This window comes from Danio aesculapii, chromosome 8 (genome assembly GCF_903798145.1).
Source record: "Danio aesculapii chromosome 8, fDanAes4.1, whole genome shotgun sequence".
Classification (NCBI taxonomy): Eukaryota; Metazoa; Chordata; class Actinopteri; order Cypriniformes; family Danionidae; genus Danio; species Danio aesculapii.
Window position 1 is genome coordinate 29717341 of NC_079442.1, and position 60948 is coordinate 29778288.

At 34.3% G+C, this 60948-nt stretch overlaps 2 protein-coding genes across 2 annotated transcripts; one reads left to right on the forward strand and one right to left on the reverse strand.

Moving 5' to 3' along the window:
- Positions 1-208: 208 nt before the first annotated feature.
- ccdc22 (coiled-coil domain containing 22) lies at positions 209-23099 on the reverse strand. Its single transcript, XM_056463654.1, has 16 exons — positions 22719-23099; positions 22406-22583; positions 20736-20868; positions 19451-19557; positions 17122-17206; positions 16747-16916; positions 11321-11533; positions 9780-9971; positions 7612-7731; positions 7336-7452; positions 5485-5586; positions 4902-5009; positions 4654-4749; positions 4211-4270; positions 3445-3519; positions 209-1131 (listed from the first exon to the last, which is right to left on the reverse strand). Exons 1-16 carry the CDS (start codon positions 22766-22768, stop codon positions 1018-1020), a joined length of 1920 nt encoding a protein of 639 aa, XP_056319629.1. The 5' UTR covers positions 22769-23099; the 3' UTR covers positions 209-1017.
- A 3577-nt stretch (positions 23100-26676) lies between these two features.
- On the forward strand, positions 26677-60234 carry slc38a5b (solute carrier family 38 member 5b). Its single transcript, XM_056463655.1, has 16 exons — positions 26677-26862; positions 38994-39132; positions 44394-44463; positions 44578-44693; positions 44974-45047; positions 45855-45947; positions 47387-47468; positions 47778-47860; positions 49635-49693; positions 49842-49964; positions 50195-50274; positions 52565-52665; positions 52880-53004; positions 55823-55967; positions 56441-56544; positions 58236-60234. The coding sequence occupies exons 2-16, from the start codon at positions 39074-39076 to the stop codon at positions 58338-58340; spliced, it is 1419 nt and encodes a 472-aa protein (XP_056319630.1). The 5' UTR covers positions 26677-26862; positions 38994-39073; the 3' UTR covers positions 58341-60234.
- Positions 60235-60948: the final 714 nt, after the last annotated feature.

Sequence of the window (60948 nt, forward strand, 5' to 3'; positions counted from 1 at the left end):
ATTTTGATATAGATTTTGTATCAGACTTTCCCCCAAATTGTGCAACACTACTCAAATAATTGCAGTAAATGGCAAAAAGTCATTTTGACAAACCGAATGGTCAAATATCTACATTTTAAAGTCAAAACCTCATTCCTGAAACTAAATAAAAGACAGATCATTCCTCAGGAAATATGTCTGTCCTCAAGAAAATAACAACCGGTGACAATTTGGTGAAATAACAGAACATCATGTTCAGAGATTGAGCAGATGTACAGTATACAAGTCATGGTAAATTACAAAACATTCGTTTCCATATAATCTCTAAAATCAAACTTTCCAAAGACAGGCATAAACTATGAAATCGTCTTGAAAACCATTTTGATTGGGACAATCATCAGTGTTAGTCAATCAGACACTTAAATGTGTTTCCTACAGACAGTACTTCTTGTGACATAACTTTCAATGATGAATATTTGAACAGATCAAAGGATCCATCAGAGCCAAACAAATAGATATGTTATCAAATGAATGCTTTAATACGAAACAGGCAAGCTGTTCATGAGTGTTTTAACTTGTTATCAGCCCACTATTCTCCAAGCACAATCAAACGGCCCGAAACTAGTACGGTTCATGAGAAGTTCAACTCATTTAAATGGACAACAGTCAGAGATCACGGCGTACTTTCATAATATGGTTATCACTGTATAACAAAGATGTTTTACCAAGCTGAAGCACCAGTACCGGTCCTTCTCAAATTATTGCAGTCCTAGCTTTTTGTTTAAAAAACTGAATCTCATCACAATGATCAGAGTTAGCTTTAACTAATATTTCTTCAAATTTGTGTCATTTTGATGCAAAAAACTCGTGTTCAAACCCTCAGTAAAGAGCTGAAAGTTGCTGACGTGATGAGGATTATTTCGGATGGAGGGCTGACGCAGATGGAGCCAAACCGTCGTCTCTCTCGAAGCAGCTCTCATTTCAGCAGGCCAGGGTTTCATTTTCTGGTACCGTCAAACATAGACGGAGAGACAGACCTCAGCCTTCCCGGATCTTTGCGGCAAGAGCTGAGTTCTCCTGACGGATGGCCTTGTAGTCTTCAAGGATCTTCTCTAGATTGCTTACTGTCCTTTTGCCATTTTCAGTTTCAATCTACAAAACAAAAAACAAGAGATGCAAAACTGGTGGAAAGAGTTTTAACAGCTAGGGTGTTGCTACGTGGTTGTATGCTATTCTGGGTGGTTGCTTTCTAGATTGTTGCTACGCAGTTGCTAGTAACCATTATCGCAGTACTAGCATGTTACAGGCAGATACTAAGCTAGTTTTCTAAACTAACAGATACACCAACAGATGGACTGAGTGGTTAACAGGGTGCTATAATGACTGAACACTTTTTCAGCAGTGTTGGTTTTCTTACTATTATAAAAGTGATATAAACCTTCAAGTAAATGAACCATATACAAGGTGAACCACCACACTACTAACTTTGAGTAGAAGCTAACTATTTGAAAACTGGACAAGGCATAAAACCATGTATTTAAAGAGATAGTTCACCTAAAATAGAAAACTGAATCACCATTTACATACCCTTAAGGGGTTCCAAGCGTTAAGTTTCTTTATTATGTTAAATACAGAAGAAGATATTTTAAAGAAAGCTGAAATCAGGTAACCATTGACTTCCATAGTAGTAAAACAAACACCAGGAAAGTTAATGGTTACCTGTTTCCAGCATTCTTTATAATATTTTTTTGTGTTCAGCAGAAGAAAGACAAACAGGTTTGGAACAAGTGAAGGCTGAGTAAATGATGACGATTTTCAGTTTTGGTGAAGTATCCCTTTAATTACTTTAATAAGGGAAAGAACTACAATCCCATAGTGAATTATACAATTCAATTAAAATCATTGGAGAAATATAAAACTGCTCACTTGGAATTGTTTGTTTCATCAACAGAAACAATGTGTGTAAAGTTTTTGCTATTTTTGTTACATTTAATAATGGTCTGAGAACATTTATTCCAAATGTAAAAAAAATTATGTCAATTATGTAGTTTCGTTCAGAAAACTAAAATTGTTATAATAACAAAATGTTTCTGATTGCTACGAAGTTCAAACATTGATATTGTGTATTATAAACAGGGATGGCCAGTATTTACGATACATGTCTTTTAAATACGTATTTCAAATAGAAAACAGTATTTTGTAATTCGTATTTGACGGTGTTTATGAAAATGTGGTAATATTTTGTATCAAAATATTATAGTGTCTTCTATTTTTAAAATACTGTAAAATACTTCATAAAGATGCAGCCTCTGATTGATGCTTTCTCAGATATTTGCCTAGGCTTAAGATCAGAACACAAAATTGATGGAGGCGGCGGTCAATGCTTGGAGTATTTGGATGAAAATTATGCACACAAAGAAAATAACTGACAAATGGCATGGGTATATTTGGGAGCAAGTCCACAATCATAGAAAATAATATACAGCACAATGCCAAGACCTGAATTATGTTATGGTAGAATAGTGTACAATTCGGCATCAGCATTCACAAATTGGGAAAACTGAGACACTTTTGGTTAAAGAAGAACTAAGAAATTCTTGGGAGAAGGAGTAAACTGTGCAAATAATAGTTATTTTGGATGGATTGCTAGAAAATGTAGATGGCAAGAAAATAAGACAAACAACATACAAACAAATCCTACAGTGTCGATAAAAGTATTTTCAAGTATTTTTAAAATACAAAATACAGTATTTTATTTTGATACATTAGTACCTGCTGTATTTTGTAGTTTATTTTGATACATGTAAAATTGATGTATTAGGTATTTTATTTTAAAATACATTTTAATGTATTTTTGCCCATCCCTGATTATAAAAATGAATAGAATTATGTCTTAAACCACAGGACTACTTTTATTTTATGCAAAAACAAATAATCATAAATAGTACATTCTGAGAAATTGTGAATTTAAATGTTTTTTTTCTATAGTTGTAAATACATAATTCAGCAACTCTGATTGTTGTAATTTTCTGCACTAAATCATGTGCAATATAGTTTTTCTGCCTGAAGGCTACTATTAAACAATCATTTCATAAGTTTAAATAAAAGAAACAAAGCATATACAATCGATTAACACCCTAAGAGTTCATAAGGTCTGTTTTAAAGGTTTATCAGTGATTGTTTAAAATCAATTTCCCAATATATAAATGAATGATGATATAACTTCCGAAACCAGACAGTTGCGCTCCATAGTCTGTGCTCTCTTAATCAATCTGTCAATGCGAGTCTATAGGAAGTTTTGATCGTCAAAACTGCAAGTTCAATGAGTTACAAAAGACTTATCACACCAAGTCAGAACAGTCTGAGAAGCTGACCTACTTTCTCACAGTAGAAAAGTGACATGGAGGCATGTTTGCTTAAGTCTTGACAAATGAAAGTGCCTCTAAATACTGGTTTGTCTCGCACCTGTTCCTCCAGATCTCGGATTTCTCTCATGATGGTTCCTGTGTCCTCAATGGTCTGAATCAGCTGAGTGCAGTTCTAGGAGCACAAAAATGTCAAAATGATTAAAATGAAAATTCTCTTGCATGAAAAAATGCTGAAAGCACGTAGTCGCTAAAGGCTGTTAACTCTTTTGTGTTTAGTGTGTTTTAGATGTTAAACAGAGGAACTAAAGCATTGCTTATGACTAGAGCCAAAGACTATAGAATACACAAGACATGTCACTGTTCATATGTATGTATGACTTAATTTCAGTAATATTATTGACTAATATGAAAATATTCATATAATTTACTTACAATACATTTTGTAAAGTAATAATTTCTGTTTTTTAGTACATATATTATATGCGAGACTTGCTTTGTTTAACAAATAAGTGGATCTAATTGGATTTGTATTGTAAACATTAAATAAAAGTTAAAACATTATGTTTTATTTCATGTATTAAGTTTTTAGCTACGATACTCCCAAAATAATTCACATAAATCCACAGGTTTTTGACAAAATTCTCAGCAGAAATTGCAAAAAATATCCGCAGATTCTGTCTGGCCCTACTCATGACAAGAAAGTGTTCAACACAGTGCCTACATTTACGACTACAATTAATTTTATACCTAGACTAAACTATAGAAATTTATAAAATCAATTAAGACCAGATACATTTTCAAAATACATTGTATATCTTATATATTTATTTGCTAACTTTTTCATGACATTCACTCACACGTACCTCATGTAAAGCAGCCAAATACTTGTAGGATTTGCGGACAGATTCATCTTTCTTGGCGTCCTGTATTTTTAAAAAAAATTATTAAATAGTAAAAGAGTTAGAGAGTTTAAGAGAATGAGATTGCATGAAATACCTGAGATTCAACAAGTAATTTATGTTCGGTAGCAAACTAAATTTAAATACTGAAATAACTAATTTCAACATGGGCACCAATGTGAAACAAAAAAAATTAAATGATCATTTTACATTTAACTGTAAATAATAATATAATATTAATATTTTGAATAATAATATTTCACAATATTGGTGGTGTTTGTTTACTCTTTAATTGTATAAAGAGACTTCTTTCAAAAAGATTAAATCTTCTATACACCAGACTTTCAAATGGTAGCTTATACACCTTTACTTAATCATTTTTAAAGACTGTAATTCATATGACAGACCTTAAACACCAGCTCATCTGTGACGGCAAATGTTCGGTCCAGTTTCCCCGTCAAGCCGTTAATCTCTTTTTGCAAGTCCTTTGTGTCCGACAAAATCTGCAGGGGGTCGATTAATAAGGTCAGAGGTCAAAAACCTTCAGAAGAGCTGCCGAATTCAAATGTGAAGCTAACGTCAACAGACAAAGGTCATGAACTCAAGATGAAGTATTTTATTGCAGGCTAGATAAAGGCTGAATTCAATCAAAGACCTTAGTGATTTCCTCCTTCTGTTTCTTTATGTTGCCGACGATCTCCAAGATTCTGATGGTGTAGGCAGAGCGAGACACATCTTTAGACAGCGTTTCAAACTCTGTTAGCTGGGGAAAAAACATTTGGAGGGGGAGAACTTAAACAAGCTGAATGCTAAACCAACAAACAATAAAATAATAATAATAACTTAACTTCTGAAATGCTTTTTTAGATAATACATACATTTGTCTCTTCACATACCATGACACAATAAGGCTGTATCTGGTGTTTGAGATATATATATATATATATATATATATATATATATATATATATATATATATATATATATATATATATATATATATATATATATATATATATATATATATATATTAAGGTGTATTTTTTTGGACCAATTATATTTGAAAGGGGGTGGGGTTAATGAGGACATAAACTCATTACAATGGAACAGGTGGTTTATTGCACTTATTTTTGTTTGTGTGGCTGGTCAGAACATGGTGGAAGTGGTAAATGGATTTCATGAATGATTGGAAGGTAGAGCTCAGAGGTAAAAATAAATAAATAAAAATGTCTTCATACCAGCTGCTTGTACAGGCTTTCCTTCTTTTTGGCCTCCTCGGCAGACTGTCGGATTTTGTCATGCAGGTCTTTGATCTCTGACAGCTTCCTGGAGGACTCAGACTAGGGTGAAAGTTTACATAGCAGGAATGCAGACTATGAATTAAAGGTCATCATTTTGACTTCATGACTAAATATTCCTACTAAATATACCTACATCACAATACTGTCATTTAAATAAACATACATTCAATACTGTAATGACAGGCTTTTATGCACAACAAAAGATTAGATTACTGTGTTTGTTTTCAGACAAAATACAAGATTGATGACATGGTCATAGTTAAATATAATAATATAAATTAAATTTAAAAACACAGCTAGAGACCAACTTATATCATCAATGGCAAGTAGAAGGACTTCCACCATCCTTTGGAACCATATATGAATATTATGTAAATTGTGTGTTTTTAAATATGTATCAAATTTTATTGTATTATTAATATTGTTTTTGTTATTATATCATTATTTATTTTTTAATGTTTCAATTCATTATTGTTTTATTATCTATCAAGTTTTATAGTTATGTAATCATAATATTACATATTACAACAGTTCTGTCTGGTTCTCGAATCTAATTGGCTGATAGCTGTGAGATATTACAGTAATATCAGTACTCCTACAGCCTCTTCAACTTTGTGTATTACTCTGCCTTCAGAAGCGGCACGCAGAGAACTACAGTTTGACAAATATTGCAGCTGTTGGACAACGTAATGTACTTTTGAGGGTTTTTTTAAGGCGGGAATGTAGTTGTTTTGATTGCAACTATGCAGTTTATTTATAAGGATAGTGCCCATTTTAAATATTTATACTTATATTTATTCTTTGCCAAACTGAGCAGAGAAAAGATGGTAGTGATAAGTCCTTAGGGGAGGAAAAACAGCATTTGTTCAGCGTACTACAGCTGAACAAATCCTTACAGTACAGGTAAGTGACATTCTAGGTCGATCTCTCTCTTTTGTATTTCATAGTGCTGTATTTATACCATAGTAATCTGGTAGCGTTTGCTCTGCTCTGGCTCATTCGGGGTTAATTATTGTGATCTCCTGATTGCAACTTAGAAATACTGGGAAATCTCTGTAGAGAGATGGCATCTCATGCTGTTCACCCTTATAATCTTAAAATGTCAGCAAAATAACCTGTTTTGTCATCATATTTGAAATTACGCTAGAGAATCATTCAAATACTAGCTCTAAAGTGACATTTGTGAAGTAGCAACGGTTTCTGCTGTTCTTATGTCAGCTGCAGATGTGAACAAATGGCGAAAGAACGTAGTTCCTCTTACAAAAGGGTTTTTGAGACTCAAAAACTATTATGCCGTTGCACTGTTGTCTAAATGCCATATCATACTCCTAACAATGCGATATTGCTGTGGATGGGTTGCAGCTGGAAGGGCATCCGCTGCGCAAAGCATATGCTGGATACGTTGGCGTTCCATTGCACTGTGGCGACCCCAGATTAATAAAAGGGACTAAGCCGAAAAGAAAATGAATGAATGAATTTTAGCAATTGTAAACATATGGATTAATAAGCCAACCCTTCAAGAAAAACAAAAAATTGCTCAAAACATTTGGAGCAGCTCTTAAAGGTTTGCCCTAAAAATTAGATTAAAATTATTAGAAAAAAATTTGATAAACGTAAAAATTAGATACATTTTTAAATTACTAGTTATTTTCAAAACAACAAATGAAAGATAAACAAACCAGCCAGTTTTTAGATGATAAACAAGTAACTAAAATGATTGAAAAACCATATCCAGACAGAAGCGCATATGACATGTTTTTTTCTGTATGGGTAGAGAACACAAGGCACCTCTCTGTTGCTGCACAGCTCTTTTAGCCTGCGGTGCTCATCAATCAACGGGACTCTGTGTTTCTCCCACTGTGAGGCCAATTGAACCACTCGTTTAGAGCTGGACTCCACCAGACTCTATCAAAACACAAACACACACACGGAACAGACAAACACAAACATGTCATTAGTCACAGGCCATTATATGCACTTTCTTTGTGCTCCACTGTGCTGTTATGCCAGCTTTTATTGTTTTCCCTCATGATGGCAGATGTGTACGTGGCGTGATTTGTGTACCTGTAATTTGAGCAGGTTGTTTTCAGCGTCAGGAAGAAGGTCAATGGTCTGTCTCTTCATTTTGACTGAATTCTCCCTCTCAGCGTTAGTCACTTCTCTCGTTTGCAGTTCATCTGTCACCTACAAGAAAAAGTGTCAGCAAAGTTTTTAAAAAAAAGTAATGCATTTATTTATTACCTCAGGGAAGAATTAAAAAATATTTCCCCATGTTAAAATTGTTACATCATTAATTATGCAATACAAAGTGTGAATTACTATGCATCCAATATAATGTCTATTAGGGCGGCACAATATATAGTTTCAGCATCGATATAGCAATGTGATCATTCACAATAGTAACACTGCAGGACATATGCAACGTTGCGTTTGTATTATAATTGATCATTTCCATGTGTTTTTGATGCCTGTGATTGTATAATGGCCTTAAAAGCATTCAGGTATAAGAAATTGCACTATTTTTAACCTTAACTACGATTAATTTTATTGAATTATTTTTATTCTTATCATTCAGTTACTGTACTTGAATAGTACTTGTTAGACTCGAGAAACGATAAAACACTTTTTCCATTATATTATTTTCCTGATTGCATTTATAGATTGTTATGCATGAAAATACTCACAACACATGTAAATACAGAAATGCACCGCAAATAGCACCGACCACAACAAAAATGTGTCCAACAAAAATTTAAAACATTGTTTATTAGATTTTATGGAGATGCATTTCCACTGAAGAATCACTCCAATCAATCTGACATTATAAATTCTCTCCAAATAGAGATATTAAGTTATCTGGTGAAATTGTATTTATATTGCAATATATATTGCAAAATAAAAAAATTTTCACAGTATGTCTGATAATATTTCTTCTTCTGGATAAAGTCTTATTTGTTTTATTTCGGCAAGAACAAAAGCAGTTTTAAATTTTTTAAACACCATTTAGAGGTCAAAATTATTAGCCCCTATAAGCAATTTTTTTTTTGACAATCTACAGAACAAACCATCATTATACAATAACTTGCCTAATTACCCTAACCTGCCTAGTTAACCTAATTAACCTAGTTAAGCCTTTAAATGTCACTATAAGCTGTATAGAAGTGTCTTGAAAAATATCTAGTAAAATATTATGTGCTATCATCATGGCAAAGATAAAATAAATCAGTTATTAGAAATGAGTTATTAAAGCTATTATGTTTAGAAATCTGCTGAAAAAAAAATCTCTCCGTTAAAATGAAAAGGGGGAAAAAAATAAACAGGGGGGCTAATAATTCTGACTTCAACTGTATATTTACACACACACACACATTTTTAAAATTATTTTAACTAACCAAACGAATAATTAACAATTCAAATATTTAAAGAACAGAACAAACAGGTCACCAGAGATGCCACTTACAGCTTTTACAAAATTCTTACATAGTTATGTCTTTTTTTTAATGACAGCTATACGGTTACATTCTTGACAGGGCTTACAATCCCGTCAGCAATAAAAGTGGGAAAGAATTGTAATGAATAGGACCAGCAGAAAAAAAACAAGCATATATGGTAGAGCAGCTTTAAGCCTATAATGCTCAGTAAATACCTCACATTCTGCATATAGGGAAACAAAAATGTCATGCTCATTGCGTAACACTCCATAGTTACTTACACACCATCAATTTACCTGTATGCAATAACCATTTCGACCAATTCTTGTCAAATATATCCACAGTTTGTCTAAGACAAAAAGATCATTTTCTCCATATCAAATATATCTTTGACAATCACTATCCTCTCTTCTTTGGCTCTTCTCCATTTCCTAGTTTTTTTTTTTTTTACTAGCAACCAATAACAATTTAAAAAGGAATTAGAGCATTAAAATGAGTTGACAATCAAATGGATTTTTATAATTGATTCGTGGCAGTAATATTGTGGGTATAAGAAACAATTAACGTATTATATCTATATTGTACTTTAAATAACCTCTAAATAAGTAATGTCTAAAAACATCAGTTCTGCTGTTGTTCATGAAAATGAGTAGTGATGTTGTGCAATGAGAATGTCTTCATGTCACCACGAGTGAGCCAAGGTCCTTCCTGTCCTATACAGTGCCCCGAATTGCTTTGCCAACATAATTATTCACACTGTGGGGATCTAAGATGCCCTCAACATTTCTGAGTGACCATTACCTGCTGGATGGACACTGTGAGCTGCTTTATGTCTCCACCCACTTCTTCCATTTGGACAGAGAGTTGCTGCAACTGTTGCTGCAGAGCGGAGAGTTCAGCTTCCTGCTGAGCCTTTAGATCCTCCTCTGACTGCTGAGAGCTGGGGAGAGCGCTTGCTGCTGCTGCCATCTGCTGGACGGCTTTCTCCGGTTCCTAAGCAAACAGTTTCCGTTAAACATTCATTTAGCTTTTTAGTTACAAGCCTAAACATCAAGAAACACTGGCACAGACTCCAATGAGGAAGAAATGATAAAAGATATAAAATTAATTTGAATGGAATAAACCAATAGACTTTTTAGATGTCAAATAACTATTAAGCAGATGCATATAAGTAAAAATAATCAATAAATAATTGTCTTTTGAAAGGATTATTTATACATTTTAAAGCTGTATTGTACTGTATTAGTTGGCATAATAAACATTATTATTTATTTATAATTTTGAGTATAATTAATTATAATAATAATAAATGGTTTTGAAAGGGCGTCACGGTGGCGTAGTGGGTAGCATGATTGCCTCACAGCAAGATCACTGGCTCAAGCCCCGGCTTGGTCATTTGGCATCTCTGTGTGGAGTTTGCATATTGTTCTCCCTGTGTTGGTGTGGGTTTCCTCCGAGTGCTCCGGTTACCCTCACAGTCCAAAGACTTGCTATGTGTGAATTGAATGAGCTAAATTGGCCGTAGTGTATGTGTTTAAGAGCGTGTATGGGTGTTTCCCAGTGTTGAGTTGCGGCTGGAACAGCATCCGCTGCGTAAAACATATGCTGGATAAATGGGCGGTTCATTCCCCTGTGGTGACCTCTGATTAATAAAGCGACTAAGCCGATAAAAAAATAACCGAATGAATGAATGAATGTTTTGAAAGGTCATAATTTATGAGACTGTACAAGTACATCCTTCAGAATAATAACATTACTATCATGTTTTCAATTTTTTTTTAATTATTATGTTTTTATAATTGTTTTTTCTGTTCATCCTCATCTTATTAATAGTAATAAGAAATTCTTTTGAAAGGCATATTTATAATGATGTAGTACAGTCTATTACACAAATAGAAATAAAATCTAAAAGTCAGTACTGCTGAGAAAGCATATTTTAAGGACTATTAATACTGTCTACATCTGTCTCTCCCTAGATTACATGACAGTCTACTGACAGGCAGCTATTTTTGTTGCGAGCAACACGTTTACAGTCAGTCAATACATAAAATGCCTATACAGACATATCAGCACTTTATTTTTACTCGACATAGTAAAAATAGACATTTCTTTTGATGGATCTCAGTATGTTTTTCTGGAACGTTTCAATGCCTAGATAGCTTATGTAAAAATTTCCCAAAAACTAAAAAGCTAATAACAGTCCTGTAATTATATTGTATTTTCCTTCACATGTATGATATTTTCCATATCACTGGAAAGCGGAATTACATAACGTTGGATTTTCCAGTAAGTGTGGGGCTCCTGGCACATCACAGTGTGAGCAAACACTATCTGACATGTACCTGTGTGAAGGTGAACTTCTCAGTGTGGGTGAAGCGTGTGCCTTTGGTCAGCACATCTCCCCCTGTGGAAGCTCCACCGAATGACTGCAGCAGCTCTGCGAGGTCAGAAGTGGAGCGCATGGCTCCATGTGTGTCTGGACGAGGCTGAGCTGCCGTTCTCAGCTGCTCCTCGATCCGCTTCTGCAGCCGGGCTTTCTTTCGAGATCTGTACTCCTGAAACAACAACAGACAAGAGGAGTAGTCACGATACAGGAACTTCTTTGAACTTTGAAACAATAGCAATTGATGTTTGATACCATTTTTGGTATATATATGATGTGACAAATTCTCAGTGATACCAAAAACGGTATCAAACATCAATTGCTATTGTTATTGCTATATATATACACGTATATATATATATATATATATATATATATATATATATATATATATATATATATATATATAAATAACACGTGCAACTGCATGTGCCTACAGACATGAAAGAAGAATATTGTTGATCCCAGTTTGACACAGAGGAGTTGATGCCAAACCAGCACTGATGCTGATAGTCTCTGTCCTGAATCTGCGTCATAAATACTTCTGTTTATTTGCACAATTGGAGAAAGAAGCCGCAAAACAAAACTTTCTGAAATGTGCGCTGCTTTGGAAACAAGTCAGCACCGCTCATAAATACCACAAATAGGCTAAAGTTTTGATGATTTAGTGTAAAACCAACCTTTTTTCTTATTTGAAAAATTACAGCTATTAATAGTACTTATACAATATAAATAGCCAACATAATCTACGAATCAAGCAAATGCAAAAATTTTCTTGATTTCTGCCTAATGATAACTCTGCACCAAACTGAGGCGTTCATTTTATAGCTTATAAAACATGTATGCAAATTAATGCAATATCATATGTAAACAACTAAATTGTTATATGCTACAGTAGCCTAAACTTTACAAAAAGTCAAGACATAAGCCTTGTCATCGTCATTCATCACACGAAGCATGAACCACGAGTTAGAGAGGTAATAAAAGCACACAAGCTCTAAGGTAAAACCAGACTCTCAAGACATCTTTTTCAAAATAATAACTGATGATACAAGAATAACAGCGGAGAATTAATTAGCTGCATATTTTCCAGAGCGATGGTTTTGAGGTAGCCTGATATAAAAAAAATTTTTTTAAATAAACATATATTTTTTTAATTAATTTATTTTTTCATTATTTTTTCGGGGTTTTCACCTTTAATGTACAGGACAGTAGAGATTATTGACAGGAAAGCATGGGGAGCAGAGAGAGGGGAAGGATCGGCATAGAACCACGAGGCGGGAATTGAACTCGGGTCGCCGTGAGCACCGGAGTGCATGTGTCGACGCACTAACCACTCATTTAAGTGAAAAATACCTAGGGCACACTCTCTGAAATAAAGGTACACGATCTGTCACTGGGGTGGTACCCTTTCAAAAGTTACAAATTTGTACCTAAAAGGTCTATTTTGTTACCTCAAGGGTACATGTTAGTACCTAAAAAGTACAAAAGTGTTCCTCTTAAAATTTTTAGGTACTAATATATACTTTTGAGGTACCAATATGGACCCTTGAAGTATAAATGCGTACCTTTTGAAAAAGTACCACCACAGTGACAGCTTGTGTACCTTTATTTCTGAGAGTGCAGGACTATTTATTTTATTCTTTTGATTAGATTATTCTTTTTTCTGTGCTGTTGGAAACACTGCATGCGAGTGAACATGTTCTGTTGTTAATATGTTCAAATGTTAAAATAAATCAGTATTTTAAAATGCAATATTTAATGTGTCAGACACAAAATAGACACGCCATTTTTTTGTATTTTTTTTTTAAAGAATCATTTTTTTATTAATTTGATCAGTTAAAGGTTAATATTGGGTTAACGAGTGGCATTTGTCGGTTGGCAAAATTAATCAAAATGATGGGAATATGTAAAATGGGAATGTATTTCTGTATTTAAATTGGGTAATACATTTCCAATTTAATTTTGCAACTTAGAATGTAATTAAATTTAAATATTCAAACAGCTTGTAAATGTGGTTGGCCATTTTACATATATCACATTGCCATTTTGCATATTAATTTTTTTAAAGAAATTTTGCTACTTGTATGCTTCTATAATCTAACATGATTTTTTATTTTGTTACTGATTGACATATTTAGCTTATATGTTACAAAGAAGAAAACTCACACATTTGCAAGTGGAGATATTAAGAGATGCAATAATAATGTACGAGATCGTCCTCTACTGTGTTTGCTCTTAATCTTTAAACAGATGAAGTCCAAAACAAGCATGAAGATCACAGCATCAACAGCCAACTTAGTGACTGTAACCTCTGGGTAAATAGACAAAGTGAAATTGTGGTGGGCCGTAACGCCATGACAAACTGCTTCAAGTGACTGAATGAGAGAGCAGCTGAGTGAGTGACAGGAGATGCAGACATTGCACACACACAGAGTGAGAGAGAAAAACATTACTATTCAGAAACATTATTACAAACCACCTGAATGGACATACAGTTGCACACTGTATTGAATTTTATTATATTGTATTAATATTTTTTCTTTTTCATTAAATTTTTAATCCTATTAGTCTTTTTTATTATTAGTGTATAAATTTATCATAATTCTAATTGTGTGTGTTTTTTTTATACATGTATTATATAATAAATCACTTTAGGATTTTATTCATTGTTTATGTAATCTGCAATACTTTACAAGTCATGCCAAAATTTAATTAAATTAAAAAATAGAGAAAAAACCATGATCAAGTTAAATCATGTAATTTCTAAATTCTGACTTCAATAAATATAAAAATACTTTTGACGACATAAGAGACACTAGTGAGTTCAACAAGGCACCAAAATAAGGAAATCTGACCAGCTTCAGGAGAAGACATTAAATCAAATCCTCGTTAACATAATCATAACATGTTACTACCAGGTGGAAACAGCAATGCGTCTTAAAAATACATGCCGGACCCTTGGAGGGCGTCTGGAGGTCAGACAATAGGGCAGTGTGAATTGGAGGACAGGTGAGGTGAGAATGTGGAACTGGGATGCGAGAGGGCAGCAGTACACTCACAGCACACATACATGCTGAATATCACACTGCTGTGAAAGACATCTCTGTGCTCCATCCTCGTGTTGATACATGCCTTTACCACAGAGACGCCATCAAGAAGAGCAGAACGGCAGCAAAAATATTTACATGCGAGTGTTATTATCAAGACGGGGAGCCGAGACGTCGTGCTCAGAGAGACGTCATGCTGAGGCTGAAATTAAAGTCAAATTTAACTTAAACTGCTGCCAGTTTATTAAGCTATTATATTACATATATCATTACAATAGACTATTAATACATCTAACTTTAATACAATACTTTAATGGGATATAAGCACACAGACTTCAAATTTTCAGTCAGCCAGCTCAAGCACTTCCGGTGAACTGTCATCCCATTACAAAACAGCCACGTTTAAGATCTGATTTTTAAAAAAATCTATTATCTTCAGTGCCTGATTGATATACAATATATAATGAGCCTCTGATCAGACAAGAAGCACTGACTTAAATTCCATTGTCCCCACCATGTCTTTAAAATATGGAAATTTAACTTTCCACAGTATTTTCAATGGAGTTTCCACGCTCGCCTGCTGCTCCTGATGGCGCTCGTGTTTAAACAACTAAATGAATACTTGAGTCTATTTAAATGATTTTAAGTTAATTACAGTACTACATTGATGCTGTAAAAGAAACCTTATGAAATTGAGAATATTCAGATGAACTTTTCGCCAGAAATTCTTTCGTAGCAGAAAAACACTAGCTATGCATGTACCCCATTAAAAAACTGATATGATACATATTGTAAACTATGATACTTGTCATAGTTTGGATTGCATTCACAATCACATATTTATCATTGGCTAGGCTTAAAAATAACTTAAAATACGCCAAAACAATCTGAATTTGAATTGTGTTCATTTGAATTATTAACAATTGTAGTTTAATAAAACTGAATATTTTTTATGACAATTAAAAAATTGTTATGAATTTCTTCATTTGAATTTCATATCTTTCATAATATTGAACATCTAAAATTTAAGACAAGTGATTTTATTTAAGTTGAACTTTTATAGACCTATTTTTTTAAAAAATGTCTTTGATCTGAATTCCTAGACTGTTCCTGAATTCATGCAGCTCTGTATTTGGCCCAATGCTTGGTCTGACTTTCTGTGATTATCTACTCTTTCCTGTTGATGACCCCTGACCCACTTTCTGTGCTCATTCATCTGAATTTCTGGTTTTGAATTTTAGAATATTGAATTTGATGTTCTGGATTTCTTCATCTTGAACACTTGAAACAGTATTTTTACAAACTGGATATCTGCAAAAAAAAAATCTTTAAAAGTTTGAAAACATGTCTACAAAAATCTGCCTTAAAATTCAGAAGTTCAATACTCAAGTTAAAAAAATTCTAATTCGAATTAAGAAATTATAATTCAAAACCATTTTTAAAGGCATATAATATTCAGTTTTAGTAAAATACAAATGTTAATCATTCAAATCAAGTGCAAAAATGCATATTATCTATAAATATTTCAGCACTAATATGAATAAGAAATATTAATAATCCATGACTACATATTTATATGCACTGAGGTTTCAGCATCTTTAAACATTGCATGATGACTGATTTTAATAAAGTGTACAATGAAATGTTCATACAAAAGTGTTTTGCAGTGAGAGTTCACTCAAAAATCTGAATTCTGTCATCAGTTGTTTAAGTTGTTTTTAGTTCTCCTATAAGTAAAATTATTTTACCCACATTATTTTCTCGCCCCATGTGGTTTTAAAACCTATTTGACTTTGATTTTACATTATAACAAATTTAAATATATATATATAATGGGCTGACAAACCTGTAAGTGAATATAAAAGTATCTCACAAAAATTGTCTGATGACTCAATTAACAAAAAGTTTTCATTGGTGACAGAAACTAATCTGAAAAAAAAAAATTATAAATATTATACTTTATTTATATTATAAGTTTAAACAATTTAGGGTAGCCACAGCGGAATGAACCGCCAATTTCTCTGCCATATGTTTTATGTGGCAGATGCCCTTCCAGCTGCATAATATAGATATAGATTATAAAAAAAAGTTAGACATCCTTTACTTAAATTAAAAGTAAACCAAAATATATTTTTCAACGAAAAGAATAAATGAAATGAAATGAATGGATATGCTATAATATAAAAATAATACTAAAACAACACCTTTATGAATGCCTTAAAGAACTATGACGGATGTCAAGATGCCTGAACAATAACCTAAAATAGTAATAATGACAGAATTTTATTTTTGTTTTGAACTCTCCATTTCAAACTGAATGGGGAATGAGAAAAACCTCTGGTGTGAGTCTGGACAGGAGGCCTTGGCTGTTCCATTCACTCTCCCATTCCTGAGCGGCACTGAGTTCAGAGATGTGGTTCTCCAAGAGGGACGCTGGCACTGAGGCAGGCTGGGAAGGCTGGGCGGTCACAGGCAACAAATAATTCCTCCAGTATTCTTGCACCTCTGGGAGAATTCACAAAGAACATCAAAAACATACTAATGTTAGATGGATGAATCATAAGAGCTGAATTTGTTTTTTGTCAGATTCCTCAAAGGGGTAGTCACACTTCAGGGGCAAGTGCCAACATGGACAATACCACAATGTAGAAGACGTATCACAGCAAATCTATAGGGGTTTGTTGGGTTAAGCAAGTAAAAATGAGCTTGCCTTTTGGCTGTTTCCTGGAAGAGACCTTCAGTGAATATGGGAGGCTCAGCGGCTGGGCGTGGAAACTGTGGCAGGGGCCAGAACTCTAAAATTACATTCACATACATATGTCAGTTAGTTGGTTAGTATAGAAGATGTACCTCTGTAACTGAACATGTGCTTTTGTTGAAAACATCATGGTTCCTTTACACAACCATCCAATTTCTGAGATCATGACAGATGAATATATGAATGGATGAAGGTATGAATTCAGTATGGATGAAAGCAATAAAACGTCAAAAAAAGAAACTTCCCTCCATTTCAAATGTTTTTTTATTGTTCTCAATGTTTTTAAGTTGATGCAACTATACCACTGGAGCAACATGGTGATATATATACAGTACCAGACAAAAGTCCTGTCGTCGATCCCAGTTGTAAGAGCAACAAATAACTTGACTTCTAGTTTATCATTTGGAAAAGTGGCAGAAGGTAGATTTTTCAGATGAGTCATCTGTTGAACTGCATCCCAATCATCACAAATACTGCAGAAGACCTATTAAAACCCACATGTACCCAAGATTCTCACAGAAATCAGTCAAATTTGGTGAAGTAAAAATCATAGTTTGGGGTTACATTCAGTATGGGGGCTTATGAGAGATCTGCAGAGTGGATAGCAACATCAACAGCCTGAGGTATCAAGACATTTGTGCTGCCCATTATATTACAAACCACAGGAGAGGGCAAATTCTTCAGCCTCCACATCAAAGTTCCTAAAAGCAAAGAAGGTCAAGGTGCTCCAGGATTGGCCAGCCCAGTCACCATACATGAACAATATTGTATAAGATGGAGGAGGCATTGAAGATGAATCCAAGGAATCTTGATGAACTGGGAGTCCTGCAGGAACACTTTCTTTGCCATTCCAGGTGTTTTTGTAATAAGTTATTGAGTCATTGCAGAGATGTATGAATGCAGTCCTCCAAGCTTATGGGAGTCATACAAAATAATAATCCTTTTTCCACTGCACCATGACTTTATAGTCTATACTGTACATTATTTCTGTTAAGAGACATTATTTTGGTAAAATAAGCATAATCTAGAGGCCTTTGCCTTTAATATAAGCCACTAAATACTCAACTAAAAGATAAGTTATTATTTGTTGCTCCAAAAACTTGGATGGGTAACAAGACTTTTGTCAGGTAGTATATAAACACACACTTTAGACTACTGGAAAATTCTGTTTCTGAAGATTTTACAATCACATTTGTGTAATGCAGATTATCTGTTTAATTATGATGACATTTCTTCAAAACGTAAAACAAAAACCTTGTTGTCTAGCTGTATGTTCTATAAAACGGTGTCATGTTTTTAGCCACATTATATTCATTGTTTATACAGGTTTACTTAAACCTAATTTTTAATTATAGAAGAGTTGGAAAATCCAATTTGGTGGAGTAACCCTGATTGTCAATCACAACAATGAAAACATTTGTTATTCTGACCAAATGTCCTTTTATGGGGGAAAAAAAAAGAATAATTGCGTCAGCTGACTCAGAATCACATGGTCAATTAATGTATTTGCATAACTGTAACTACAGTAGTCAACATTTCAAGTGGATCAACACCTTTCATTAAAGCGGTCTTAAAACTATTGAACACACCCATTCTTGTTCTAGGACAATTTAGAAAAACTTTTGATTCACTTTGAATTTACATATTCAGTTGAAGTCAGAATTATTAGCCCCACTTTGATTACTTATTTTTTTAATATTTCCCATATTATGTTCAACAGAACAAGGACATTTTCACACTATGTCTGATAATATTTTTTCTCCTGGAGATTGTCGTATTTGTTTTATTTCAGCTAGAAAAAAAACATTTTCATTTTTTAAAAATGATTTTAAGGTCAAAATTATTAGCCCCTTTAAGCTATATTTTTTCAATAGTCTACAGAACAAACTATCGTTATACAATAACTTGCCTAATTACCCTAACCTCCCTAGTTAACCTAATTAACCTAGTTAAGCCTTTAAATGTCACATTAAGTTGTATAGAAGCATCTTGAAAAATATCTAGTCAAATATTATTTACAGTCATCATGGCAAAGATAAAATAAATCAGTTATTAGAAATGGGTTTATTAAAACTATTATGTTTAGAAATGTGCTGAAAAAAATCTCTCCGTTAAAGAGAAATTGGCGGAAAAAAAAATAAATAGGGGGTCTAATAATTCAGATTTTAACTGTATACGTATTACTACAGTGAATTACTAGAATGTGTACATGTTACAAGAAATATTGCATTTAAAAGATGTTGGTGCATTAGTTTGAGCACTGAATTTCAAGTTGATGTACCTGTGTTTTGCGATGAACAGGAAGTCTACAGGTCGAAGGAAGCCAAGGCACTGACAACTGCGCTTTAATTTGAGCGGCAATGGCTCTCTGCAACAGCACAGACTTCCCTGAGAGAGGAGGGATAAATGTGGACTATTCTCAGAAACTAGCCTCATTATTAAGATTCATTTAATTCAATAATCAGGAAAAAACATGTGATGGCCCAAACAAAGGCAAGCAAACTACTCTGAAAAAAAGGAGGAAAAATCTAAATGCGTTTGTCTTAGTGAGTCTGAACCAGTTTCCAGCTGTCTTTCTAACTACTTTAACAAGTTATTAACTGGAGTTGACTTTGAATTCTTTCCAAGATAATAAAATATATAAAGCAATCAAAAGTGTTGAAATAATACAGGATAATTAGGGGGTCTAAATAATTTCTAGTTTATTGAATAATGCTGGGAATAATGCTGGGCACTTAAAGCTCTTATATTAACACCCTAGTTAATCACATCACAAACCACACCACTTCATTATAATCACACAAGCAGAAAATCATTACTGATGTTGGAGAATCAGCAAAGGAGACTTTGAGTCACTCCACATTTAAACTGAGGCAAATCATTGCAAATTACTATTACACTATTTATTACAGCAAAGGATAGATTACGAACATTAATTTAAAAAAATATTCATGCATGTTGGCTCCTGCTGGTTGAAATATGTCCAGTGGTTAATATAAATACAACATTAATATATCGATTAAAAAGAAACTGAACTTAAACTTAATATTTATAAACTTAGCAGTTGATATAAACTCTGAGAAGTCAAACCTGCGTGATAACTTGAGATATTAACTGTAGGAAATAATTTTGGCATGCAAAGTAGCTATTTATTTTTTCTAGCTTTCATACCAGCAGATCTAAATTTCAATGTTACAATCTGTATTGCAACTGGTAGAGCATAAAAAATTCTGCACAGAAACAACAGAAATAGTGACATATTTTTCCCCATACAACAATCTGAATAAAATGGTTAACTGCAGAAGAAGAATATAAATGATTTACTGGTCAGACGAAAGCATATCTAAAGGTTGATTTGGAGAAAGTACTAAATGACTGATGAAGACCAATAAATGTCACGAGTAAACTATGACGTTGGTGGAAAATCAAGTTATTTTTTGCTGATTACATTTATGAGCTTTAAAAAAAAAAGATGACGCAGAAGGAAAATAAATACATTTATGAATTTTATATTAACATCAAGCATATGCCAAGTACACTGGTGTGAAAACAATATTTAAAAGTACCTGCAGGCTGGTCCGAGGCTTCTGCACTCTCTCTGGGCAGCTTCTCAACCAGGAACATGAACAGAGAACGAATCTCTGGTTCATTGCTGTAGAGAAATGTTTGGTAGCCAATTTCTCCTTTAAATCCCACATCCTAAACATACAAGGCAAAGACATAAGCACTAAGTCAAAGAATAGCTTTAATGTGGTAACAATTATTAATGTAGGCATATTTATTCTTTATTAGTGCAACCTTATGTATAAGAAAAAGAATATCAAAGTCTGGCGTTTAATCTGGTTTAATCTAGCTTGAGTTACGTACAACAAAATGGCATTTTACTGGTGATGACTAATACAAATGTATTTTAATGCTAGCAACTGAATTTTGGTTCATTTTTACATTAAAATGTTTGTATTGTGTCAGTTAAACCGAAAGATTCATGATCATGGCTAAATCAACATGCTACTGAGTACTCACAAACCAGCTTTTAACACTCAATTACAGAGCATGGCTTACATAAAGCACCCATGAAAATATTAGAAACTATACATCTGTAGGTTTCCTTCTTCATATAACATTTGTGGGCCTTTTTTTCTTTTTGATGGAATATTTTCCCCTTGCCCCATTATTTCCAACCCAAGCAGAGTCTCATAATTGCCTAGTGGAACTGATGCAGTTGATGTCCAAAATACTCAATATTTATTTAGAGCAGGGGTTCAATGGTACTTTAGGTTTTTAAATGATTTATTTATATAAATGCCAAATGCGAATTTATCAGATGTCTCGGTGATGCTGCAAATGAAATTTCCCTACGGGGACTCAGAGATAACTAACTAACTAGAGGGACGGCTGCCAGTATCTGAAGTCCAAATGATGGTGTTATAGTATTGACATTAATAGTAGATTAATATTATCTTGTAGGTAAACAATGGACTTTTTAAAACATTTATTAACGAGGGTGGTTTTGCAATTGTTAATTCATGAGTGAATGAATCTGCGGAGCTTTCATTCAGATTAAATTTGTGGGCCTTTTTTTCTTTTTGGTGGAACATTTTACCCATGCCCCATTATTTCCAACCAAACTAGAGTCTCATAATTGCCTAGTAGAATTGATACAGTTGATTGCTAGTATACTCAATATTTATTTAGAGCAGGGGTTCAACGGTACTTTAGGTTTTAAAATTATTTATTTATATAAATGTCAAATGTGAAATTGTCAGCTGTCTCTGTGAGTGCAAGCTGCAAATGCAAATTTGCAAGAAGCAAATAAAGTTAACTAACTAACTAACTAGAGATACGCCTGTCTAGTAATGCAACTAATGAGACAAAATTACCAATAATATCCATTACTTATATAATTGAAACAATGTTACAATAGTAAACATTTCTTTTTTTTGTGTCACATATAAATGTCATTTGAATGATTCATTCATTCATGAATTATTAGTTGCAAAAACATCTGCTAATTTATCATTAAATGTAAAAAATCCCTTGTTTACCTACAAGATGATATTGATTTACTATGAATGTCGATAACATAACACCATCATTCAGACTTCAGATACAAAGAGCAGAACTGATTCACCACCAGTAATGCATTTTCAATGATTATCAGCTGACTTAGTCAGATGTGAGGGGTCAAGATGACTCAAGCACACAGAATGACATCTAGGCTTCGTGTGTCTCTCACCTGACAGGCTTGTGCCAGGCTCATGCCCAGTCTGAAGCGGGCAGACATGGCAGGGGGCAGCGAGTGGGACAGGCCATTGCCCACTGCTGGGTCGATCACCCGAAGGCATCTGACCACCGCCTCCACGATCAGCTCACTGGTGAACTGCTTCACACTTTGAACATCCTCGTCAATGTCTCTGGAAGAGCACGACCACAATTATGTCAACATAAAATAACTTTATCCCGACCAAAGATATACAAATCCCTCCACTGAGCACCAGAGGAAATGACTTGTCACAACTGAAGGGACCTGTTAGATCTAAGATACTTACGTGCCCGCTTGTCTTAGAGAGTGAATTAAAATCCTATCGACTTCTTCCATCACGGAACGAGATCAGATAGTGCTGCTCGACTGTCTTCCGTAACAATATTAAAGCCCCACCGTGGACAAGGCAAATGAATATCATAAGGCTTCAGCAAACCCTCAGCATCGCTTTCACTACAGCCTGTGCAGGTCTGCAAACCGGGACGACCGTTCGGCTGCCATGGCTACATTTCAAAACGCAGAGTCAAACAAGTCGTTTTGTACTTTTCACCGCATTCTTTACCAAAAACGGAGTGTCAAAATAATAGCTTTTTTCAGTCTGTCTCTTCAAAATCTGCTTTTTCTGGAGAGGAAGTCATCACCTAGGAGTGTCCGACGCAGTGTATCATGGGACGTGGAGTTTTAGAGCTTCAAGATAGCCGTACTGGACTACTCAGATAAAACTCGAGTTCCCGACAGGCAGAGCGCGTTTTGATCTCGTGACGAGAGCGACGCGTAAGCACGTGCGCTGTCCAGGACCAAAGTGAAATGTTTGAGATGTTTTTTTGTAGGGCTTGAGAGAAAATCAGATGATTCAGATCATAACAGTCCTATTAGTGACACATGCTTGATCAGAAAGCAGAAGCTAATTATATACTTATATTATTAGTGTGGAATTTCAGTACTAGACTAAGCTGTCTGTAGACGATTCGAGACATGGATATGAGTATAATGATTTATAGTAATCTTCTAGGAATGAAGTTAAACGATAACTATTAAGACTTTTTATAATCCACAGCGTCCTGGAATATGTTGTTCTTACAACAAACCGTTAATTAAGCTAAACATCTGCAGTATTTAAACAGTTTATTGTTGACTGACTTGTCTCCATTCCTTAGAAGAGCCCATATTTTGCTATTCTTTATTTTTAGATGTATTTTTTATATATTGAATCATTACGGAACATTCATATTTGATACTTGATTCACTTTGATCACTACAGATTTATAAAAATGCTAAAGTTTATTAATAAAGTCTAGCATTATTGTTTATTTAAAACATTTGAAAGTACTCTACAAGTTGGCTTCTTTGTATACCCAGGACTGAAATATAAGTATTTTAGTCATTTCTTGCCCTAAAGCACAGTTCAAACTCACGACATATGGTGATTTATCATGTGACATAGCACCAATGCATTTGGGATCACCAAGGTCAGTTTTAACTCAATGCATTCACACATCATCATATGTGCCTGTGCAAATGCAATTTGAGAGTTACTGTTTCTTACTGTTAGAGTTACTGTTTCTTAAAGTACTTACAGACATATACCTAATACATACAACAACAATATAAACAAGAGCAATACTTAAATATGAATTATTTGCACTGTAGGCATAGCTCCTTTAAAAATCATTAAAGGGATATTTTACCCAAAAATAAAATGTCTATCATCACAATCTTCGCTTGTTCAAAACATATTTCAGTTATTTTTTTATTGCACACAAAATAAGATATTTAGATAAAGGCTGGTAGTTGGCACCCATTGACTTCCATAGTAATTTGTTTTCCTACTATAGAAATTGGTGGGAACCAGCAACCAATGTTCTTCAAATTATCTCATTTTGTGTGCAACAGAAGAAAGAACCTCATAGGGGTTTAAAATCACATGAGGGAAATAAAAGGATGAGGTCATTTCTATTTTTGGATGAACTACCCCTTTCTACTGTGGTGCTGTTTTTTTTAAACTTTGATTTTGTGAATAAAATATTTAGTACATTTCATTTTATTCAGTATATCAATTTATAACAAAATCTGCACCTACATTCTCTAAATCTCCTCTGTGCTCGAACACATCTCACGTAATAGATTGAAAAACTGTTGTTTTGTTATATATAATTTAAGTAAATTTAATGGCAAGTGTTTAATTCAAGAAATTAAGAAAGTCTCGACATTCTAATGATATAAATCATAATAGCTTCTGAACTCATTGACCATTTCTTATGATGTTGAAAGTAATCTCCTCGTATATGAACAGGATCAATTTTCCTGCTCAAGAATTTCTCATAATCTTCTTAGTACATTCCTTAGCCTGAAAACCCATTGTTCCTATAGTAGTATAACATATTGGGAATGAAGATGTATGTTAAAACCCTATCTAAATATCATTCCCTAAAAAAAAAAAAATACTAAAGCTATACAATGTTATATTTGTGCATATGCATTAGATTAGTCAGTACTGAAGCCAAATCTGGAGCTTATCTAACAAAATATCCTACGATAACGGTCCAAAAACTTGTACACCCAAATTTATGTTATACTAATTTTCCTACTACAGCTATGCTGATGACATTCAGATCTACTTAACCTTACTCTCTAATGACTACAGCCCTATTGACACGCTCTGCATTGATGAAATTAACAGTTGGACGTGCCAAAACTTTCTTCAGTTAAACAAAGAGAAAACTGAAGTCCTTGCATCTTGGGAACAGAGAGGAGGTTCTCAAGGTGAATGCGTACCTTGGCTCTAAAGGTCAAACAACAAAAAATAAGGTCAAGTATCTTGGTGTGACTCTGGAGTCAGATCTGAGTTTCAGTAGTCCTGTCAAAGCAGTCAGTAAATCAGAATACTATCATCTCAAAAACATTGGAAGTATTAGATGCTTTGTTTCCAGTGAAGACTTAGAGAAACTTGTTCATGCTTTTATCAGCAGCAGGGTGGATTACTGTAACGGCCTCCTCACGGGCCTTCCCAAAAAGACAGTCAGAGAGTTGCATCTCATCCAGAACACTGCAGCCAGGATTCTGACCAGAACCAGGAAATCAGAGCACATCACGCCTGTCCTCAGATCTTTACACTGGCTTCCAGTTAAATTCAGAATAGATTTTAAAGTATTACTACTCGTCTATCAATCACTAAATGGCCTAGGACCTCAATACATGACAGATATGCTCACTGAATACAAACCTAACAGATCACTTAGTTCATTAGGATCACAAAAACTAGAAATTCCAAGAGTTCAGTCAAAGCAGGGTGAATCGACTTTCAGCTACTACGCCCCCCGCTGCTGGAATCAGCTTCCAGAAATGATCAGATGTGCTCCAACATTAGGCAAATTCAAATCAAGACTGAAAACACATCTGTTGAGCTGTGCCTTTACTGAATGAGCACTGTGCTACGTTCGACAGATCGCACAGTTGTGTCTTTCTTTTCTTTTTCATTCTTTTATAACCTGTTTTTAACACATTTTATACTGTTTTTATTTTCTTATACTTGTCTTTTTTATTCTTGTTTATGAAAAGCACTTTGAATTGCCACTGTGTATCGCCTTGCCTTATAGAAAAATATTAAATACAAATAAAAAAAAGAGGAAAAATCAGGAGAGGCAAAAAATTTTAAAAATTAGTTGAAATTTTGTAGGTTGTAATATATTCTTTACAATATTAGCTTGAATTTAATTGTATTATTGTTCAATTTCTAAATATGTTTGGTGACTAAAATATAATTTTAATAAATATATCTGTTTAATAAATCTGTTTTGTTTAAATGTACCAAAATACATTGCCTATATTCACTGAGAAATGGATAAAAATATTCATTTTCAAAATGGGGTGTACTCAATCATGCTGAGCACTGTACTACAACTCCAAAAAACATCTGATCCTTATTGTGACCACAATTCCATGAAGCCCTCCAAGAAAACAGGGGAAGGAGAAACCCTTTAAATCTCCAAACCCACCTTCACCCATTTAATTCAGAGTTTAAACACTTCCAGCTGAAAATATGTCTTCATTTTGGACTGCAAGCCATTCCATCAGTTTGCTGAATGAGAGACAAACCCATGTCAAAGAGCCATTGAATAGAAAGCTGTTGCCTGCATGACGAGAGTTCAACAGTGGCTTGTGTTGTACGTGACATCACATGCAATTCGAGACTGCATTGAGAAGCTCCCTCCCTCCCTTTCAGGGCTTTTTTTCTCCATGTGCTTCCCACCCTTGCCTCCTGCCTTACTCTCTTCAGAAGAACCACACCGTCCTCTCTCTCTTTCTCTCTTGGGCTCTACTTAAACCTTTTAACAACTGGGATAAAAACGCAACACCTCAACCAAGAAAAGCTCTCAGAGAATGCTTCACCAGCACTGTATTTGAGAAAACAACAACAGCCATTTAAAAAGGTGAGAGGGTCTTTCTTTTCTGAAGATCTGTTGTCTTGCTTGAGCACATGGGATATAAAAATCAAACTGCAGTTGACAGTAAAGGCTTAATGGCTGAGGAGAGTTTGGTTAACGTAATTACAGCTTTATTGTGTTATAACAAGCCTGTTTTACTGTTATACAAATTCCTATTTGATTCAAATTGATTGCAGATTTAAGTGGCTTTTTTATATCTAGAAGATTTGTTTAGGTTAGTGAGATTTTCTTTTGTTTGTACTGTTTTTTGTCTTTTACTCCACAGTGTAATAAAGAAAAGGCTATATGTGACTTCGAATAATAGAGAAAGTGTGTATGTGTGTTTGAGAGCTGCAGAGGAAAATCTTTTTATGCAGACTGTAAATGACGTTTTGCTAGTATCATATATCCAATTGCAGGACTAGAGCCAGATATAAAAGGCCACTAGTTGATTTATTCTTGGAGATACATGGTTGCAAATTTAAGGCAGCATATGTTAAGCCTCTCACTATGTTTTGAGAGTTTTTTTTCTGTTGACTGTTGCTGGACCCACCCAAAAAATATCTGTAAAATTTGGACAAGCAACTGTTTCTTTGTGTTGGGTTTGTTTCGAAAAGATTTGATGTGTGGAATGTTTCTTTAAAGCTAAACCACCATGACAATGTAAGAAAAAAACTTGACAGGTAACTTGTCAACTTGCAGTGTTTTCTCATTCTCTTTACTCTTCGGTGTGTTCCTTGGAGGAATTGCGATTACATCTTGATTATTCTTCTGATACGCTGAAGTCTTTTCAAAACCAATTAGTGTATAAAGAGCTAAAAATATTCAAACTATCCAAAAATTGTTACGCAATGTGTAAGGGTACACGGTGCTCCACGTTGAATTGTGAGAAGTTGGCCACGAGGATTTATTCAGTAAAGACTTTTAAAGAGCAACTGTGTTGTGCATTCAGCAAAAAGGGGCATTAATTACTCAGTTACTCTTACTCTACAAAGTTAAATCAGAGCAAAAGTTTGTAATTTATTTACTATTAGCATCATTTATTGAAACATACTTGACTATTGTATGAAATTCAATATGTCAAATGAGCAGATTGTCCCAATACAAAGTGTTCATGAAACAGTAGGTAATCAATACACGGATGTTCACCTGCTGGGAGTCATTTAAACAGCCAGCAGACACTTTGCTATCCCACTGAGCCCATCACAACTGTAACTGCAAAGCTACTCTTTTCAAGTGCAATTCAATTCACATGCAATTTAAGGTTTCTGTGGGTCTTAAAAAGTTAAACTGAAAGCTTAGTTGTCTTAAGTCTTAAGTCAGAACAGAAGGTCTTACATGCATAAATCTGTGTAATTAAATACTGCATGCATTGCAAAAAAAAAAAAAAAAAACACTATTACTTCAGTAGTATTTTTGTTTTCCAATAAAAATGTTATTTATTATAAATCAATGTACATTTACTGAAGATGCTATTGTTTTCTGAAAATTGAAGAATTTTAAAAGAAATTTAAAAGAGGAGCAAAAATCTGTCAGTGGGGTATAAAAAATACTTTACCATTTGAAGTTTATTTTCTGATCCCATTGGCTGATATGTGTTCTTGATTTAATGGGAAGCTTGCTTAATTTTGATAAATTTCTGAAATCAGAAAACAAAGTTTCTTATCTACTGTCATTTTGATGTAAAAAAAATGATATTTGCACTGGAAAACCAGACAAAAATACAGGGGAAGTGTGCGGTGTGATTCGTTAGTTCTTTATTTTTGTGTTTGATAGCAGAAATATAAGCACATTTCTTATCTCTTATGAAATCTCTCTCTTTACACTTCTTACCTGCTGCTGGATGACAAACAGACAGTAAAGCACTAAAGTGTTTACACATTTCAGCCTTCAAATGGCTTCTTTGTAGTATTTTATTTATGTAGTATGGCTTATTTATAGTATTTTAACATGATAACTTTAACTCTGTTTTTAAAAATGCTAAAATTAAATGCCCAGTATTTCCTCCTCTGTTTGTTTAAAAAAGTAAATTTAACCAAAAAAGAACAAGAGTCCCTTCACCCAGTGTTTATTTAGTAGATTTTTTGCGCCTGGATTCACACAATGTCTTCTTGCTTACCAGTTTTAGCTGTCGACTTAAGGTGAAGAACTTCCGCTTTTATTTCGTAATCTTCTCACATGAAGTTTTGTGGCTAAAGTGTGAAAGAAACATCAGAGTATGACCAAAACAACAATCTATTTCCACATACCGCCGTTATCTAAGAGGAAAATTGGAGGAAATCATTATCAGGTGGACAACGAAAATGGAATGTGTAAAATAATTGGAAGGGGTGTTCAAGCCACAATGTACACACTGTAGTTTTGACCCAACACAATTGATAAACCTCAAATGGCTTCCGTAGCTTTTTTTAAACGGATGTCCTGGACATACTGAATGTACATGGCTTCAGCTGGGGGAAATGAGCCTGCGGAGAGGTCAGCGAGTGCGTTGTGTGGTCTACAACAATGACTAGACCTGGCCTTTTTGAGTCCTGAGGGTTTAAGAGTGAATTGGATCTAATGTGGAAAATGTAATCTGGTAGTAAAGCATCATTCACTGGAGCCAGAGTTTTGGCACACATATGTATGTGGCCTCTCAGTTGAAGGGATCATATTATCTCCTGGGAAATACTCAGGCAATTCAAGCACGGGCAAGTACACTACTACCGATGTGTCTGCCATAAAAAGAGCATTCGAGCCCTGTAATATACTGCTAGCCAAGGCCTTAAAATGGATCGCAATAGTGTGAGATGTTGACATATAGGGAGAGAGTCTACAGAGAACGACAGAAAATGGATGGAGGCAAGGAGAGGAATGTGACTGAATTGGAGTGGGTGGAGAGATGGTTGTTTAGCTCTGACTGTCAATGAGTTCATATAATATAGAAGGTGGGATTTGCTAACCTGCCAAAACTGGTCCACAAACTATTTTGTTGCTGCAAATTTGGCTGTTAGTGTTACAATTGGGATTTAAAGTTGTTTGGTTACTGATTTGGTTCGGTGGTTCTTTGGGTGTGTTTAAACATGGCCGGTTTGGTTAGATTAAAATAAACTTGTGTGCGATTGTTTTGTTTGTTTGGATTATTGGAATAAGTGTAAACGCTGCCAAGTGTCTCTTGGTGTGTAATAAACAGTGAATATATGAGTTTTGGGTCCACTTACAATTTAACTGAGTGTGTTATGTTCAATATGAATGCAACAATGGCCATATCTAACTGTATATCTAAAAACAAAACATGAATTTAAAGACTGAATGCTGAAGCTTAGTTAGCATTTTGCTAATTAAAGTTCAATCAGAGGTTTTGCAGGAGATATTTATTTTTGTGTAAATTGTAAAAACAAATCCATGATGTTATGTTTTTTTATTACAGACATTTACTGGAAAATAATGGATGTTAAATTACAAAAAAAATCCTTAAATTACATTTCCGGTAAGTTTCTGTAGTTTACCGTCTGTTATTTTATGGTAAATGTCTGTAATTTAACGTCCGTTATTTTACCTTTTTTTTTTTTACAATGTATGACGGAGAATTCTGGTGCTATTTCAATTGGTTTACACATTAATTCATAAGTTCTCCACAAGTTCTCAGCAGTTTCATGTAAGTGCATGTTCAAGTGCATTCAGCATCAAATAAAAATAACATTAAACAAAATAGAAAGTACTAAAATTACAATATAATTACTTTACAACAAAGCAAAGTGCTATTCAAACGTTTGCTGTCAATTTGTTTTTCTTTTTTTTGGGAAACAAACTCTCACAAACATCAGCACGCGCACACGTTTTCAACCAACTGAGTACTGTAAAACCCAATAAGTTAAGGTAACTCAAACTGTTTGAAGAAACCGATTGCAACAAACCATTTGAGTTAAAAAACCCTATATGAGTACTGTGAACTTACTCCATTTAAGCTGAAGTAATGAGGTATTTAATTAACTCATTACCTTCAACACTGAGTTCAAAACTCTTTTCAAATGAGTAGAATTACTTTCAGTAAATATTGAGTTAGCTACACTCATTTCATTTGATAAAGTTGACTGTTGGGTTTTACAGTAAAGGTAAGTTACTGTAAAAACATACATTTTACACTTTTAATCATTATTGTAGTTTGGTATAGCTTTCGACTTTTCAAAAAAAGTTTTGCCACCTAATATTTTTGTGGGAACCATGAGACTTTTGTAGTCTAAAAGGTTAAAAACCCAAGGTTTAGTAAATCAAATGCTTAAGTTCTGAGAATCAGTGGCAGTGGGAAGTAAAGGGTTAATATAGTTATTGGATGTCACAGCACACCTCACCCTCCTTTCTTCACCACCCTCCCCCACTGCTTTCTCTGTCTTTCTCCTTCTCCAGCTCCTCAATCACTACTACCATCCTAATGTTTTACTCCAATCCTTTAAAGTTTACACAAATAACTCATTGACTGTTTGACAGTTAATCTGAAGGGTTATCTGACCAAAATATACTTGGAAAAATACTTAGTAATATTTAGCATTTACAAATCGGATCCAGAGACCACAGACAATCACGTTACAAGCCAGTTCTCTTGTGCTGCATTGACGAAATCTGCCTTAGGTAACAGCCAATCTGGTTACTCAAGTTAGCACTTCACTCTTGATCAGGCAGTTTGTTGAGGAGTGGTGCTGGTTTGAGGTGGTCTCGACAGGAAAAGGGTCTAAATCCCTTTCTTCTCTTGATAGTAGGCAAATTGCCTTCAGGGTGAAATTTTTGGCTGATACACGAGTGTGACATTTTGCAGCTGAGAAATGTAATTTATAGGGGATTTTTCCATGAAAGAATTTTTGGTGTTCATGTAATAGGATATTGCACTGTAGAAATATGTAAGTTAGAATAAGGGTGCGATTTTTTGAAAGTCATCATCTATTGACTGTTGATGAGAGTTTAAATGCTGCTTTTCTGGAATGTAGTTTCGACTAGTTTACATTCAGCATGACTCAATTCACCAGCAATATTACATAACATATGGCTTTTAAACCCTCTTTAGCTGAACTTGTGGTTTGTGCTGATGTTAACTTTACATTATGGTTCTGTGTGTTAATGCTGATTAACAGTGTTGGGGGTAATGCATTACAGGAGTTATGTTATAATATTACTTTTCTAAGTAACGTGAAAAGTATAAAAAAGTAAAAAAAGTTAAAAAAAAGTGTAAAATGCATTAATTTAATGTTTTTAATAATTAAGTAATAATATACTCTTTAAAAGTAATAAGTTACTTTTTTAGTTTGGTTAATTCACTTTTTAAAAAAATTGCTAAAATAAAAATGAATGTAGTCACGTTGAATCCCGCACGCAATGTAGGAACAGACAGAAATTAAGATGGCAGAAACTTACATTGTTGTGTATCTTAATAAACAATTAATTCTTAAAATTATTGATTCTTAATATTTTCATTATTTTTCACAAGACAAAAAGTACAAAAGTAGCAAATATTGCTTTAAACTATCATTAATTTGTATATATGGCATGTAGAGCTCTGGGGTCAGGACGTTTTCAAAAGATAACATTATCCTACATACATTTTTATGTTTTTTTTTTTTCGTTAAATGAAGATTATACAGAGTGTTGTTAATTACAGAGTTTCTCTATAATTTTTTTAAAAAATAAATTAACCGCAAGTTCTGAAAGAGATCAGAAAAAGTTACTTAAAAGCAATATAACGCATTACCATAAAAAGAACTAAATAAGACAACTAGTTTTTGGTAAGTAATTTAATATTGTAATGTATTACTTTCTATTCAATTAAATTTAATTCACCTTTATTTCTATAGCGCTTTTACAATGTAGATCAAAGCAGCTTCACATAGAAGGTCATAGTAATTGAAACAGTGTCAGTCCAGTTTTCAGTGTTTAAGTTCAGTTTAGCTCAGTTTAGTGTGGTTTAATATTCACTGCTGAGAGTCCAAACACTGAAGAGCAAATCTATAGATGCGCAGCTCAACGGATCCCCAACCATGCAAGCCAGTGGCGACAGCGGAGAGGAAAAAACTTCTCCAATTGGCGAAAGTGAAGAATTAAAAAAAACTTGAGAGAAACCAGGCTCAGTTGGGCATGACCATTTCTCCAATGGCCAAGCTTCTTGTGCAGAGATGCAGTCTAGGTGCTGGAGAAGCTGGACGTCAGCGAGACTCATCTGTCTCTGGATGGTCACAGGAATCAGTCTCATGCTCTCCACTCCTCCATGACCACCACTGCAGCTGCTTAGGATACGGCCTGGTCCAGGATTATAGAAACCTTGGGATCATCTCGTCGCTGGTCTTGGATCGAGTATCCCCAGGTGGTTAGTTAGTTTCTAAAGTAACTTTCCCCAACACTGTTGGTTAATATTATACACTTTAAAAAATGCTGGGTTTCCATAATTCCACAAATTTCTGTTGGGGCAACATGAAGAGACTAAGTTAGTCCGTAAGTTTTGACATATTTAGGTGGATTGAACATAAAACAATTAAATTGTTACAAATAAACCTGAAGAACTGTGTTGTTTCAGCTCATTTTATATACGTTGTTTTAACAAACAGCAAACGTTATTTTTTGAGAGAAGCTTACATGAAATAACACTAAATTAATTTTAATTTCCCCATGATCTATTTATAGTTTTGTTTTAAATTTACTGAAAAAATGGGTACAGAAACCACTGCTTGTAAATTTAACAAATGATCAATGGTAGATGACACATTAGAGTAAATGTCAATCACGTAGACAAGAAAAAATAAACTTATTGCAGTGGCTGCAGGTTGACTGAAGTCTGCACTAAAATGCACAAGTCAAAGTAAAATTACACATTTTTAAAACTTCTTAGTAAAACACAATTCCTTAAAGATGCCTTAAAAATTCCTTTAAGAGTAAAACAACTCTTAAAAATTTTAGTACTTATTAAAATTAATCAACTATATTCCAACTTCATTTTTAATATGAGGTAAAAGAGAGTCAGCTTTATGTTTAAATCATTTTGTTGCCTTTTTATGAAATAAAATGCCTTAATTTGATGCAACTTATAAATTTGAGGTTGTAGCATTTACAGTACATGTTAAATTAAGTTCCCCCAAAAGCCGAATCTTTCAGTTGTTAGTGTAATCAAGACATAATGCCTGTGAATGTATGATAAGATGCAACATATTTCCGAAACATTCCTCTGCAATGCTTCATTACTGTTAATTGTGTTCACGTGTCTACAGGCAAACAGAACATCCACACTACAGACCGTACAGTTCTCTGTTTCAGCCTGCAGATTCCCATAACAGAATTAGCATTGAGCCTGACGGGTCAGACACTTTAATGACTTTTACCATGCAGTGTGGAATTTTACCAGACCACAGTACAAAAGGTCAACATCTCAGGCTGGCAAATGAATGCTAAATCTTGGAAACTTTATAGTGACAATCCATTAATTCGTTATGCTAATAAGAGATGTCTAGAAAGGTTGTTTCGCTTTTATATCCTCTCAGATGAGTGATAATTGCCTTGCCAAAACAACGTATAATTTATGAGTATTTAATTTGGTCACAGACACCTCTTGAATGATGTTAAGCCATATTTAGCTTCTCTGAGTATGCAGAGTGAGCACTGCATTTAGGATGCATTCATTACTCATCAAGTCTCAGTTACTCCAGAATTTCATGTTTAGCTTATTATATTTTTAAACTTCAAGAGTTCAAGAGTTAAAAACGTGATGTTAATTTATTCATCATCAGGACATCCAAGATTTTGGTGACCTTTTTATTCAGTAGAACATTAAAGAAGATTTTTTAGTTGGAAAAAAAAATTCCTTGAAAAAGGGTGATTGAAAAAATGTTATCAGCGCAGCGCATACAGGTAAAACAAAACCAAAATCAATTGAATTATTGTACTGCATTCTTACAGCAATTTGTGACAATTTGAATCATAGTGGCTAATTCATATGAATTTGTGTGATTTCACTTGTGTTTTAGTAGGACACTGTTAGCGATTTTTGTAAATTACACAGAATTTAACTGTAATTCAGACTGCATTTTATTTTACTGTTTGACAGTTGCAATGTGAACATTTCTGTATATTTTAAAGATGTACAATACTGTGAATACATATACAGCAAGATAAATGGTGCTGTAAATGTAAAAACTGAATTTTTACTGTAATTGATTTACAGTAAGTTACTGTAGATTCTACAGGGTATTGTTAATAATGATGGCTACGTTTTGGGGTGGGGTTTGGGGGCATTCCTCCTTTTAAATATCATACGTTTCATATGAATTAAATAATAAGAATTTGTATGAATTAGCCACTTCATTTTACATGACTACGTAAAATAGTTTTCGGTAATCGAGAGAGCTTAACATGCTACAGTTTAAGAACATATGCAATTACAAAAACGCCAGCAAATTGAGAAAAGATCTTCATCTGTTTAACAGCACATGTCCTGCATTTTCTCACAACACAAACACATTAATAAAACGCCAAATTATGAAAAAAATGTTACACAATGGAAATGTTTCAAGGGGACCCTAACACATGACAGACCCACCTAATATTTAGGCTAATGAAATACAAAAGACACAGGAATCAGGATGTTAAAATAAACAAACAAAAAACTCACATTTTAAAGATCACCTACAACTTCACTGAGCAATTGTCACAGCACAGTGGTGTGTGTCATGTTTTAGGGTCCTCTTGAAATAGTTCCACTCTTTTTGCAAGTATTGTGAGAAAATGCAGTCATTTTCGTAAATTGTTTGTGTTGTGTGAAAATGCAGTGCATTGTTTTTACCTGTTTGCGTTGTGAGGATTTGCAGCACGTATGCTGTTAAACGGATGAAGATCTTTTCTTAATTTGCTGGCGTTTTTTGTAACTGCATGTGTTAAATTTCAGCACGTTACGCTCTCTCTGCCACCATATAGTTTTCTCATGACACAGAGCTGGTTTTTTTGGTCTGAAAAAACCCCAAACATTATTTACAACATTATTTCCTCAAATGCTCATAGGTATTACATTTGTTTTACCTTTATATGTTTTTTGACTCTCAAAGTGCCAGCTGTTGATTACACTGTCACCAATGTGAAGCTGAAGAACAAAATCGATATACATTTTTGTGAAATAGTAACACCATTGTTACACTCACAACCAACTTCTGTTGTGAGATTTCTTTGGTGTGTGAGGAAAGATCTAAGTGTGAATTGCCATGTGCTGGCCACAAATCTTATCAAGTTTTTGGGTGTACAAGGTTGTGTTCGGAAAGCAGCTTGCGAACTACAGCTGGCAGGAGCTGCTGGAAAATTTCCAAACCTCCGAAGCCTGAGCCACGTATTCAAAGTTGTGGCTGAATGTGACTTTGAATTTCTAACAGCGACTCACCTTGTTGCTTTTTCCAACTGCATTTCACAGGGTCTTATAAACGCTCTGATCTCATATTTGTTTACATTTTTTCTCAGATTTACTCTGGCATTGGAGAGGTTTTTTTTCCATTTACACTTTGTTATGTGTTGGAGAGAGTGTGAGATAATTCACATAGATGCGGCAGGGAACATTCTTAGTGGAGCTGTTTGACTCCCGCACTGTTATGTTTGTGAGTGTGTAATCATAATATCCACCATATGGATTCAATCCCACTTATTATTTTAGTATCTCAAGTGTTACATAGTTATATAAGTATCTCAAACATTAGAAGTTTATAAAGGGCTGGGTTAATGTTTAACATACTAGTTTTGGCATGACTGATGATTCAGTGCAGATTCAGTGCATGGTTATAATGTGTGAGTATTTATAATCAATACTCACACATTATAACCGTGTAATATTTAACGGTAACACTTTATTTTGGTGGTCCATTTGAGTATTAGTAGACTGTCTGCTTAATATCTGCTGATACTGCTCCTTCAACAGATATTTAACTGACTATAAGAAACTTTGCAAGTACATGTCGACTTACACTAACTCTAACCCTAACTCCAACCTAACAGTCTAATCTAATGAGAATTAGTTGACATGTAGATGCAATGTAACTAAAATTCAACAAGTGGACCATCAAAATAAAGTGTGACCTATTTAATAACTAAAACTAAAGGAAAAACAGCAAAATGTTATTTATTAAAATCTTATTTAATTATATAAATATAACAAAGCTTCAATTATGTTACATTAAAACTTGGACCCATGTTTGGTGTCTTTAACCTCTATCTAATACGCTTTTAAGTATATTTTTTTTATACAATACACTTGTAATATATGAAAGAATGAATGAATATTCTATAATGTTATGGTAAGCATACAGTACAAACTTCAAAATAGTGTAAGCAGCTAGGTAACACTTTAATTTAAGTACTAATTCCCACAATTAACTACTTATTACCTGTGTATTATTAAGACACTGGCTGTTTGTTAGTACTTATAAAGTATGATCTTATTCTACATCTCTAATATCTAACACAACTGCTTCCTTATAACTATTAATACACACAGAGCTCAAAGTCCTAGTCAATGTGAATTGTACCTTAAAATAAGGTGTGACCAGCAGCTCTTTTAGGATGTTCAAATACACTAAATATAATAAGCAATTAACTTGTAAAAAGGAAACAATGTAAACAGTATAAATATGTGTGCTGTAACTAAAAATATAGATTCCCCTCAACTACTGTTGTGATTGTGACCTGTTTACACCATGCTCTAAAATTAACTGTACCTGTACATGACCAACATAGACAGTGTATTGTTTCAAAGTTGTCAAAAAAAGTCACTTTGTTAAACTTTTAAACATCAAACGTTGCCAAATCAAAGATCATGTTCCCATAATGCAATCGAAAGTAAAAATAAATGAGATTTTGACAGTTTCTTTTAAAATATGCTGTCATATAATGGTTACTTTTTTACTGTATTCATACTTACATGTGCAAGTAATTCAAACTGTTAATAAAAACTGCAATAATTTCTCATGATATTAAAGTAACACTGATCCCCTATTGTAAAAGCTGCCATGTCTTGAAGCCAAAGGTAGAGTCTTTCCAGAGGTGGTTTTAGCTACACTTGTCTGTCAGTAAAGACTGAATGTTTAGCGATGCATGTTGTAGCAACACTAACACAACAAGTATATACTAAATCTTCCAGATTTTCAGTCACTGTTAGCACACACAAAAGTCATCGTAAAGTTGTAAAGTGACTAAAAAGTTCTAGAAATTTAGAATTTTACGTAATGTTTTTTTTATTTTCCAGGCACTGAGAAATTTAGCAGCACAACCTTCACATCATTACAGAAATAACCTCAGATAAATAATCACATTAATTAATTTCTATTAGGTAGAATAAATCAGCTCTGTAACTTTTAAACAATAATATCATAAGTAGTTTCATCCTTAATACATTTTACCGGGCTTGAGTTGTCTAAATATCCTCCACAATAGTTTGTATCATTGAACTCAAGCATTGAAAAGAGTTAAGAAGATCATTTTGTTTTAATTAATTGAATTTTAATGCTCTTTTGTCAGTTTGCAGCTGACAAAGGAGCATGAAAGGAGACAATAAATGTAAAGCTGCACAGACAGAAACGTTGAAAAGTTAATTTATTAAAATTGTGAACAGTACCAATACAATGGTTTTCATATAAGTGTGGTGTTTGACCGTCATGCCAATTTAGTTATATAATCTGTTTCTTTACAAGTGTTCATCCCAGTTAAAAAGGCAAGAGTCCAAAATAAACCCAGATTTACAGATTTCTTGGGATTCTTGTGCTCTCCTGTGCTGTTTTCCTACTTGAAATACGAGCCCCTAAAGAGCCAGTCAAAACAGATGTAGTGGGAAATGGACACGTGGACATCAGGTTTCCTGGACATTCAGCTACAGCTCAACTGCTCTCACGGTTTCTCATCGGTAGAAAATTGAGGAAAATCGTCTATAGAGAGATATGAAGACAGAAAAAGACACTTAAATACCAAGACTGCCTGAAGTAACTGTAAAAAGGAAATACTGTGCTTTCAGAATGCTGATAATTCATAGTGTCAAAACAATTATAAACGCCCATCCCCCCAAAAATAGTAATCCATATTTTGCTTCAAAAGCTTCAAACAACTTGTTTATTCAGTATTTTATTGTTTATTAATTTTGTTTTGTTTTTATCTTGTAGATCTACTTCAGAGAAACCCTTCATTTTTGGACTTTAGACTTTTAACTGCCTAAAAGAGAAAAAGAAAGAAAAAGTGCATCATGGAACTTCAGAAACTAACAAACGGTCACCACCAAGAATTTCAGCAACTTGAGGAAGGGTATGTATCATTCACCACTGGACATTTTGTTTTTAAAGCAGAATTGTACTGCTAAATCTGTCAGTGCGTGTCTATTTTTTGCTGCCTCACAGACATGTGCTAAAAGTGAAGCAAATACTCTAGTCAGTTGCTTCACTGTCTGCATTTCTAGAACAAAAACACAGTCATAAACAAAGTTACTTTTTAGTTTTAAGGGAACATTTGGCTGAACCTACAATGAACCTAAAAGGAAAATGTGAGCATTGCATCATTGCTCTATCATGTTTTTTTCCATGCACTGGGAAATTTAGCAGCCCAGCCTTCACTTCATTACTGAAATAACCTCAGATTAATAATCACATTAATACATTCCTTTCAGGTAAAACAAATCAGCTCAAATGTGTGTGTATGTACAGTTCAAGTCAGAATTATTAGCCCCCTGTTTATTTTTCCCCAATTTCTGTTTAACAGAAAGAAGATTTTTTTTCAACACATTTCTAAACATAATAGAATAGTTTTAATAACTCATCTCTAACAACTGACTTATTTTATCTTTGCCATGATAACTGGAAATAATATTTTACTAAGACACTTCTATACAGTTTAAAGTGACATTTAAAGGCTTAACTAGGTTAATTAGGTTGACTGGGCAGGTTAGGATAATTAGGCAAGGTATTGTATAATGATGGGTTGTTCTATAGACTATCGAAAAAAAAAAGCTTAAAATAATTTTTGACCTTATAATAAACTGCTTTTATTCTAGCCAAAATTAAACAAATAAAACTTTCTGCAGAAGAAAAAAATATTATCAGACATACTGTGAAAATTTAATTGCTCTCTTAAACATAATTTTGGAAATATTTAAAAAAGAAAACAAAAATTCAAAGGGGGGCTAATAATTCTGACTTCAGCTGTATGTGCGCTAGTATGTCTAGATGCTTTTAACATTTAATCAACACTGAAAAGGTTTACCTGAACATATTACTTCAACGTGTTGTATCAAAATGAATGATGTTTTTTAAAATAAATGAGTTATAAATAAAATGTAATTCTTTTTTTTATGTATGTAAATAGATTATTAATATACTCATATCTATTTTGCTACTAGTACATGCTACTAATGCTTATTATAAATGTTGCTAGTATTTTTTAAAATAAACTCTACTGTGGCCATTCTGTCGTAACATATATGATAAGAAGTACTTAATAAATAACTACTGGTATTTATTAATAAGTACTAGTATAGAATGAATACATACCAGAACCAAGTTCCTAATGAATAAGTGCTAGTTTCTAATTATTAAAGGGTTAAATATTAATGATTATAGTTCACCCAAAACTGACAATTCTGTCATCATTTAGTCACCTTTCACTTGTTCCAAACCTTTATGAGTTTCTTTCTGCTGTTGAACACAGAAGACATTTTGAAGAAAGCTAATAACCGGTAACCATTGACTTTCATAGAATTTGTTTTTCATGGAAGTCAATGGTTACAGGTTTTTTTTTCCAAATTATCTTCTCCTGTGTTCAACAGAATAAAGAAACTCAAAATGGTTTGGAACCACTTAAAGGACAGTAAATGGCGAGTACATTTTCATTTTTCGTGTGAACTATCCCTTTAAGTATTAGTATAGTATGCAGTAATAGTTACTAATATAATAAAAAAAATCACAGGATAGATGATTTTTTTTCTTTTTTAAATGTTTAACAATACAAATATCACTAGTCACTTTTGAAATAAGTAACAGTATCTATTTAATAGATACCAGTATCTAATTAACAACTATTAGTATCAAATAATAAGCATAAATTTTAGTATTTAATAATAAATACAATCTCTAATTCATGGTCTTCAGTTTTTTGTGTTTAGTCATTTAGCAGATGCTTTTGTCCAAAGTGACTTACAATTAAGTAAAAACAATAAAAAAACAGTTTAAAGAGGATTTGTGAACATTGTCTGAGCATTGTACTGGCAAAAGAAAAAACAATGCACTTCATGTAGGCTCTAGCATAAAGAAGATGATCAGGCCCAAAAGCCTTTAATAAAAATGGGTTGAAATTATTTGATTGTGCCAACATGCATAGTGAACACATATATTGAGCTTGCTGGCATGTTGACTTGCTTGAACGTTTATTTAATTGCTTGTATATTAATATATGCATGAAAACCAAAGTATATTTTAGGTGCATGACATTTACATTTAGTCATTTAGCTGTGCTAGAGTAGGAGATTTTTAGAGAGAGAGAGAGAGAGAGAGAGAGAGAGAGAGAGAGAGAGAGAGAAAGAAAGTGCTTCTACAGGTGGTTTTGGTTTTATTCACCAGGGTTCAGGTGTTCTCGGAAGAGATGGTGTTTTAGTTGTCATGAGTAAATGAAGGTGCATATGTATAACCATTAATGAAAGTTCAGCCTAAGCTACCCTTACATAAAACTTGGGTAATGCTTTAGTTTACAACCCGCTAAGTACCACGTAAGTACAGTGAAATAACGATGTACATTTTTGTAAGTATAGTATGAGTATAAATAAGTATGTGTAGGTATAAGGGAACAAACTGTAATGTTTGGGTAATAAGGGGGTTACAGCCAGATATGTAGCACACAAAGTTCTGAATTTATTTATTTAACAGGGACTTGAACAAAAATTACATTAACCTTAAAAAGGAAAGATGCATTGTGCCAGGTTGTAGCAGGATTGCTATTTTCCACCTGCAGTCCCTGGACAGGTAAAAATGAAAACAATAATATCCAATTAATTAAAAAGTCAGTTTAAAGAGCCCATATTATACATGAAATAGGGTCATATTTAGGTTGTAAGGGTCTCCAACAACAGTCTAATATGCATGCAAGGTCAAAAAACACTTTGATGGTCTTATAATCTGCATTTATTTTTACCTAATTATCGCAGCGACTCCCATATGAATCGTTCAGCGATTCATTTGTTCCCAAACCCCTCCTCAGCGCGAAGCTAATATGCGCTGATTGGACCGATGACAGCCTGCTGCGATTGGTCGACACGGACAAGGCTTCAGCGCGAGAGTGAAATGCCCAGCAGCTAATTAACAATATAAAAGTAGTCACAGTGCACACACGCTTCATAGTGGATTTTGGCTGCCAGTGGGTGAATGTAAACACAGACGATGGACTAGAAAATGTAAACACAGACGATGGACTAGAAAATACTGACGACTAACTATTTTATTGAGCAAAAAGTCCAAGAACTGGCGAGGAGGTCACAGTCTTCTTGCTCTTTTCACACACACACACACACACACGCACACACACACACACACAGGGCCTGCGCGTCCATAGAGGACCGGCTGAATAGAGAGGGCGCAGCGCTCAGTTATATCCGCGAATACCCGTGCGTTACACACACGAGGAGACACACACACACACACACACACACGCACACACACACACACACACACACACACACACACACACAGAGGGCCGGCGCGTCCATAAAGGAGCGGCTGAATAGAGAGGGCGCGGCGCGGCGCTCAGTTATATCCGCGAATACCCGTGCGTTACACACACGAGGAGACACAGACACACACACACAGGGCCGGCGCGTCCATAGAGGAGCGGCGCTCGCGCTCAGTTATATCCGCGAATACCCGTGCGTTACACACATGAGGAGACACAGACACACACACACACACACACACACAGGGCCGGCGCGTCCATAGAGGAGCGGCGCTCAGTTATATCCGCGAATACCCGTGCGTTACACACACGAGGAGACAATAATGTTGAGCTGAAATATTTTGAAACTTGTCCGTTGCATGTGTGTAAACAGCTGACGATCCGTAATCAAAGCGGCACGCGTCGCGTTTTCAACGTGGCTTTACACGCGATATGGGAATATAAAGAGTTAACCTGATACAGTACACGCAGTTACAAGTAACAAAACACAACTAAATACATAATTTGCAAGCTAGAGTAAACGAGGCAATAATTTTAATCGCACTTACTTACACTTGTGAAATGGGGGTAGAAACTGATCCATGATCCACTGATCCATGTTCTGACAGTCTATACTGATCCTTCCTTTAACAAACTGAAGAAGTCTTCTTTGAAAGCATATAGTTTTCAGAAGTACTCAGAACTGCTCAAGGCTGGGCTATATTGCTGATATTTCATCTTTGATTAGACTGTCCATAATATCCATCTGCACAGCGTGACTTCATTCGACCAGTGTCTGTCTCTGTGTGTGTGTGAGACTTTTTTTTCTGTTAGTGGGCGGGGCCGCAGGTTTCAAATCTCCCGGGTTTGCGCGCCCAACTACTTGTTTCGTAGTCGCGTCATCACGAAACACCTAATGACTCGTTATCAAGACGACTCATTTGAAGCACTATGAGTCGACTCTTTTATAGATGAATCAATAGTTTTAAACACTGTACACTTACAGATTTAAGCCTTAGCTGGATATTTCACTTCACTTAGAGCTATGTTACACACTACATGGATAGGCATTTTCAAAAACCCATAATATGGGCTCTTTAAAACACACAGGCATAATCGCATATAAATTAAAACACTGAAAAATCAAAAACATCTCACTCAGTGTGTATAAATATGGTTTGACAAAAAACAAAAAAAAAAACACCTCCTAGTCAGGTGTGAAAACATCTTATAATTTGTACATGTGATTATTTCTGTTGGGAGACAATTCCATAGATTTGTGGCTTTATGAATAAAAGAAGACTGACCAAAAAAGGTCTTATGTCTAGGGACAATACATTCGCCTCTTACTGAACGTGCCATTCGCAATGTTTTCTCTAATTTGGAATTAAAATTTTTTTGTTTACGATGGAGCAGAAAGATTGTAAATAATAGTTTGCTTCTTGTTTCCTGTAGTTACTGGTTAACTCTTGAAGGTATTGAAATAAATATACAAACACACAGTATATTTCTCTACTTCGTAAACTTAATTTTTCTAAATAGAGATTTCAAAACAATTCATCTTACTCAAACATTGTCTCATCTCTATACTTAAACAACAAAATAAATTCAGTTTACTTACGTGGTACTTTGCGTGTTGCATTCCTTTCATTCTTGCATTCTTTGCGTGTTGCGTGTTGTAGTCCAGTTTGTTCTCTTATACATACAAATGCCTTTTTGTATTGCTTATACTATACTTACAGAAAAGTACACCGTTATTTCCCTGCACTTACGTGGTACTTTGCGGGTTATAAATTAACGCATTACCAAAAATTGTAGTATCATAATTGATGACCTGTTGATCGATGCATTTAAATAGTGACATTTGTTTATTTTAGAGAGCCAACTGAACGAGAGGAGTTTTTGCCGCACAAGAGTGATGGAGGAAAAACCCCTCAGTTTACAGACGTGAGTGCAGAAATTAAAATAAAGCTCATATTAATTTGTGGCTCATATTAATAGATCAATAAAAGCCTTTTTTCTGTGTCTTCTCATTCTTTCTTTGTCTGTTTTGTCTGCTAGTTTGAAGGAAAGACGTCATTTGGAATGTCTGTCTTCAATCTTAGCAATGCCATCATGGGAAGTGGGATTCTGGGACTGTCCTACGCCATGTCCAACACTGGGATTGTTCTCTTTCTGTGAGTATCTCACACATTTCACAATTAAGCACAATGTTTAAACCCTGAATGTCTGCAGTGTAAATATATAAGATGTTTATTTTTCTGTTTAAAAGTTGTATGACATTTTTAATAATAAAATATATATAGATATAAAATTATTTGATTCTTTAATCACCTAAGTGTCAATCTGTATCTATGTAAAACATTTAACTGAGACTATTATTCTATGTCTTATATCACAGAAATGATCTTGTCCAATTTCTTCTTTAATGTTCATCTTTTCTGCTTGGTTTAATAGGGTCTTGTTGACCTGCATTGCTGTTTTGTCATCATACTCTGTTCATCTTCTGCTGAGGAGTGCAGGGGTTGTGGGTATGGATGAACAGTTGTGAACATTTCTACCTGACTTCAGTAGTATCTGAATGCAGCCTTGATGATGCAAGCTGAGACGGCATATCACAGTGATGCAATGTCAGACACAATGCACTCAATAGAGCTATTGATGTCACTGTAAGGGGTAGGGTTAGGGGTGGGGTTAGTTGAGTGCACCTAGCATTGGATGCAGCTCAGATTGCATCTGCACCAGGTCTGCATCCAGAACCCTCTCCTTGATTTAAATGCCTGTGTCATAAAAGGAACTTACAGGGTGCTCGTGTTTTGTTCAGTACTCTCTAAAAGTACTTAAAGAGATCATTCCCTCAAGAGTGAAAATGTGCTGTTCCTTCAGATGTAGAGGATGTTTGCTTTCCTAGTTTATTTTTTCTCAAGTGCATGGAAGATGTTTAGTTGAAACGGAGCCCAAAAAACAGCCAGTTAAAACAAAATGGCTTAGTAATCTGCTTAGGATCATTTGCAATGGCTGTGGCTTAAGATAATAATTAGTTTACTTGTTTAAGAGTAAATCTGTAATAAATTTTAAAATTTAAAATACATTTTTTTGGAAAAGCAATACCATTAATTGTTATTGTTTTGCATTTCTAAATTGAATACAGTATTTTTCCTTCGAAACCTTATAACTTACCTGGCAATCTAAGTAAAATGTTATAAGTAAATATTTAGATTTTCTTTTGTTTTTCCCAGACTTTTGATTTAATGATGAATAAATACTTGAGCTCACTGCATGTGAAGATTTGTGTTCATCAGCCTGAATCATTAACCACTGTAATTTTGTGTTTCCAGGTATTCGCGCTTATGAACAACTGGGTAAACGAGCGTTTGGACACCCAGGGAAAATACTGGCAGCTGTTGTCATAACGATGCACAACATAGGTGGTAAGTTCTGATCTCATTTATCAAACTTCTATTTCTATTCTCTCAGTAGCTTTTCTTTCCTTTCAGGGTATCCACAGGGTCTTAAAAAGAAACTCAAAAACAAAATTGTAGCCCTTAAAAAGTCTTAAATTGACTGAAATATGTGATTGTAGGTCTAAAATCATTTTAAACAGGTCTTAATTGTCATTTAGAGTTTATGTAAAACAACCCAATCGATCCAACATACATCCAATCACCAACAAATACATCTGAATAAACCATTTAGAACAACAGTCTGTTGTGCATATATTTAGTTTTTAAAGAGTTTTTTTTTTTAAAGTTGTTAATTATGCTTAATAGCAAAAAATATAGGTATATAACTAGGGTCTGCTTGTTTTGACACATTTAAAATATGTGGCTCAGAAATAACTAATTAGAATAATTTTTTGAAAGGGCATTTCTTTTCCGTATGGGCCATTAAACAATTTGTAGCGTTTAGCCATATATAAGTCTGAAATTTAAATCTTCATGGTCTTAAAAAGTGTTAAACCCTGTCCTTCTCTTTCCTCGAATACAGGAACTGGTCGCCATTAATACAGTGCAGTACAGTAATATTCGCCATTAGATTGACGTAACATCTGTTTGCTATGTTAGTCGGATTGTAGGTGCAATGTTTATTTGCACTAGCTGAAAATAGTTCTGAGCTCAGTAACTAGATAACATCGCTGTGTAATGTCATTGTACCTGCTGCAGCAATGGTAAGGCAGTAAAGTTCCTTGATTATTACGCCAGAATAAAAGCACAGTTTCTAGCCATATCAACCTAGAAAATAGCAACTTTTAATTTTCCGTCAGTGTTTTATACAATGCTACTATAATAGTCAAGCTTTAAACAGAAAAATTATCAAAAATGTTTGAGCGAGATGCTAATGGTCTAATCCAATTGAGTGATTTATGCTAAGCTAAGCTAAAAGTGCTCCCACCAAACATGGAGATGGAATAAATGGATTAAAAAATGGTCAAAGTCAGCAGTTTAACTTCAGGGGACTTGTAAAATGAGCCTTTTTTATTCAAGGGTGGAATGTTCCTTTATGAAACAGTGACGTGATTTAGTAGCAGTCTGCTGAGCCTCATGAGCAATGCTATATGTGTGCACAGTATTTTAGCAGCACTATGTTACATAACGTTCTCTTGCAGACTGTGTAATGAAAGTTTTATTGTCCTGCCATGGGATTTGTATTATAATTGTACTCCGTTCGGCTCTAAATTTAAAACCAGACTGACAAGAGTGACCTTAGTGTTGTATAGATCCTTGTTTATATATTCATGACACGTTGTATATTTTACTCTAGCTTGTGATATATAAATTGCTGCAGTGCATTACATAAGTGATTGAACCATTATAAACTGTATATCAGTATAGTTATTGAGTGTAATATTCTCATTTTTGTTGTTTTTCAGCTATGTCTAGCTACCTCTTCATTGTGAAGTATGAATTGCCTCTGGTTATACAGGCTTTCCTTGGCCTTCAGCACAGCAGTGGGTGAGAAAAACAATCATCTGCTTTTTCTCTTGTTTTCCTAATGAGTCTAATTGAATCTAGCCAAGAATTGGATAAAATATTTGGGTCATGCAAGGTAACAGCTGGAGAAGTCCAACCTCAGAGCAGTTCAGATCCTCATACTGTTGTTCAAAACCTTTGCTATGTTCCTAGAGGAATGTGAGTTGGCTGCTTCTTCACCCTACTCTCTTTCTCTACTCTCTCTCTCTCTCTCTCTCTCTCTCTCTCTCTCTCTCTCTCTCTCTCTCTCTCTCTCTCTCTCTCTCTCTCTCTCTCTCTCTCGGCTTTCAGTGAGTGGTTCCTGAATGGCAACTATCTGATCATCATTGTGTCCATTTCCATCATTTTGCCACTTGCTCTGATGAGACAGCTTGGTAAGTTCTGCTCTGTTTCTGTTTGTTGTGAAGTCACACTAGTCTAATTTATACATTTGCATTTAGCTTGCTTTTGTCCAAAGGGACTTACAATTCGGGAGGCATTCAGTGATTCAACAAGAAGAGGCAATATACACAAGAAGTGCTAATACAAAACAACTATTTGTGCTCAGACAAATTAAGTGCTAGTTAGGAGGGGGAGTGTTTTTTTATCAGTTTTTTGAGAGAAGTATGTTTCTACAGGTGGTTTGTCAAGCCCACTCACCTGTGTGAAGCACATTTCATGAATGCACAATATTTTTCTTTCTTTTTTCTCATCTTTTGCATATCTAAATGACAATGTTCATAATGATCCTCTCACTTGTAAAAGAAAAGTGAAGAGAATCATTATGAGGACAAAGAAGTTTGCTTTGCTTTGCTCACACACAATTAACACTCATAATATCTTCAAAATCTGTATTTATTTTATTTTGCTTTAGGGGTGTGTTTAGATGTATCTTGTTTTATAAAACATAACTCCATATTTTTTTATCATGCTATTTCTTCATTTATCAATAATCTTTTTGATTAATTAAAAAGATTTTATGGGAAGTACATATTTTATCAGTATTGATGTGAATATGCATTTCAGCATGTCATTTTCTGAAATTAAAGGAACATTTAATCTGTGAATTGCCAGCATTATCTTATTTCCCATTTCTTACACTTTTTTTCAGTGTAAGATATGGGAAAAGGTTTTGACAGTAATACTTAATATATAATTTAACAAAAATGTTTTATTGTGAAATGTTTTTAACTGTTTACATAGTTTTCTTTTCTGGGGCTGCAATTATCAGTCTTTTCCTTTTTAAAGTTGTGAAAAATTATCATGGAGTTGTTCTTTTATTATTTAAGCAAACTGAAATGTAAAAAAAAACATTTGTGGGAATCTCCCATTTACTGCTGTCTAAGTTTACCCAACTATGGCAACTTCCATTGCCTTGTAACCCAGAAAAAAAGGTCTGTTGAAAAAAGGTCTACAGATTTCTTTTAAATGTGGCAAAGGATTTTTGTTAGGACACTGAGGTAATCAGAAATGTTTCACTGTAAGTTTGCCACATTGTTGCCTTAAAAAGCAGATTTTTGTTTTTTATTGCTTGAATTGACAATACAAGAACATCAGAACAAAGTCCAAGGGATAACAGACAGATCCTAAAAAAGGTCAATAATATAGTCGTAAGAAAAACTATAATCACATACAAATACACATAACATCCCATTAGCAGAAAGGGAAAAATAATTATAATTATAGTATTAATAGGAATAAATAACTATAAGGAAAGTAGCTAAATTGAGGATCTTCTTTAAATACATCTGTATAAAATTTCAGGAATCTTTTTTTTCATTCTAAATAAGATTAATTTTAGGGAGTTAATTGAGCAAAGGATGGGTAATTATTTGCGAATTTCTGTTTGTGAATGAAAAATGTGTCATATAAGATAAATGGTTGGAGGTGGTTGGGGTCCCTGGTCTGTACATGCACCAGGTTTCAGGCAGCCGCTGTGATCGGACATTACACCAATGTTGGCGATCCGGGGGTGTTATAGGCTATACCAAAAGGTGAGGACTCGGGGGGTTGGTGGGGGTTAAATTCTGGGAGTTTTCTGGGAGACAGAACAAAACGGTAGATGGGTCTGAAATACGGGAGACTCCAGGGAAAAACAGGACAGGTATGGCTATCTTTGCTTGTTATAAAACATAATATAATGTTCATTATATCAAATGTCTGTTGCAGGGTATCTGGGCTACACCAGTGGCTTCTCTCTGACATGTATGGTTTTCTTCTTGATCTCAGTAAGTGTTATTAAAAGCTTAATGCTATGGCCTTTGTGTGGTCTTATTGTTTAAAACATAGATTCTTCTCTCATACACCATTTAACCTGTTTCATTTTCAGTCATGCTGTCTTTGCAACTCTTCTTAAGTTACATTTGTGTTTCCTAGGTCATCTATAAGAAGTTCAACATCCCCTGTCCTTTTGAAGATTTCTCCAACCACACAGTTGTTTCAAACATATCTATCATTGAGGGTGAATGTGAAGCCAAATTCTTCACCATCAACCAACAGGTCAGGAACTGTCATTACACAAAAATCTATTCAGGAAGCTCATTTATAGCCCTTTACGACCTGCACCCCAAGCAATTGTCATTGTAGCTCTCGACAGACAGGAAATGCTCAGGACGTAGATGGAAATCGTTACCAAGCAACTAGTAGTTTCAGTGGGGTGACATAATTGTGAAATTGCATGAGATCAGACATGGCCTTGTGTCGGTTCAGTGATTCTGGTTGTTTTTCAGACTGCCTACACCGTTCCCATTCTGGCCTTTGCTTTTGTTTGCCACCCTGAGGTTCTGCCGATCTACACCGAGCTGCGCAAGTACGCTGACAAAACACTTTTGCTCTCTGTGAAAATATTTCCTCATAATTATGTTCTTTATGTCTTTTGATATGCAGTACAATTACAAATAGAAATTTGGGGTCAGAAGGTTTTCTTTTGAACCGTCAGTTCATCAAAGAATCTTGAAGAAAAAAATGATCATGCTTTCCACAAATAAATATTAAGCAGTTTGCAAAAGAATTACAAACAATTTAGAGCAAAAGAAATGTAAAATGTTTGCAGATTAATACAGCATGCAGTAAAGTGTTTTACAGTGTAGAAATATACAATATAGAAATATTCCTCTATACTTAATCATAAATAAAATCAGTGACACACATTCAGTATTAATCCACACAGCGGCAAAAGCTGAACTATTTTGAAACTTGACCACCGCAAGTGTGTAGGAACAGCTGATGGTGGCTATAGCAACAACAAACAAACATCAGAGGATTGCGAGCTCACAAACGCATTTAAATTTGTACACAAAACGACAAAGTGTCGCATTTTCAACAGGGCTTTAGACATGATTTGAGAATATAAAGAGATAACCAGATACAGTACAAGCTGCGTGAAGCGGTTACAAATTACAAAAGACATTTAAATACCTGTTTTGCATGCTAGAGAAAACAAGGAGGCAACCATTTTCATTGCACTTACTTACACTTGTGAAATGGAGGAAGAAACTGATCCATGAACTGATAAATTCTTGTCTGACAAAGTCCCATACATCAATAGTCTTTTTTGATCCTTCCTTTAACAAACGGCCGATGAATCCCCCATTGCAGGGTAGCTTATTGCATTAATCACCAGAACGTTAACTTATTAATGTTCACTCATCTTCAGTCATGATCAGTCCCACACATGCCTGCACTCTGCCAGCCTTTGAAGGGAAAGACATATTCACGTTTTACCGGATCTGGCATTTCATATTTGGTATTGTTTCATGTTGAAATGAACAGCCAAAAGATCCAGATGAACGATGAATCATTTAAAAGACTCTGAGTCGAATTGTTTATTTAAAAATTCTATATTTTTAAACATGGTACATTTTCATATTTTTAACATGAGCTGGATGTTTTCATTCACTTAGAGCTATGTTGCACACTGTATGCAATGTCATTTTCAAAATAATAAAAAAAACATAATTGGGGCTTTTTAAAGCTTAAAATCTTTTTTTAAATGTTTTTGATTAAATAAATTCAGCCTTGGGGACCATGAGACTTTTAAATGCACACTGTAAAGAGCAGTTACAGTAGTTGTCTTTACTTTAAAAAGTGATCAAACCTGTTGCCTTAATATTATTAAGTTTGACCTATGTGCATAACAGTAAAAATTAAATCAACCTAACAGATCCAATTTACAAAGGGATTAATCGCTTTTGAAGTAAAGAAACGAATCACTTTTTACATAGTAACTACATATAATAATTTAATATTACTTAGTAGTTGAATTAAAAGTTGTAACAAAGACACCTTAAAATACAATGTAACCAAGCAGACAAATTAAATTGCAAAAGGCTTATAAAGAAAAAAGATAACACATTACATTAAGATCTCTTTCTTATTTATTATTTGTAGCTTGAAACTAAATTTAACTAGGAAAAAATAGGTTGCAATAAAAATTTTTAAAAATTGAGTTGGAACAATTAACTTGAAAAAAATCTGTTAAAATTAAGTTCAGATAACTTAAATATATTAAGTTGGAGAAGCAATTTGGGGCAATACACTTTAACAATTAAATTAAGTTAATACATTTAGTTGGCATTTCTGTGTGGAGCTGTTATGCATGTTCTCCCTGTGTTGGCGTGGGTTTCCTCCACGTGTCCAGTTTCCCCCACAGTTCAAAGACACGAGGTATAGGTGAATTGAATAAACTAAATTGGCATTATGTGTGTGAATGATTGTGTATGGATGTTTCCCAGTGCTGAGTTGCAGCTGGAGGGGCATCTACTCTGTAAAACATATGCTGGATAAGTTGGCGGTGCATTCCGCTGTGTCGACTCCTGATGAATAAAGGGACTAAGCCAAAGGAAAATGAATGAATGATAAAAATTAAATTGGGTTAACTTATCTTTTTAGGTTGGGGAAATAAACTTTGTGTATGCGTAAAAAGAAAACTTACTGACCCCAAACATTTAAATGCTAGGCTAATACTATATGTAAGCTGAATGTTGTTTATTATAAGTCGTTTGAATATACAAACAGTTCATTCAGAAGTATATTTTGTCAAAAGGGAAACCCGAGCCCTAAATAAATCTCTTTTATGATTCTTGTTTTGCCATTTCTAGTCCCACAAAGAGACGCATGCAGGCCATCGCCAACGTCTCCATTCTTGGGATGTTTGTCATGTATCTGCTCACTGCCATCTTTGGCTACCTCACCTTTTATTGTAAGCCAGTTTTATTTGCTTTTAAATAGAGTATCTCTAATGCAGCATGAACATTAATTATCACAAATTTTGGACACAATACAGTACAACCACAAAGACTGTCCTTTTGCTTTGTGGTTTAGCTTATGTAACAGAACTTGTATCTGTTCTCTAGTGTCTTTGCTTTAAAAATAGCACGGAAATAGTGACTAATCTGAATGTTAATCTCTCTCAGTAAACACAGAAGCAGAACTTCTCCACACCTACAGTAAGGTGGATCCTTTAGATACGCTGATCTTGTGTGTGCGAGTGGCTGTTCTGGTGGCCGTGACTCTGACTGTTCCTGTTGTGCTCTTCCCGGTAATGAACCTCTATATTGGAGCTCATTGTATTGATGTCTGCTTTCCTGCTTCATGTTTCTGAAAATACAAAATTAGGCTGTAATATACTGTCAAAAATAAAAAGAATACTGCACTTAAGGAGATAGTTCACTCAACAATGAAAATTACCTCCTCATTTATTCTCACTTGTTTCTTTCCTCAAAGAAGATAATTTGAAGAATGCTGGTTGCCGGCACCCATCAACTTCCATAGTAGGAAAAAATTCACTAATCCAACTATAGCAGCAATTTTCAAAATGCTTTCTTTTGTGTTCAACATAAGAAAGAAAATCTGATTTTTGAACAAATGGACAATGAGTAAATGATGTCAGAATTTACGTTTTTGGGTGAACTATCCCATTAATATACACAAAGTGAACATGGAGGTTATTCAGTGCCAGTTGATAAACAGAGTTTGGAAAATGACTTTTAAAACGTATTTTACTGGAGATTAAGGGGCCGATCACATTGAACGTGCTTTTAAGATCTAAAAACGCGAGACGTACCACACTGCCTTTTTTGTTGACCAAAAAAAAGGAAGTGTGGTAAGCTTTATTATGTCACTAGGCAATGACTAAATCAGCTGTGTATTGTGTGAGAGCGTTGCTGTTGATATTGTTATGAATGTAATATTTAATAATATTGTGATATTCAGGATTTGTAAAGTCATACAGCTTTGGATAACTTGAAGCCGCAACCACAAGTCTCTCCTCCATCTTTAAAAGTCTCTGTGGTCGTCTTGAAAACACAAAAGGTGCGTTCGACTTAAACCACGGCTGCAGCCGGTGATCAACGAGATTAGCCGAACGCAGACGGGTGCGAAGTTAAAAAAGGAGTTGTCAAGCCGAACACTTCGCTGCTCAAAGCTGCGGCAGTCATAATGAACAATCACATGGCGTTTTAACAACAAAAGATTTACAGTACAAATAAAACAGAATACAGTCTCTACAAACTATAGTTCATTATTAAACAAAAAGGGAATTAAGAATTAGATATAAGTAGCCTATATAACAAACGCATGAGTAAAATAAGGGGAAATGAGAAGATGTTAAAAACATAAAAAGGAAATAAATGTCAATGAATAGGCCTATTAAATACAAAGCAATAAGCACTAATTCTAGGAGTTTAGACATCACTCTTTGGGCTAATACTTCTTGTTTGAATATGCTAAAAAGGGGTTTACATTTATTTACATTTATAAATATAAAACTTTCCGATATATATTAGTGTAAAACCCAAAACAATGTTTTTTGATTGAGTCTTAAACAATGATTAAGGTTATTTTGCATAATGAAAGTATTTAAAAAAGCACTTTAATCCAAAAAGATGGAACAAAAGGACATTCTTAAAATAAGTGAGCTACAATTTCAAAGTCTTTAGAAACAAATTATTTAACAAAAGATGGTACTGCAGTGAAATTTTTAATAAGCATATATAGAAAAATATATACAAAAATAGAGATGGTATCAAAAGTTATTTTTTTTTAATTTGTGAGACAGAATTTGTCCAATAATAAACCCGAAACACATGTGGTTGTTGTCATTCGTTTAATAATCGTTTAATAATCGTTTAATATCGGTGTCGTCATCGCCGCTCCTGCAGTCATTCTTCAAATGCTGCACCGGCTGAATCAATCGTCTCATCTCGGTGCACTGTTGCAGTACTTTGATGCCACATGTGACAGTTACATGGTGTCGGCGCAGTGTCAAGCCGGACAAAATTTCTAACCGGCATGCACACGCTTTAAGACAGATTTCTGTTGGCCTGCACATTGCTGCATGAAGTCAAATGCACCTATCAACACTGCTGTCACCTAATGGAACCCCCGTCTCTGCTTTCATCTGATTGGAGAATGAAAAAGGCACCACTGACGTAACGTGCTTTTTTCCGCTCAGAGTTGACTTTTTTTTAACTGCATTGGAAACCTCTAGAGACAAAAAGACCCTTATTTTTTTTTTTACATTTATTTTAATGGCCAAATTTCATATTCGTTTCAGGTTTTATTGCATTTAAAAATGAAGTGAAGCATTATATTGGGTCCATATTACAATCAAAAAATCTAAAAGCTATGTGCATTGTACAAGCCTGTATATCATTTAATGTACTCCTGTGATATTGTCTATATCTCCCCCTAGCCTTTGATATTTTCTTTACATTTGTTGTACTTGACTTGCATTGTATTTCTTAACGTTATTCAATTAAAAAAACACAAGGTACTGCAGGCAGTTAAAACGCAAGGCACACAGGGCGTAAAATGCTCGTGGCCATTAGTAAACCATTCAAAAGATGCGCCTCTTAACACAAAAAGCACGTTCAGTGTGATCGGCCCTTAAAAGCACACTTTTAAAAAGTAATAAATAAAATAGTAAGATATTATGTTAGATTACTCAGTAACTTAAAATGTTGAACAAACTAATATGGTATGTCTTCTAATGGAATCTGACATCCATTAATTAACATGACTTGACTTTTACTCTGCACTATTTATCAATAATTTTTTTGTTTTTAAATGGTGCATATATGAAATCAACAAACACAATACGTTAAAATCCAGGATGTGTACACTGGATGCATAAAAATAATTAGATATTTTTAAGATATTTTAGATATGTTAAGTATAACAGTAAGCACTATTGTTTCAAGATACAGTAAAAATATTTGTAAGTGCTGTGCAGGACCTGTATAAGATTAAATAGAAGAAACTTAACAACAAAAACTTATAGATAAGACTATATACCAAAACACATGTGTAGAACAGACGAAATTATTTTGATTTATCTTCTTTTTTTTTTTTGTCAGATTCGCAGAGCCCTTCTTCAGCTTCTGTTCCCTGAAAAGCCTTTCCATTGGGCACGTCACATCTCTATTGCCTTGTGTCTCCTTTTCGTTGTCAATCTGTTTGTCATTTTTGTGCCCAACATTCGAGATATTTTCGGCATCATTGGTAAGTAAATAACAAAAACTGTAATCAAAAGTCATTGGTGGCCTAAATGGTCAAATGTATTCTAGGAAAAACAACAACAATCTTAATTCATTATGCAAATAATTTAACAATGCCTTCACTTGTACAATTATACATCTACAATCTGAATAATGGGGATTCTGTCAATGTTATATCAGTAAAAGATGACATAATACGTAAAGGTGTGGTCACACTTTCTGCTGGCAAGTTTTCATGGCTAAAATTCAAAATGTGATCAGGAAGTTTGCACATGGCTGAGAGATTTTTAATGCAGATTTCACAACAGGTTTAGACTGGTCATGTGGACCAACAGAAAGTAATTGGTTAGAAAGTGACTTCTGTGTAAACAGTGCTTCATGAATTGGTACATGACAGTAGACATTGTCCTTTTTTGTTTGCTAATGTGACCTTGAGTTTGTATTTTGTGTTAAAGTTACTTTTTTTTTGTTTCATAGGTGCTACCTCTGCTCCGAGCTTGATCTTCATCCTACCAGGTCTTTTTTACATCCGTATCGTTTCCCCCGAGCAAGAACCAATGAACTCAAGACCAAAAATTCTGGTAAATCTCAAGCTTTCACTGCTTTTTGAATCGATACATGATTAAAAACAATCACATCATACTCGCTGCATATAGCTGTATTAAAATGAATCAACCCCCTTGATCTGCAAGTCATTCTGCCACTGTGATAACTATTGGAGAAAATTGTTTATATTTGAGAGATTTTGAAGACATACAGTTGGTAAAAAAACGAAACAAAAAAACAAAGAAAAAAACTGTCAAATAATCTCCTCCAAATAGGTACCTTGATGTCAAAACCACATAAGAAACGTCACAAATGTAAATTGATTTGATGTAGAAACCTTGAGATCCATTTGACATTTACATTGATGCACTTTTGACTATCAAAATAACAACAAAAAGATTATAATTTAAGAAAGGTGTTACTCATCTGAAAGCTTCAATTGCAAATTTACACTGGATTTTGTGTGCCTGCAATACATGTAAACTACCTTAATGTCAAAATGACATCAAATTAAAATTGAAATTAATTGTCAAAACATTTTTTTTACGTCATTGTCAATTCAATTCAATTCATCATTATTTCTATAGCTCTTTTACAATGTAGATTGTGTCAAAGCAGCTTCATATAGAAGTTCTAGTAAATTGAAACTGTGTCAGTCCAGTTTTCAGAGTTGAAGTTCAGTTTCAGTTTAGTTCAGTTCAGTGTGGTTTCATTTTTTTACTACTGACAGTCCAAACACTGAAGAGCAAATCCATCGATTCGCAGCTCGTCAAGTCCCAAACCAAGCAAGCCATTGGTGACAGTGGTGAGGAACAAAACTTCACAGATTGAAGAAAATGAAGGAAAAAAAACGTGAGAAAAACCAGGCTTACTTGAAGGGCACGACTATTTCTCCTCTCGCCAAACTTCTTGTGCAGAGCTGTAATCTAGGCGCCGGAGGCTGGAGAATGCTGGACGTCCAGCGTGGAGAATCTGCAGGTGTGAGTAGGTCACCGGTGGGTCCATGCGGAAACTCCTCTGTCACTGGGGTTTTTTTAGGAATCGGTCTCATGCTCTTCACTCCTCCATGACAGCCACAGCTTCTGCTCAGGATACGGCCTGGTCCAGGATTATGGATTGCTCTAGAAGTCCTCTGTGGTTGCCATTATCTCTTCACTGGTCACGATATCCAGGGGCCTCGGAATGAATATCTCCAGATGGAAATAGGGAGCAAAGAAAATAATTAGTGTAACTGCTGTTCATAGTGCATTTAAACACGTGATGTTAAATGTCAAAGCAAAAATGAAGTGCTATAAATAAAAATAGCAGTTAAATGTTAATCTGAACATTCATTCATTCATTTTTTTTTTTACTTAGTCGTTTTATTAATCTGGGGTCACCACAGCCGAATGAACCACCGACTTTTACAGCATATGTTTTACGCAGCTGATGCCCTTCCAGTTGCAACCCATCACTGGGAAACACCCATACACTCATTCACACACATAGACTACGGACAATTTAGCTTACCCAATTCACCTATAATGCATGTCTTTGAACCTGCGGGGGGAAATCCCGCAGGAAACCCAAGCCAACACAGGAAGAACATGCAAACTCCAAACAGAAATGCCTACAGATCCAGCTGAGGCTCGAAAATTTTGCTCCTGTACAGACTTCAGCTAAATGTGGAAGTCACTTAGTGCTAAATCCTTCTATATGCCATCATCTTGTTCTTCTTGTGTTTCAGGCGGCCTGCTTTACTGCTCTGGGCTTCATTTTTATGACCATGAGCTTGACATTCATCACACTGGACTGGGTCTACGGAGAGAATCGAAGTGGAGGAGGTCACTGATCTTCAACCACGATATTGTAAGGGTCCAATAAGCCTTCCTAGAGGAACACCATCACCCCTTCACTCTCCCGAACGTGAGAGAAACCAAAAACATCTCTTAGGCTGGACCCAACTCGCCTCAGATCCCACTGAGTAAGGAAAGGACTGACGTCCTGCCATCTTTCAAATAAAAATGGATAAATCCTATGATGTTTCATGGTGGAGGATTTCTGGGGGACACAGAAATGTCATGGCATTTTGAGGCCGTTTCTATAGGCTTCATAACATTAAATGATGTTTGTGTTGGAGATGGAGGCCCGCTATATAGCTTTAAAATAATGCAAGAGATACAGCAGAAGCCAAACTAGATGACTGGAGAGGTTCGTTTTATTGTCCGATGGAGGCTAGGAAACAATCAGGTTCGTCACCAGTCACCAGTTTTCTGTTGTCCCCATCAAATGTAAGCCATATTCTCAGAGTGCAATAGCTGGGAAATTAAAACACATTTTCCTTCTTCAGCTGGTTTATCCAAAAATGTTGCTTATGATAAGAAAATTCAACCTCATCTCATACAGTCTTGTACTGAATCTGTCAGTGTCTTTTATATCTGAGAATCAAACTGCTGAAATTCGAGGTGTGAAATTGAATTAAGGGGAAAAATTCACTTGAGATTAAAAGGGTCTTATAATAGAAACTGCACTACAAATGAAAACAGACAATCAGCTTTATACCGTCTCAGTTTTTTTTTCCTTTTCTGCTGGATATCATTTAATTTGTTCAACAAATGTGAGGTACGTACAGTTGCAGTATTTCGTGGTGCCGTAGGGTGAAATGCCATCCGTGGTTTCAGATGAGGAACAGGTGGAAAACTACATTTAAGGTGCTTATTATTTTACTGAGATGGAATCTAACATGTGAATTTACTGATTCAAGCCATATTTCACATTGATCGGTCACAGTCTAACACTACATCCATGAAAATGAACACACATTTGTGGAAATTCATGGATAAGTAAACAAGCAAATTGTAGATTAGTAAATGTAAAGAGCCAAAAAAAAAAAAAGCAAGAAACACTGACCACACTAAATATATTTATTTTCCTAAAATACTTTTCTTTATTATTATTATTATTATTATTATTATTATTATTATTATTATTATTATTATTATTATGTGCAGTTTATAGGCAAAAAAGTCTAAGACTCAAACATTTTGGATTTAAAATCCTGTATAAACCTGGAAAAATCGTAAACGTAAAATTAAAATTGTTCACAATTTTGCAACTCTAATGCTGAATCAGGCCAAAACACTTAACATTCTCAAATTCTTTTAAACTTAGCAAGTAAACTGCCCTGCTGATGATAAAATGATTAAATAGAAAGCAAGAAAAAGCCATATCCCTCGATATTTTTAAACACTAGCTTTTAATGCCAAAGCACCAACAATTGGCCAAACCCTTTCAAACTTTAAATAACAAAAGGAACAATGACTTTGCATGTCACTGAATGGCATTTTTACCTCCCGCTCCTCTATAGACTGAGACAATGCTGTTCTTGAAAGTGATTTGATGGCACAGCAAGAACTCCAGCGCATTGCTAATAGCATTAAAAGATAGCAGTCCCCTTCTCTCCAACTTGCCACTGTCCTGCAATTCCTATTTATTTTGTTACAGAAGTAATTACACCGTTTCGATGACTCTGTTTGTTTGGTAATCTGAAAGCTGGTGCCAAAATTGTATGAGGTTAAAGATTGGCGTTTCCCATGTAAAACACAAACACACCAAAGAGAGCTGGCAGTTGAACAAGTGCCTTTTTCTACTGCTTTTACTTTTGTTTGTTGTTGAACTGTATTGTTTGAACTGACTTTGACTTTGTGATACTTGCCATTATCAATAAAAAAACTGTGTGGTCAGTATTATGAAGTGCAAAATGTAATTATTTAGTTATTGAGTGTGTGTGACTACAACAGAATTTATCATGTCTGTTTATTTAAATAACTTATTGCATATGCAATCACCCTTTCACAAAACCTTTATTGTTAACTTCTTTTTATTTGGATCTGTACATTTACCATTGTTAGTGTTCACAATTATATTTTATTACCTACATATTATATTATTTTACTTTATATTGACAATTCATAGGTAAATCATTATTATTTTTGTATTTATTTCCTATATTGAAGATTTAACAACTGAATTAGTTTGAATCATGTTTTGATTTTCCATTTTCTATTTTAGTTAATGTTTTATGTTTAATGTGTATACGTGTTCAAAAGTGTTTAGCTATTTATTAAACACACACACACACACGCGCACACACACACATAACATATATAGGTATGTGTGTATATGTTGTGTATATGTATGTTATATATAAAAAGGTAGTTGCTAAGAATATATATATATATATATATATATATATATATATATATATATATATATATATATATATATATATATATATATATATATATATATATATATATATATATATATATATATATATTCTTGGCAACTACCTTTTTATTTTTAATATGCACCTTTATTTATTTATTTACAAGTTAAAATTTCTTTATTTATTTATTTACAAGATAAAATTATTATATTTTTTTATTATATAAAGTTTA

Coding starts and splice junctions, on each gene's coding strand:
- ccdc22 (XM_056463654.1), bottom strand. CDS start 22,768: ATGGAAGAAGTCGATAGGATTTTAATTCACTCTCTAAGACAAGCGGGC. Junction 9,972..11,320: donor AGAAGTTCACCTTCACACAG/GTACATGTCAGA, acceptor CTGTTTGCTTAG/GAACCGGAGAAAGCCGTCCA. Junction 4,750..4,901: donor AGAAGGAGGAAATCACTAAG/GTCTTTGATTGA, acceptor GACCCCCTGCAG/ATTTTGTCGGACACAAAGGA.
- slc38a5b (XM_056463655.1), top strand. CDS start 39,074: ATGGAACTTCAGAAACTAACAAACGGTCACCACCAAGAATTTCAGCAA. Junction 49,694..49,841: donor TGGTTTTCTTCTTGATCTCA/GTAAGTGTTATT, acceptor TGTGTTTCCTAG/GTCATCTATAAGAAGTTCAA. Junction 55,968..56,440: donor AGATATTTTCGGCATCATTG/GTAAGTAAATAA, acceptor TTTGTTTCATAG/GTGCTACCTCTGCTCCGAGC.